We start from the raw sequence: 72089 nt of genomic DNA, 5'->3' as shown, positions 1-72089 counted from the left end.
CATAGTTTGAGGTAATTTCTTTTCTTTTCCAAATCACATTTTAGACATTTTTCTTTGTGGCGTACAAGTTTTACAAATTATGTAGTCAGTTATTAGTTACCGTATTCAAACATGTTGTATAAAATAAAATAAAGAGCTAATTCATTAAGATAAAATGGAAAAAGCGAATGTTTTAAATTTATTATATCACTGTATAATAGACATATAATTCTACAAATCACACCTTCAGCTACTGAAGCTTCCGTTTTTGCGGAATGCATTTTCAAGCACCGAAGCTCCCTTTCTTCATGATTTCCATGATTACTCTCTGCTCAATGGGCTACATATATAACATGTTAATAGCTAACATACGGCAATAAATATCAGAAAAAAGAAAATAATTTTAATTTGTAGTACAAGCGCTTGACAAAGTACATATTATGATCAGTATTGCCCGAATATAAATAAAATAAAGTGCAAATTACTATGAACTGCATTAGATTGTATTGTCTCTACAAGAAATAAAATTAATTTTGATTTAAAAATTACCAATAAAACACACAAAATAAGGTATATTTGCGTGGGAAAAAAGAAAAAAAAAAAAAAAAAAAAAAAAAACACTATCAGTCCTTTTGTCAATAATTAAACCCAGAGGGGGAAGAATAACTCACGAGTTCGAGCCCTGATGTCAACTGAGCATATTACATAGTATTTGGGATCTAAGTAATAAACGACATCTAATGTTATCAACCCTTTGCATCATGACACAAAAGAGACGACCTAGAACATCAAGTGAGTGCTTCTTATAACTGAATCAACAAAATGTTATGCCCTTCAGGAGGGGCATATAAATTAAGTCAGATCCTTAAAGATTAATATAACAGTATTGAAACTGAACATATTTGTGCATTCTGTATACTCAATCTTACAAATGCTTAGGTTCTATGACGAATAATATATTTAGTATTTCAATAGTAGCCATTTAATAAAATAAACGCTTAGCTGTGATAACTCTGGAATATGTGTCTCATCTTTAACATACGTTAAAGAAATGTGAAGAGAATTGCAGATGTTAGATACTTCAACAACTGGCAAATCTATACTTTCAGTTACCTTTACTGCCGATGGATATTGTATCACTTAGACGAGGTCACATGAAGCCATCCGAAAGAAGCTCCCTATTATGATGGTGTCGTCCTGCAGGTGGCAATGCCCAGCTTCATACTGCTCTAAAAGTTAAGAATTGCTGCAAAAGTGGGAAGTCTGGTTACACCAGGTCTAGCGTACAGTGACAATTTTCGTTTTCCGAAACTGAAGGAATATTTATCTGTAATAATTTTATCGGTCTCCTCATATAGTGATGTGGAAACAGACACTGAGAACTTGCTCAGTGACCCGGTACGGGATTTCTACAAAGCCGTTTTAAATAAGTTTGTCCTGCATTCAGACTTTTTTTAATGCATAAATATATTTGGCGATTATGTGGAGAAATGGTGGGTAAGTATGCCTCTTGATTCCATTCTGCATTTTCTGTATGTTGTAACAAATAGTTTTTTTCACCCTTGTAGCCTTTTATTTGGATCCACCCTCTTCAAACTTTTCGCGTCTATATCTAAAGAAATGCATAATATTCGGATGGTTACCATTTATTAAAATAACAATTTATCTCTGTAAGCTTTAAATATGTCTCTGATAAACTTTAACTAATGCGAAGGGAGCGTACACCTGTTCGAAAATGCCCGAATTAAATTTTCCATTAGGTTTTTCCCTTTAGGTTGTATTGGCTAAATTTATGTAGGCGTTTCGGTGACACTCATACATTCGAAGAGGAGTGCATCTTTAAGCAAAATGATTGAACCTTATGCTTATTATAGAAAAAGTTATTATAAAACTATTGTCCACTTCTTTGACATATGTGATATAAATATTTTGAATATTTTTCTAAGTGGTAGTGTAACGTGTTGTAAATATACATATTTTATACATTTTATATCATAGATAGTTCTTTTCCAGCATATCATTCACCGGCACGTAATTGGAATTTTTCGGAAGCCTGGCATATGTATGTCCGGCAACAATGAGCCCGCATGTTCACAGGGACCTCGGCACAATCTCTCGTTGGTCACAGGATTCTCGAAGAACTCTTTAAGATACCCTGGTAATGTTCTCTTTTAATTGATCCTTTTAATTATTTAGGGAGAAATGATATGTATATTGAACCCACATTTGCTTACGAGCTTGTTCTTTATGAAACACTTGGCAGAGGGAAAAAATTGTAAATTTAGTAGTACTAATCCACTTTTTATCCCAAAGATTGTAAAAGGGAACGGTGCTAATTTAGTCCATGATCAGTCCAACATGGGGCTATTTCTAAATTACTGTCTGTTTTGATAATACAAAGTTGAGCAGCTAGGGATTGTTTAGCACAGCAATAGAAAACTAATTTCTCTGCAGTGAATAAATGCTGAAGCAGCTAAATCAAATATTGAACCTAGTTGGATGCTCCAACTAAAAGACCTATTTTGATTATGTCCATATCATGACTCTTTAAAAGAACAAATGTTATGTCCACAAAGCAGATTTTACTTCGTAATTACGTTTTTCAGTATTCGAAGAAATGTGTTAATGTATTGCTGTTGGTAATATATTGTTGCGTGCTTGCGGGTTCGTAATAGACTGAATGCATAAGTCAATGAAGATTAATAAAATTTATTCTTAGCAAAAGAAATATAACAGAATGCCAGAATTTTCCTCACATGTATTCGTACAAGTGTTCCAAATATCATGCAATATTATCGGTAGTTATACTTTAAACTACTAAAACCGCTAAAATACAACACAGTGGAAAGCGTTATCTAAAGATAAAGCTAACTCCAATTTATCTCAGTTCGCGCCGATCTGCAAATTGCAACATTAACTAAGCAACTATCTAAACAAATGAACTTAGACGCTGTTTCTTCGACCTTAAATAGTTTTATTAGGCTGCGTGAGATCTTTCTTGTAAATTCTGCTTCTCGAGATGTCTGGAAAGAAAACGGAGGATGTAAATAAGGTTACAGCTAACATAGTAGTCAATTACATTTATTCAATTTAAATATAAATTACCGAGATAAACCTTTTTGTCAATGTTAAATGCACGTGCTCCAGTATTTTTACTTTTCCGACATAGCTTTTTCTTAAAACTTGTCTCGTGTTGCATTGCACGGAGAATGATAAAAATTTTAATTACAATTCTATTAAAATTTCTATCTATCTAAATACAAAATTCGTAAATTGTGGTAAGAAAAAGTAGGTCATTCTGTTGAGCGTTAAATGAATTAATGAATGAAACGCAAGTCGCTTCCTTTTTCTCGGAAACTTCCAAAACCCTCAAATTGATAATTGTATGTTATTTGAAAAACCGTGCTGTTCTAAGTGCACCTTTTTAAGCAAAAATTGTCCAGATTACGTTTTTTGAATCTTTTACAGTTTCTGCCAATTTTAAACTAACTGAATTGTCTTACTTTCATTACAACTCTCCGAAACACATCGCGAAAACATTTGGCAGCGCAACTTTATGCCTTGCGGCAAAGGTCGACGGGCGGCCTTTGTTTAGGAACCATCAATCATAGACACATACCCCTACAGCTAAAACGTTTTTTAAATTATGCTAAGTTTCATATTTTCACATTTTTAAATAAAAAAAAATAATGTAAATTTTGCAAACCTTACGACTTTTAACTTTTCATACATTGCTCTGGGCCCTCCGCTACATTAAGAATCATTTTCACTCTTATCTTTTAATATTTTATTTTAGTATAAAACATAACAAAATTCCCTCTCCTACGTCAAAAACTCACCGCAATATTGAAATGCAAAATTTGGCCTCAAACTGAATTTGCATTAAGGGCCGCCATTTATTCAGGTTGTTTAAAAAACAGTCTTGTTTTCATGAGTTAAAATTTATACATTAATATTTTCTTTTAAATTTAACAACTTAACGATTTTATCTGTTTGTGAACTAAATGCATTTCCTATACAACATTTTCTGTTAACGCATAACTCTCCTTCGGAAGATGTGGTTCAAATTCATTGTGCTTTTATTACGAAATATATACATGTTTCAGCATATGTTCTACACTTTCCTTAAATGTTTCTCCTCTGGCTCGTACGACGTCTCGGCGAAGAGCCAGAAATATGTTGATTTGGTCTGCCTCGTCTCCTATACTCTATCACCTGGTTCGTAGGACGTCGATAACGGTTGTCGATGGAGGTTTCTGAAATGGAACTATCAAGCTAGAAGACCAAAACCATCATTTACTTCCAGCTTTGTTGCAACAAATCAGCTACAGAATGACACCTGTCAAAAATAAGGACTATGGCAAATTCAAAAATAAGGATTATGGCACTCAAGAATCAGAGCATTCTGGCCCACCTACTGAAGCTGGCCTGCAAGAACTTAGTGGAAGATAATTAGCATGCAACCACTTCACAGCTTCCTAAGTGCCATGTACATTAGTCGCCTAATGCGTCGTATAAACTAGAAGTAGGAACTTAATCGCTGGATGCCGCATAAGCTGACAGAAGCAGATAAAGACAGACGTATTCAGGCCTGCACTAATCTGCTCGAAAATCAATGGAAGTCTGGAACAAAATTATGGACCGGATCGTCACTTGTGATAAAAAGTGGATTAACTTCAATAATGCAGGCCGAAGAGGAGGTTGATCTACACCATTGACCCCATCGGCAGCGTCGCAGAGCGCAATTTGGCTAACAAATAGATCATGATTTGTATTTGTTGGGATATGCTTTGTTGTCCCCAAAGATTTTCTGGGAAATGATTTTCCAGGGTAAAACCCTGGGTAGTAAGGTGCGCAGTCAGATGCTAGTCCGTCTTGAAGCTGTTGTCAAGGGAAAACGTTGAACTGAGTTCCAGGGGAAAAGGTAATGCTCCATGAAGATAATGCAAGATCATATGTATCTGGATTCACCGGCTGGACTCTGTACGCTCTCAAATGCGATCTTTTGCCGCACCCACCATATGCCAGCGACATTGCTTCTTCGGACTTCTACCTTTTTTTCACACCTGCAACTACATCTTGCTGGTGGTACTTTCCACTCTGCAGAGGAACTCCTCCGAAATGTAACTAATCTGCTTTTGAACTCACGTCCATTATTTTCTGGACTTTGAAAATCATAGATTTGGATGATGATTTCTACTCACACTAAGATACAAGCATATATCTTCGTGGTTTTTTCCCTAACTTTATTATGTACGTTATTTGGCAAAAAACGTTAATTACAACTAGTTACACGACGAACACATTGAGCAACAAATAGCGTTTCGACAACTACTTAACTTCAATGCAAATAGTAATGTAACATTAGTACCAGCACCACCGCTTCGCCTAAAAAGGCAACGCAGTTTTATTAAATAGTGTAACAAAAATTAGGACTATTTTTGCGCCAGTTTGCAAAATTATGTTCTCTAACGCGATGCGGAAAAACCCGTGGTTAGGGATGCAATAATAATTCATTGTATTGGATTATATTTCACTTGAAAACCCAATACAATTTAAAATTCATTCTAATAGGCGGGGTTAAGAAATAAAAATGGATGTTCATGTCCTAGCCTCTTTCCAAAGGCAAACGTAGTTTTTCAAAAAAAAAAAAAAAAAAAATCCAAGAAATGTTTTGCAAAATAGATGAAGTCAGTTTCTTTCGTAAATTAAGAATTAGTAATTTCGTAAATTTCTAAAATTAAATTTCGTTAATTAGTGTTATGTAAGATTTTATTTCTCTCAGTATTAACTTCCCCCTAGAACATGGATGTCTAAAGTGAGGCCCAAAAGGTCTTAAAATGCGGCCCAAACACAAATTACGAAGTACTTAAATTTACAAATTTTTATTAAAAAAAATAAATGTTTGAATTTGATTAATATATAATCGATTCATTGACATTTATTTTAAAACAAAAATTTAAATAAAAACTTGTTAGTATGTCATGGTGGATTAAAATCCTTCGCGTACGGCTCCCGGTATTTCCACGGGATACGAAATACGTCTCGTAATACGGGTCATATGAAAATAGCGTGCATGAGTTTATTTCTCTTATTTTCAATACGGATCTCAGTTTTTCTCCGTGTAGGCTAAGAATATTGTAATATTTACATTTCACGTCTTGTTTTACACCTAGATGGCGCTAGATGACGGGAACTGTCTTTCTCACTTACAGAACCAGAATTTTGGGTTTTTAAGTAATAAGTAAGTATAAGCAATATTATTAGCTATACAAATTAGTTAGCATGTAGTTCAATCTATACTTTTGCAATTCAAAAAAGTTCACAACTTATAAAGTATTTAAATACATTCGAAAACCGTTCCATGTGGTATATTTTACCACACACTTGAATTTAAGTTTTGAATTTTATGTCCATCTATTCGATTTTATTACTTCCTTGTACGAAGTAAAAAGAAGTATTGTAATCGCGAAAAATTTTGGGTATCATATTTCAACGAAAATATCGATTTCGACCGCTGTCCAATGCAATTTAGTGATGTTTTTGCTTGACATCCGCAAGTAAGGAGAGAATAAAGGACTCTTTTCCCCCAAAAAATCATAAAACTGATTTAAAATGAATTCTGAAGAGAATGTTTCGTGGCGTCTTGTGCGTACGTACGTATGTATCTCGCATAACTCGAAAACGAGTAGCCTCAGAACGTTGAAATTTTGTATGTAGGACTGCTATAAGATGTAGATGAACACCTCGTATTTTGGTTGCAACCGGCCGCACACAGAGTATGTAAATATATATAGATAGATATATATATCTATATATATATAGATATATATATCTGTGTAATAAAAAAATTCCATAGTCAAGAATACACTTAAAATTTTAACTGTATGTTCTTTTCATTTTTAATGGCGACGGTCTCTTATTTGAAAGTACGTGGAATTAAATCTACAGCCCCGTAGTCAAGTTGTTTTTCCCGCCTTTTCTACACGTACAGAATGTTCTGGAAATATTTAAAGCGAACTAGATTGGCTGACAAGGCTGACGTCATTTCTTGGAAGCTCCGCCATTCCAGAGGCCATAAAAGGACTCGCAAAGGAATATCGGGGGCTTTTTCTTAAATGTCACGATGCAGTAAACTTCATACAAAAAGTTATTAGTAATTATTTTTATTTACTCCGGATATCTGATTTTGTAACTGCTATTTCTCCTGAATAATAATAAATGGATCCTGTTTTTTAAACTTATCGTCTGATATTTTAAGCTACGAAAAAAGCTGATACATCACACACGCACACACTCTGTAACTCAGCATAGTGAGCTCAGTTTCTTTATTCCTATATGTTTGTACGTTGTGCATTCTTTGCTTTAAAAATTATTGAATTGTATTATTATTATCTTTCGGTTAAGGTTTTAAGGTTTTTATGCCTTAACGTAAATCTGCAAGCAATATTTGTGGAGTTATCAACAATTTAGAAGTTGTTTAAGTGCAGCTAAGCACTGAATTTAAGTGCTGTGTAAGTGCAGCTAAGCACTGAGCACTGAATTTGCAGATGTTATTTATTATACAGAAGTGATATGGCTCAGAAAGGGGAAAATGCTCAAAGAATTTTACGATTTAAGAAGTGAAATAAAAATATTTATGGAAACAAAAGGGAGACCTGTGAGTGAATTTGAAAATGAAGCTTGGGTTTCAGATTTAGCTTTATTAGTAGACTTAACAGAAAATTTGAATGATTTAAATTTGAGATTTCAACGAAGAAATCAACTTATTAATAATGTGTTCTAAACGATAACAGCGTTTGAAAGAAAATTAAAGTTTTGGCACAATCAAATAAAATTAAAAGTTTTAACACATTTCAATACTTTGGCTGCACATAAACCTGTGAGTTGCACAATATATGTAAAATATGCTGCATTTAATTTTGATTAGATTCAAGAGTTTGAAAGTAGATTTCAGGATTTTCGAAAAAAATTAAGAATATTTAAACATATTTTCTACCCCATTTTCTCTGGAATGTAAATCACCTTCAAGTCTTCAAATGGAATGTATTGAACTGAAAGTGACATTCAACTGAAAAAAAAATTAAAATGTTTCTTTACTGGAGTTTTATAAATATTACCTATCACGCAATAAATATCCTAATTTTCACAATCAGGCTTTATTAATGTCTTCAGCTTTTGGCAGTACCTATATTTGTAAACAATGTTTTTCAAAACTGAAGCATACAAAAAACAAAAATAGGACAACGGTAACTGGCAAACATCTTGAAAATGCGTTAAAAATTTCAACCTCGTCTATTGAAATCGATATCGATTTACTTGTTCAACAAAAGCATATCCATCCATATCATTAATTTGAATTTTTTCCATCTTTATGAAATCCAAACTAAGTAAAACGAAGCTTTTACAAATTAATAAAAAATAGATACATCTACATATCTAACTCAAATAAAAAATTAATAATAAAAAGAATTAATTTGCGATGCGGTCCCGCCAATTTTTTTTCTTTGCAATGCGGCCCTCAAACGATGATAGTTTAGACACCCATGCCTTAAAACAAGGTTGGGTAAATTGCATCCCGCCTGCCAAAACAAATTAAAGAAATAAAATACAATATTTATATAATTTATTATCTTATATTGCTATAAGATGACAGAAAAGAGTGGGTCCGGACAGACAGGCGGCTTACAAGTGCTTTCGTGTAATCATTTATTTGCTTTAATCAGAAAATTTCTGGGTCTAAGATTTAAAGTGCAAACTTTTATAAGGAAACACACACACACACACACAGAAAAATGATTTTTGCCTTGAGATTTATTTAAAGTAATTTGAAGAGCTACAGTTATAAGCCTTCGATTTCGTTTGTTTCAGTTTGCGCCATTGTAGAAATACGATTCGAAATCCAAATGTTTGTGGGGGCACACATTCACAGAAAATTAAATTTTTCCCTGACATTCATTTAAGGTCACGCATGCAATCCTTTGTCTAAATGATAATTATTTAAGTACACGAAAACTTATTCTTCAGCTGCAGAAGTGCAAATAACCTTCGAAACCTAGTCCTGCAAATTTATGAATTCTGTATAGATTCTGTATAGAAGTTTATTCTGTATAGAACGCAAAAGTATACTTGTTGCGCTTCTGTTATAAACACAGTAAGTTTAACACATTATTCCTGTTCTAAAACGAAAGAACAGGAATAATGTTTATGATCAGTTGCAATCATTTAGATATCTATCAAAGAATTAATTTAAAATACGAAAAATCATAAAATATAGCAACCGGTTCGCAAACAAATAAATAAAGAGGTCAAACTGTAAATTTTGAACCGCGCATTAGAAATTGTCAAAAGTGTACATCGAAGAAACTCTCTTATAACGCATTATGTAACAATTAAAAATGCAGTGATTCTTTTGCAGCGACCAACTTATTTAGATAACAGGGCAAGATTAAAGCTTAATCTTCGATATTTTAAGTTACGCTGGTGTTACTGTCAATGCGGTTGCATTACATAAACATTAATCGTTCTCTTGGTACAACCTTCAATGTGGTTACATCACATTTCGCAACGTATACTATTACAGCGGAAAAAAAACCACAAGCAAAGAAGCCGCTGAACACTGAAGAACAATAAAAGGCGTAACGCTCAACATCTCGTACGGAAATGCCTGTCAAACGGAGTATTCCTCCCTCGTGCGCAATGAAAAGAATTGAAAGGAAAATAGGTTGATATAAATTCATTAAGGGGGGGGTCCGCCAAGAAAACTATTCTTGGCTCAACCTGAAAAAACAGGGGACCAAGACAAATTTTTGAATTTCTCTGAAAATTTCGCACCAGATTTTACAAAATTTAATATCTGGGCATAATTTGAGTCGTAGAATCGAAATGTGTAAAATACCTGGTATATTATTTTAGAAAAAGTACAATTTTGTGTCAAAATACCTATGTTAGAATAGTGCTACATATAAATCCAATATACATCCTAAGTCGCGTTTTCGAGACATGTAAAGCGGAATTTAAATTTCGTCTATCGGCCCAGTAGAACGAGAGATATAGGACTGTCCCCCCTTCTTTTTGCGCAGTGTATTTTCACATTTCTGGTTTCCCTCATGTGTAACATGTATGCGAGCCAGTTTCCCTTAGAAAGTCCTCCACGAAGGCATCCCTCCCCTTAGGCAGATAGCCCTCGAGGCTTTGCCATAATCACACACACAGTTACTTTCACATTTCCTGGTCTAGGTGGGAGCAGAATCCTTCTTCTCTGGCCGGAGTCTGAAGCACTTAGCGCCATAAATTTAGATAAATTCCGGTATTTAAAATTATTACAAGCTAAATTTTACTTTACTTAACTAATATCAAAACTCAGGAATGATTTTCAGTGTGAGATATTATCTGTACCATCTGGGGACTTATGTGTAAGCCAGACGTTTAACGTTTTAATAAAAACGTTAAACTATTATTAAACTTTTATTAAACGGTTAACGTTTTAATAAAACGTTATTTAACGTTTAATAAAAAAATATCAAAAAGAATACATATGTCTGGTAAACAGTAAATCTTATAAGTAATAATATGGAAGTAATGCAGCCGAATGTGTAGAAACTCTATAATTATCTCTGATTTTCATAATAATTAATGGAAAGAATTTAGCTCGAGAGCTGTGCTGTAGTTTATGATCACTAACAAGTTTCTGTTGTTAATGATATGCCCTTTTCCACCATTTCTGAGAATTTTACTTAAATTAAAGATCTTTGAAGAATAAGGCTGGCAAGATTCGAGAAAAATTAGGACTTCTTTTCAGTTATTGGCATCGCAGGAAGATGCCGATATTGTTCTGCCGTGGAATGTCTGTACAGCATTCTTTTTATATCCTGGCACATGAGTCCAAAAGAATTCTAAGATTCCAAAAGTGTTAAAATAATTTTAAAATGCAATACTTATAACATATTATTGCATTTCTTATGGCTTATAGTTTTTTATTTCATTAAATAATGTTTTCCTGTCACATAATATATTAAGAAATTTCCTTTCATCCCTTGCATAAACATAACGCGTCATGTTTTAAAACGAGGTTTCGAGAAAATCGTGAAGGCAATGGATTAACACTTATTAAACTGAATTCTACAAATCCAGTGATATAATTTACGCAGAATATTCTTCAAACAGAACTCCGCCCTAAGCGAAATTTAATGCAGACAAAAGTGGTCTTTGAAATGACACTTTACATACCATTTAGTGCATTGGATTTAGATGTTCTCTGGTATTTTAATCTGGAGAGCCGTGTGGACTACCAACGCCGTCGGACGTGTGTCAGTTCTGCTCCTGGTTTTTGTGCTTTTTCGAATGTTCAAAGTGCCGCCGGAAGTGCGCCGTTAGTGTTAAAGTGTGCGTGAATGTGCAGTGCATCGATTGATATATCGTTTATGTGTGTGCGCTAAGTATTTCTCTGTGAAATTGTGTTTTTGTGTTATTCACAAAGGATTTCAGGCTGCTGCAATTTTAGCGGACTTTTGTGCACATCCCCTGCCGCCTCCCTACGGAAGGTTCCCGCCGGCCAAACACGTGGCACCGAGGTAGGCCTAACTTTTTCGATGGAATTTTTTTAAGTCCAGAAATTGGTCAATTGTTTTTAAAAAATTAATTTCTCATCACCTAATTATGTTATTTTTACATGGTTTTCATCAAAATGATCAAAATTAAAAGTTCTTTCTTTGTATAATATTTATATTACTGTATCATTGATATTTAACGAGTTAGGTCATAAATTTTATATTTATGTCTACTTCTGATTTACCTTGCACCCTGTATACTAGGCTTAACTCTACTTTTAATTTATGTTAGCTCCAAAGGGTTTGTCCTTTTGGCACTTCATTTTTGTCAATATTTGAACATTGTCGAGACGCAGAACTTTTCTTCGAAATCTTGTTTTCTATCATTTATATTGATAAAAATAGTGTTTTCAGCATATTTATTGACTTTTTGACTGTTTTATATTATTCCTTATGAACTGTATTTCTTATGTCATTTAATTGTTTTTATTAGACTTTATTGTTTTATATCGTTGTAACGGTGTTTAACATCATAGTTTTCTTTTACTTTTGCTTGAGTTCTTATATACTTTGTGTTATAAGTGATATATATAGATTTTTATTTATATGCGATATATATAGATTTTGATTTATATATGTAACAATGTCACGATCATCTGTTGCACATGTAGACACAGTACCTATTGAGGACTTTGACCCATTTGAACTGATTACTACCGAACAATTGTATAGTGATAAAGTTAATCTATTGTACACTTGTATACACTCTATTGCTACTACACTCCGAGGTGGTAAGCATATTCTACGATCTGAATTACGAGATAAATTGACCCGGTCTTTAGACGCTCTCAAAGAGCTTGCCTTACAGGGTCCGGATTACATACCTCCGCCGACTACAGCTGACGCGGAAGTAAATACTTCTACTTTGGTGTGTTGTGAACTTCTGCATCAACAACCTCTGCTTATTGCAACTACACACGATTCCACTGTTCTCACGCCTGTTAAATCTTTGGCTTCTGCTTCGACTGTAGCACCTGCATCATCTGCTGTCTCTTCAGCCCAATCACCTTTTACTTTTGCAGAAGTGGTTCGACAGCCAGTACAACCTAGCATTATAATAAAATCCAAATCAAAGAAAACAGCTGCTCAACTGCGTCAGGACCTACAGGTTCACGCACCGCTTAATAAGCTTCAAGTTGCTGTCCAACGTATTTCTTCTCTTCCTCAAGGTGGTTTAGAAGTCTTTTGTCGATCTCCATCTGACATTTCTCGCCTTGAACATAAACTTCAAGATACAAATCTGGACATTGCTGTAACACGTCGCCAGCGTCGTAAGCCCAGGTGTGTGATTCGAGACGTTCCTGAAGATCTTTCATCTGACGATTTGGTAGCTGAATTAAGTGCAGCTGCTCATATACAAAACAATGGAATCCGACCTTTGTTTAAACTTAAAGAACGTACCCCTAAAAGAGTACGCTGGATTGTCGAATGTGACTCCACCATTTTCCAGGCAGTCATCGCAGTTCGAAAGCTCTTCTTCGGTTGGAATGCACTTCCCATCTCGGAATTTCTGGGCATCCTCAGATGTTACAAGTGCCAGCAATATGGGCACACGCAGGAGCGCTGTACATCACCAACCGTGTTCTGTGCCTATTGCGCTGGCCCCCACAGACTCAAAGACTGTCACGCCGAACTACCGGAGTGTATCAACTGTCGAGACAGCAACCACCATCATGGCACCTTGTATGACTACCGACACCCTACCTATGCTTCAGAATGTCCATCATATCAACGCACAGCAGAATACATTCGAAGTATCACCCAATACTAGAAGTACTTCTACCAGCTCTTCTACAATTTCTAATACACTGCCTTCACACAGTAATGGTAATTCCTCTACTCCTTCTGGTGTCAAAAGTTCTGCCATGAATCTAGATTTTACTCCAGCTCTTGAACGTATTAATTTTATCCAGATCAATTTACAAAAATCTCGTGCTGCTACTGCACATGCTGTTGATTACGCAGTTAATGCTAAAGCCGATATATTAATTGTTCAAGAACCCTACACGAGGGATGGTAAGGTTGTGGGCTTTCCACTACGCTGGTCGATATATCAACATGTAAATAAGGCAGAGCCTCCTAGAGCAGCAATCGTAATTCTTAATCCCTTATGGTCTCCACTTGTTCTCAAGACTGATCGTGACCATGTAGCTATATTACTGGAATTAATTGATATTAAAATTATCCTTTATTCCATTTATTCTCCACCAACAGCGTCATTGGAATCAGCACTTCTATTTCTAGAATATATCCTGCAACATTATCCAGTGCCACATAATATTATAGCGGGCGATTTTAATGCCCATAGTACAATATGGGGTTATCCACAAACAGATGTTAGAGGTCGTCTTCTAGAGGATTTTCTTAACTCAAATAACCTAGTCCTTCATAACACTATTGATGCTCCTCCGACCTTTGAACAAGCTTCTACATATGGATGGCCTGATCTCACTATATCCACGCCTCCAACAGCTGTCTATGTACAAAACTGGACGGTTGATGATATTAGTGGCCTATCAGATCATAAGTATATTCTCTTTCAATTAGAGCATACAACCAGTACATCTATTGTCCGTCGCTATCGGCTGCCTGGACATAAAATTGCTGTCTTTCGTCGTCGTGTTACTGCATGTCTTCGCAATTTAGTTCCACATTTGCATCGTTGCACGACGTCAACGGAGTTGAATGAATTCACAGTCCATCTAATGACATCGATACAGGCGATTTGTAATGATCTTTTGCCGCAACGACATACAAAGAAATTGCAATCAATTACCTGGTGGAACTCTTCCTTAGGACAACAACAGCAGAAATGCAGATCTTTGAGACGGAAGCTCAAGCAATTGCGACGTCTCGGCACCTCAGACCGACTATTAGAAGTTTACCGGCACGAACGCGCCCGATATAAAAAAATGATTCTACAGGCTAAGCTTCAATTTTGGCGTGATTTTTGCACCAATAATACCGAAACTTATGGTTTACATCATAAGTTAGCATCGGATAAATTATTCAAACCTGCGGTTTTGCATTTTCCTCCACCATCACAAGCCTCACCTACGATCTGCTCTACGGAGGAAATGATTTCTAATCTTCTGGATGACATTTTCCCAATGGATGATGCTTCAGCAGATACACATCTTCAAGCTGACATTCGCCGGAATACATCTTCTCCTAATAATACACCAGATCCTGACTTCACGCTTTCAGAAATCTCTTATGTAGTTAATCGTCTTCCAAAGAAGAAAGCACCTGGATTGGATGGTGTGGATTATGGCATTATTAAAGTTATTATCCTATCTAATTTATCCTTCTTCCGTGACTTCTTTAACAAGCTTTTCCGCACTGGTACGTTTCCACCTGAATTTAAGGTTGGTCAAGTTATCCTCTTTTTGAAGAAGAACAGGGATGCCCGTCTCTCAACATCATACCGTCCTATTTGCCTTTTGTCTGCTATGGGCAAGGTGTTTGAACGGCTAATAGTACAACGCCTTAAACATCATCTTCATAACACCAATTTTCTTTCCGATCGACAGTACGGTTTTCGTGCTGGTAAGACCACATTCCATGCTCTGAAGGATGTTACCGATGCCATATATACGAATAAACTGGCTGGCTACCACACGGCCTTTATCAGTGTCGACTTGAAGTGCGCCTTCGATACCTTGTGGTGGCCGGCCATTATTCAAGGCCTTGCAACAAGCCAAGTGCCCTGTTAATCTCTTCCAGACCTTCAGCAATTATTTGTCGGAACGCTCTCTTATTTTTGTCCATAATAATGGTCAAGTCCATCATTTGCAGAATCGATGTTGTCCACAGGGCTCCTGTGCGGGACCTGACTTATGGACCCTCACTTTCAATCAAATTCTAGCTGCACAATGGCCTGCACATACATCTACTTATGCCTATGCCGACGATGTCGCTTTTATTGTCCGTGGCAAAACAAGAGAAGAGCTTCAACGCCATGCTCAAGAAACGTGCAACCTTTTTTCTACACTATGTCTAAATATAAATCTACAGATTTCTGAAGATAAATCTTTTATACTCCTGATCCCGAAAAAGGGTGGATCTCTGGTACGTCGACCCCGCATCGATATTAATAATAAAAGAATAAAGATTGTTCGTCAGTTAAAATACCTTGGCATCGTCTTTGACGATAAATTGAACTGGGCTCAACATCTTTTGCACATTAAAAAGAAAACTTATAACATAGCATATAGGCTCCGACAGATGAGTGGTTTTCAGTGGGGGCTTAACCCCCATATACAGAAACTTCTGTACCAAACGGTTATTGTCCCCATTGTGACCTATGGGGCAGCTGTTTGGAGTCAACCAATGAAGGGCCGTAAAGTAAGGTCTCTCCAATCAATCCAACGTTCTTTTCTTCTCAATATATCTAAAGCCTTTCGAACGACTTCAACTAGTGCCCTACAAGTAATAACTGGTCTTCTGCCTCTCCATCTCCGAACGGAACAGGAGGGAGCACGACAACTACTTAAATTGCTAAATCAACAGGTCACCTTCTATGGCGAACATTATTCTCCTGAAGATTATGAACGACCCTACAATCGACTACGTCTCCATCCAGCTGCTTATGGACTTGGTGTTCATGTAACATTACGTGAATCTACACAACTGCCTGATGGTGATTATTACATTTACATTGATGGGTCAAAAATAGAAGATAATACTGGTTGTGCTTTTGCAGTTTTTCACCATGGCACTTTATTGCATCAATGGAAAGCACATCTTCATGGACATAACAGCGTGTTCCAGGGAGAGGCCTTTGCCATCGTCAATGCCACTAAATATATTCTGGAACATCAAATATTGAACTGCTGCATTGTAACGGACAGTCAGTCGGTCTTGGCTGCTGCAATGAATCCTGTGCATCCATCAATAATAATTTCGCAACTTCAAGAACTACTTCGATTAGGTGCTCACCTTAATATTTAAATGTTTTGGACACGTGCTCATATGGGCACAATTGGAAATGAACTTGCTGATGAATTAGCTAAGCAAGCGGCCATGAACGATGATGCTATTAATTCTCCTTTAGCTTGGCCCATATCACATTTTTTTCGGAAACTGCACCTACAGTCAGTTATGCAATGGCAGGTCCTCTGGGATGCAGAGGATACTGGCCGCAGAGCGCATTATCACCTGGGCTATGTTGATGAGACTCGTCTTCTTGCCAATTCACAATTGGTAAGATATGTCACAGGTCACGGGCCTTTTCCCGTATATTTTGCCCGCTTTAACATCACATCAACTGATCAATGTGTTTGTGGCCAGGCGGGTACGCCTGAGCATTATGTATCCTCTTGTGAACTTACACGAGAACTGCATATCCCTTTTCCTGCTCAACATCAGCAGGCTTTTAGTAAGTTTTTAATCAAACAACGACATCTTGTTCGAAAACTGACTGCCATCATGTCAAAACTTATGCATCTTGGTACCGACTTATGTCAACCTGTCTAATTACTTGCTGTTCCTACACCTTCTATATTATATGTCAAATTGTTTCATTTACTGCATTTATCAATTAATTTAGCTGTATTGTTGCCATATCCTTTGCATTTTGAATTAGTATGTTGTCATTTATTGTCTAGTGTTGTTTCAATACTGTTAGTAATACGAATTATGCTGCACTATGTAACATAATTTATCTGTGATTTCTATTACTTGCACATATTATTTACTGCATACTTAATTTGCAGTTTCTTCTGTATTGCATTTGTACTCATATTTATATCATTTGTATTAGTTAAGTACTGGTTCATCATAAATGCATCTGTTGATTTTCCGATGATAATCCTATGTGTTATATCTGACTTCGAATCTAAAATTTTCTGAAGAACACAGAAACCTTGTCTAAAACTTAAAGGTTTATTTAACTGGAACTTCAACACTGATGAAAACTTAACATCACAAACAAAAACTTAACATCTTGGGTGGAAAAACTTCAAAGTGCTTTAAAGTAACAGCTATGCCGGCACGGTGAAGAACACTTTCCTTTAAAAGACAGAAACCATCTAGCCCTTTCGGCGTATATCTCAATTTCGCTGGATTCAGACATCCGCTCCTACGTGTTTTGGACTTAAACGGCCAGGCTGGAACTGGAATAGGACTGGATCAGGACCGGAACTGGACTGGAACAAGACGGGAACCGGAACAGGACTGGATCCGCAACAAGACGGGAACCGGAACAGGGCGGAAACCGGAATCTCTCATCCCCTGGCTTCTCCCCGGGCAGGTCTATTCTGGCTCGAACTAAAAGGAACTGCGGTGCCACTAAGGAAAGCACCTCCTTTTATTGCCGGCGGTTGCCGTTACTACAGGCGACTATGCAAATATTTAACATCCTTCCACCTAAGGAAAAAAAAAGAAAAAAAAAGTGAACTTTCACATCAAAGTAAAACAATGCCAAAGAGCCTTAATATGCCAGTCTGTCCGGCGGAGTTACAGTTCTACCAGATCGTGTTACAGGCCTGACAGATTTATCATCTATGTTGAGTTTAAGTTCAGACAAAGAATCTTGTTTTTCATTCTGCAGCTTCACGGGTACATCATTTTGCGCTACCTCTAAAGGATACAGAGTTCGAACTGCTCTAAGCAAAATTCCATTTAGGGTCTTTACTCTTACAAGCCGATTTATTCCATCAGGTCCTGGAAGTAGTTCTATGACACGACCCAGTTGCCAAAAAAGTCTTTTGTCACTACTACCGATCAAAACAATATCATCTAATTTAATAGTAACTTTCCTTTCAGCTCTTTTATGCGAATCCTTGAGAATTCCCAAATATTCTTTACGAAATCTATTTTTAAATGCTTCTCGTACAGTTTGAATATACTGAAATCTTCTTTGTAAATTACTTGATTTAATACCGTATTTTATATCCCGCAAACTACTAGTTCTAATTTCTTTTAAAAAGTCGGCAGGAGTTAAAGCTTTAAATTCAGGATCGGAAGGAATTACTGTCAACGGTCGGTCATTAAGAATCGCTTCACAGTCACACAGTATCGTGTACATTTCTTCATAATTTAAACAAGCATGTTTAAGAACTTTTTAAGGACTTGCTTCATCATTCCGATCAGACGTTCCCACCAACCACCCCACCATGGAGCACCAGGGGGAATAAATTTCCATGTTATCCGCTCATTGGCTGCCTGCCGATTAATTTGTTCAAAATCTATTAATTTAAATGCATTTGAGGCTCCTACAAAATTAGTTCCATTATCACTGTACACAGTTGTGGGTTTACCTCTTCGTGACACGAACCAATGAAAAGCCTGAAGAAACACTTCTGTAGATAGAGAAGTCAGCAACTCCAAATGGACCGCTCTATAAACGGCGCATGTAAAAACACAAATCCATGCCTTTTCTTTGTTTCTCAACAATAAAGGACCACAAAGGTCTATACCCGTTACTTGAAATACTGCTGAATCATTTACTCGCTCTATTGGCGGTGGGGCTGATATGTGGTCAACAGTTGCAGCAGAATATCTCTTGCAAGTAATGCATTTACTCAAAACAGAACGCACTGTTCTGCCAGATAACAACCAAAACCTTTCCCTTAAGGTATTCAGTATATATTGTACACCTGCATGTCCTTTCTTTTTATGTTCTTCCATAATTAAATTCCCAACTAATGGATGTTCTCCTAGTAATATTATAGGTGTTCTAAACTCTAACGTGTCATCTCTTCGAAACGCACCAGTTTTAATTCTTAGAATTCCCGCATCATAAAATGGACTAAGAGTTCGTAAGCGTGCGTCTTCTATACCCTGAAACGATTCCGATTGAATCAAGCGAATAACAACCTTTTCTGCAAAATCAATTTCATCAACAGTGAGTTCACCTTTCCTTTTTTTCTTATTTCTGCAATTAAAGAAAAATCGTTGAATCCAACAAACAACTCTAACTGTTTTTCGATAGCTAGAAAATCGCTCACTCAAACTAAACCTTTCAGTAGACACTAGAGATGAAACCACTGCCTTTTTTTTCTCGCTGGCTATTTCCGCTTCATCAGTTATAAATTCGACACTCGGCCAATTTTCTTGGGATTTTAAAAGCCAGCTCGGACCCTCCCACCATTTTGACCGGGAGAGTTGGCGAACTGAACACCCTCTACTTGGAAGATCTGCAGGGTTAAGGTGACCAGGTATATGCCTCCAATCCTCCACACGTGTCAAAAGCCTTATTTCCTGTACTCTATTTTCCACAAATGTCCCCCATTGTTCTTCCCTTTTTATCCATGCAAGGACAGTAGTTGAATCTGTCCAGAAAAATATACTTCTGGTCTCAAAGTCTTTTAGAACGTCTGCAGCAAGACGAGATGCAATAGTTGCTGCTAACAATTCTAATCTTACAATAGTAGTTTCCTTTTTACCACAAGGGAAAACTCTAGACCTAGCCTGAAGCAACTGGACTTTAACTGATTCAGGTTCTTCTACACGAATAAAAACTACTGCCGCATACGCTGCTTGACTGGCGTCACAGAAAACATGGATTGAACACTGTTCTGGCTGATATCGTATCCACCTTGGAATTTTAATGTTTTTCAAAAGAAAAATGTCTTTTACCCATTTCAAAAATTTACTTTTAATTTCGGTGTTAACTTCTTTGTCCCATTTTACTTTTGTTTCCCATGTACGCTGTAATAACATCTTAGGTAATATAAGGTGTGTGTGTGTGTGTATTTAATTATGGCAAAGCACACGAGGGCTATCTGCCTAAGGGGTGGGATGCCTCCGTGGAGGACTTTCTAAGGGGAACTGGCCCGTATGCACGTTACACATGGGGAAAACCACGAAAACACCCATGCAGCCAGCCCGTTCGCGGGATTCGAACCTCGGGCCGAACTACCAGTGTTCAGCGACTTTACCGCTCGGCCGCTGGTGGGCTAGGTAATATAAGGACTGGACATGTTATACCGATGGGATCAAATACTTTATGGGCTATTGCCAAAATACTTCTTTTCGTAACTTTCTCGAAACAAAGATTTTGTAAATTAGCAACATTTGTTTGAAGAGTATCGCCTTGTCTTTCCCATAACAAACCTAATACATTCGCAATAGTTTCTGTTTCTAAACTACAGTCGGTATATTCCCAACCCCGTAATTCAAATTTTCGTTCTGCCATAATATCTGAAGCTACTTTCATGAAGCGCTGTAATTCATCTTCACTTCCGACACTTGTTACACAGTTATCAACATAGAAACTATTCATTAATTTAACAATAATGTTGGAAGAATATTTTACATCTGCATCATTTTTCTTCAAAATTGAATTTAAGTGATATTGAATAACAGCTCCAAGTAAAAATGGACTACTAGTTACACCAAATACGACTCGACAATGACGAAAATGCTTCAAGCCATCTTCACCCTTTATCCAAAGAAATCGGAGGAAGTTTCTGTCACTAAAATTCAGGCCAATTTGTAGAAAGGCCTTACGAATATCAGAAATCACCCCTATTTTTTCTTGGCGAAATCTATTTAAGATTGTAGGAATAAATGAAATAAGGTTTAATCCCTTTTCAAGACAATCGTTGAGACTCGGAGAACCCTTTGCTTTAGACGAAGCGTCAAATACTGGCCGTAACTTCGTAGTACTATGTTCCTTAACAACATGTCTATGTGACAAATAATGATGGGGTAAATCTAATTCATTTACAGGTACTTCCTCTATTATGCCCTCTTTGAGCCATTCTTGGAATATATTTTCATACTCTTGGCGAAGATTATCTATTTCAAGTTGCCTAATCGTACCGTGCAACCTTTTAAGCGATAACTCAAAATTATCCGACAGGGAGGGTGCCCTTCCAACCAAGGCAAAGACACTACAAAGCGGTCATCTTCTATTTTTACAGTATCAAGAAAATGTTGCCTGGTAGCCTCATACAATTCCAATTTAGTCTTTTGTTCGGATGGGTCCGTAATACCAAGCGAGTCGAGGGCCCATAAATCAGAAATACAAGCCTCTTTATTCAACATTGATGTAACTAAGAATGTTGAACCTTCACTATTCAACTCCCCGGTTTTTCCCATAACCGTCCATCCTAACTTTGTTTCAATAGCTACAAGACCGTTTGAAATTTGTTTACGATTCCCCGTTAATAATCGTCCTGCAACATCGGCTCCTATTAAAATTTCTATGGGTCCTTCTAAACGATCTGTTAAACTTATTCCACAGTCAGCAAGCTCTTTAAGCCATATTCCTTGTCCAATAGAAGGTATACTATTACAAATAACAGGCTGACTTAACGCATCAAAATTACAACTGTACGAGCCAGTCGTACTAGATAAATGAATTTTGTAAACTTTATGTTCACACAAACTGGTCGTTGTACCGCCAAATAATGCGTGGCTAAGGTATTCCTTTACCGTATACCTGTAACCCATATCTTGAGCTGCGCTTTGTAGAATATACGACCTTTGAGAACCAGTATCAATTATAGCTCGAGCCGAACGAGATTTTTTATCCCCTTTAATTTATTGTTTGCTTTTATTTGTTAATTGCTCTTATTGTTTGCAGCAAAACTTTAGGAGACCCAGAAGAAATGTTGGCGAGTGTTTCAGCCTGATTTGGAGGCTGTTCCGTTGCCCTTGTCTCACTTATTTGTGAATGGCCCTTACATAGAAAAATATGATGCCTTTTGCCGCATGTAAAACAAACTGTTTTTAATCTACACCTCCTGACAGAATGTCCAGATTTCAGACACAGATAACAAGAGCGTGTCCTTTGGACCAAAACTTCTCTTTCCGACAACGATAAGTTACGCGCCTGAAAACATTCCGCAGAACCATGATTTATACTGGAACAAAATATGCAGCCTTTTCTAGCTTCATTAGAAGAAGTAAACAGTTCAGCTGCCGTAGGTTTTAAGCGAGGTTCTCTTATCTTTAAACCCGAATTCCCTTTCTTATTACCGTGAGCCAATCGATCGAAAACATTGAAAGATTTAGCTGCTAAAGAAATTCTTTCCTCACTTTCAACTTCACCGCGCAAGAAACATAAAAGGCGCTCAAGGTCAGATTCCCTTTCTCTTAACTGGGAGTTTTCGCCGGTTAAACTTTCTGATCCTTTACGCGAAAACCTAAGTCTCTCCCACGTTTTTAAGACTTCATTCGGCAATGCTGATTCTACCAATGGATATAATATCGCGCAATATTTGCCTCTATTTATTCCCAATATCTCCAAGGCTCTTAGATTAGATTCCAGTTCATCGTATAGTTTCCGCAAAGAGTGTGTACCTTGTTTTTGAATAACAAGGGTTAACAAATCACGAATATAAATCTCCGTTAGTAATTCTTTGTTACCAAAACGCGTCTGCAATGCTTCGATTGCGCTCTTGTAACTATCGCCAGTTGGCGGAAAGCTTTTAACTATTTCCTCTGCAGGAGAATTCTTCTCCATAGCCTGTGCTAAATAAGCAAATTTATCATTATTATCTAATGTAGGATCTTTATCAATCTTTTGGAATTGCCCCCAAAATCCTAGCCATTTCTTCACGTTGCCGTCAAAGATAGGCAATTTAATCTTCGGATAATGTAACATTTTATTCTGAACAAAGGATGGATCAATTAAAGTTACATTCGGGGTTCCAGAAGTAAGATCTTTTACTTTACTTTCCAGAAGTCTCCACCTATCAAAATATAATTCAGATTCATCTATTTCTTTAATAAGTAGTCTCATCTGTAATTTCTTTAAACATTAATTCTCGTATTTTCATTTCAGTATCAAACAAAACTTTAGCTTTCTCGGAAATAACTTTTATTTTAATTAATTTTTCTTCCTGATTAAATTTAGTTTCTTCATTGTCAAATTCATTACACGCTTTACTGAATAGTCTTCTATATTGAGTTCTTGCTAATTTTAAAGCTTCCATGATTCAAAATAAAAAAGTCGCTTACGTTGCAGACAATATCCTGTCGCTTGATGCCAAATGTTGATTTTCCGATGATAATCCTATGTGTTATATCTGACTTCGAATCTAAAATTTTCTGAAGAACACAAAAACCTTGTCTAAAACTTAAAGGTTTATTTAACTGGAACTTCAACACTGATGAAAACTTAACATCACAAACAAAAACTTAACATCTTGGGTGGAAAAACTTCAAAGTGCTTTAAAGTAACAGCTATGCCGGCACGGTGAAGAACACTTTCCTTTAAAAGACAGAAACCATCTAGCCCTTTCGGCGTATATCTCAATTTCGCTGGATTCAGACATCCGCTCCTACGTGTTTTGGACTTAAACGGCCAGGCTGGAACTGGAATAGGACTGGATCAGGACCGGAACTGGACTGGAACAAGACGGGAACCGGAACAGGACTGGATCCGCAACAAGACGGGAACCGGAACAGGGCGGAAACCGGAATCTCTCATCCCCTGGCTTCTCCCCGGGCAGGTCTATTCTGGCTCGAACTAAAAGGAACTGCGGTGCCACTAAGGAAAGCACCTCCTTTTATTGTTGGCGGTTGCCGTTACTACAGGCGACTATGCAAATATTTAACACATCTGTTCTGTACTGAATTTGTGTTGCATTCATATTTAACAGCATATTATAATTTTTGTGTTGCATTTATCTTCAATAATTTGTGTTGCATATACCTTCAATAATTAGTGTTGCATTTATATTTAATAGCATATTATAATAGCATATAGAATTATATTGCACTCATATTCAAATATTGCATTTGTACTAATATTTATATCATCTGTATTAGTTAAGTAATGGTTCATAATATATGCATCTGTTCTGTACTGAATTTGTGTTGCATTCATATTTAATAGTATTTGTATTTCTTATGTGCTGATTTATATAGATTGCATTGTTACATACTGAATTAGTAATGCATTTGTCGTGTCCTGCCCTTATCCTCATATTATATTCTTCATTTTTATAATGTGCTGATTCATCCTGATTGCATATATTATGCACTGACTTTGTATTGTCTATTATATACTGAATCTGTATATATTTCTATTCACAGTATTTGTTATGTGCTGAATTCTATTGATCACATTGTTATATACTGTATTTGTACTGCATTTGTAGTGTATTACCCTTATCTTTCTATTTATATTATTCATACTAGATATGTGCTGATTCATCTTGGTTGCATTTATTACATACTGGATTGTATTACCTCTCATATACTAAATTTGTATCGCATCTGCGCTGAATTTGCATTACCTGTTATATTTTGCATTTATATGAGTTCATCTTGATTAGATTAATTATGCACTGAATTTGTATCACTTATTATATTTGTATTACTTGTTCTATACTGAATTTATAATGCATTTGTATTTATTTTATTCGTATTTGTTCTGTGCGGTTTTATCTTGATTGCATTTCTACAGCATTGAATTTGATTTACCTGTTATCTATTGCATATTGTCATTTGTAGTGTACTATTTATATTTATATTATTCGTATTGGTTAAGGGCTGGTCCATTCTGATTCTATTTATTACGCATTGACTTTGTATTACCTGATTTATACTGACTTTTTACATTATTATTTATTTATTTATTTTTTGTATTGTATCGGTTATGTGCTGATTAATATTAACTGCATTCTCATATACTGAATTGTTCTATACTGAATTGGTAACGCATTTATAGTGTACTGCCCTTATACTTACTCATATTTCCATTACTCACATGCACTCATATCTTTGATCTTTGATCTTTGATTATCTTTGATTTGTATTTGTTATGTACCCATGCCATTACTTTATTCTCCATAATGTACTCTGGCCTATTTAATATATTTAATTTTGATTCAGATTTAGTATTATTGTGATGTCATTAACCAGTAATAGGCCTATTCTGTCTTATCGTGATGCCCTTAACTTATAACACGCCCTCTGTGTTCTGTACTCATTTTCCTATAACTTGCTTTATCTTGTAATCATGTAATCTTTACCTCTTATTGTTAAATTTGTACAATCTTTGATATATTATTAATGTACTTAATTGTATCTGTCTATGCCCTTGTTTGGCCATGTAAATATTTCTTTTATAAATCTGACGCCTGGGCGACGGGGTGTGGGTCCCCTATGGGCCTTTGGTTCGTTGAACTGCCCTGGGTGGATCCAGCGTAGGGCTTGGTCTCTCTGTGCGCGGCTCTCATGTGGCCTCTTTGGCTGCTCTAGATCTTGGGAGGCGCGGTGCTGAACTGATTCACCCTATGTTAAAGGTACAGTGCTCGCGTCTTCCGTCAATGGAATGGAATGGAATGGTATTTTAATCTTCTTGTCCATTTCTTCTTGACATCGAAGTATTGCGTGTGATGGGAAACGATTACTTCAATTTTTTCAATGATCATCATCACTCTGTTTCTTGCGATGGACATCATTTTACAACATATATCATACATTAAACACGTTTCAATATTTTGTCGCCCGAATGTAATGGCAATTAGCACTATAGTTAGACATTATTATCAGGTTATATTATAAATAACTGTACTTGAAGTCTTCCAAATTTCCCGTGAGGCTTTCTTGCACTTTCGCATGCGTTTCTGTTTTCCTGCCTAGACAAATATTCATTGTTTACAGTTTTTAAAATAAAATGTAAATGACTGAAGAAAATATAAAATTATAAGTAATATTAAATTAATTTAGAGAACTTTAAAGTTTCAGTAGGAAGTGAAAAGGTGACTTTAAAAAGAACTCAAAATAAGACAGAAACTAAAATATCTCATATAAATTTGATGGTATACATACGTGTTTAAATCTAGGATTTTAACTAGATTCTTTTGTTCCATTTCACTTTCTCATCTACATTTACCATCCGAGAAAAGATGTACGAATTGCTTCAAATGTTCTTTGCCGTCGGCTTAACGCACCTATAAATATTCCTATGGTCTTCGAATTATTTCCCATGGGTGGCAGTTCACGTTTGCAGTTTTCGAAAATAGGAAAAGGCCTGCAAACATTTTATCGGATATAGTTTCTACAACTTTCTATATTAATTTTTTTTTAGAATTTTGTGTTTTATTTATATGCGTATGCCCTCATTTTAAGATACCGTCAAATACAGTCACCTTCGGATGGTCCTCATACATTCCTAAACATGTTCAATGATGTTGGGTACGAATCTGTAAGGCATCGAATTCTAACCTAAAGTCGTTAATTACCCCTTAATGGGGTTATAGTACGTAGTGCGCATATTGTACATAGTGTAAATATTGTAGTAAAACCATTTGGTTCTAAAGTTTTAAACTTTTGCACTTATTCATTCATTTGGTATTTGACTTACTTTATGGTAATAGCAATTATACTTAAATTATTATTTATTTATAATTAAAGTATTATATAATTATAAATAAATAATAATTTAAGTATTGCATTCATTTGAGGGTAGTGTTACGAATTTTGAACATAGATAGACGATTTTCATGCATTTATATGTGAATTTGTATTTGTGCCGTTATTGTACGTAACCGGAATTTGGAGCCTTTTTACTTCCTTGTACGAAGTAAAAAGGAAGTATTCTAATCGCGAAAAGTTTCAGGCAGCATGTTTCAAAGGAAATATCAATTTTGACTGCAATCGAATGCAATTTAAGGATGTTTTTGCGTGATATCTGTACGTAAGGACAGAATAAAATACTCTTTTCCTTCAAAAAAATTATAACACTGCTTTAAAATGAATTCTGAAGAGAATTTTTCGTGGCGTCTCTACGAACGTATGTACGTACGTGCGTACGTTCATACGTACATGTACGTACGTACGTATCTCGCATAACTCAAAAACGAGTAGCCTCAGAACGTTGAAATTTTGTATATAGGACTGCTATAACAAGTAGATGTGCACCTCGTATTTGGGTTGCAATCGGCCGGACCAAACGTATATAAATATATTTATATAAATATCCACTCTGTTACCCGGGTCAGTGATCTCAGTTTACTTACTCTTATATGTTTGTAAATTGTACATTTTTTGCTTTAAAAATGATTGAATTATCTTGTTCTTATCTTCCGATTAAGATTTTTATGCCTTTCGTAAATCTGGAAGCAATATTTGTACAATTATCAACAATTTAAAAGCTGTTTATGTGCGGTTAAGTTTTAAATAACATGGCGGACATACTTGTTTACATTTGAAACAGCAGAATAGTAGATTTGTTGCCAATCTAGAGAGACTAAGCTTTGCAGCAACAAAGATAACGCCTTCATTTATTATTGCCAATTAAATCATGCTTAATCCTTTCTGAAAGTTTTTCGAGGAAATAAGTGTTTAAGATTTACTTCGTAATTTTTAATACAGATATTTGAGTTTTTATGTTTTTTTTGCCTTCTCGCGAAGTGAGAACTGAATTAATTGAATGAGAAATACTTAATCGTCTGTGAAAACTGTTTCTTTTTTGTTTTGTTTGCTTAATTTCTTTTATACATCTTTCTAGCTTTATTATAGCATTTGAATAGAACATGTGGCAACGATTAGATAATTCTATTCTTTAAAGAATATAAATATTGTGCATTCTGAGTTATAATATGAACGAAATATAATACTGTTAAGTGAACCTAGCGCCAGAGTGTCGCTATGGTAAACAAAGTGAATTTTAAAGAATGCATTTATTCTATTGTGGTTTATGCACTGTCGGCGAAGTAGATTTAATTCAATCCAATAAGTTTAAATGAAATGAAAAAAATGCGTATAATTTAATATTCCGTACAAGGAAGTCATGTAGTGTACACAGCAGATTTTTTTTTCTTTTGCAAAAGTATCATTTAACGAAATTTTGTTTAACAAACTGAAAGATTTCAGAGCGAGCAATGGCAACACTAAAAGGAAAAAATATTCTTATCTCCACTGCGCGATACTGTTTGTCGAAATTTCTGAAGATATTCTGTTTTTAATTTTTTTTTTTTTTTTTTTTCATAAAGGTATGTGCTTGTAAATTGTATGTGTATGTAAATGAAGAAAACGCTTATTTAGCGTAGTATAAAACATGGAAGCTTTCAGATTTTTTTAATCTATATTTTATTTTTGGTTTAATGAGTTGGCGTTCGAAATGTTTGGGGAACGAAACGTTAGGTAGTTCTGCTTATTTGTTTGAATTTTATTATTTAAAATTATAACCCCTTAACGAGTTGATTTGATGCATTAAAATATGAATAATTAATCGGAACTTTCTTAGTTTTAGTTTAAAATATTTTTAAATAAATGCATTTCAGATTACATTTTGCATCTTCCTGAAATTTAGGAGTCGTAATGTTTCACTTTTGTATGCACTTTAAACACGTTTTCTAGGATACCATATTTTTTATTTTCTTATTTTAAATTTTACCTTAGAAGACGTAGGATTTGTTAATATTTAATGAAAGAGAAAGTAGATTGCTCTGTTTAGTGAACGCAAAACTGGAAATATTTTTTACGCCAAACATGAATTATAGCGAAATTGCTGACCACCAGTTTTGTCATCCTCTTCCCTGGTATAAGTAATTAAAAATTGTTTTACGGGCACTGTGAAGCAAACCAAAGGCGCATTTTTTTCATTAAAACTGCATCGTCTCCTTTGGGGCGAAGTGGTGATTATAATGTTGTGTTAAATCATTATACAGTATTTTGGTTGTCTCTGACGTGTACCAATTGTGGTCGCGATGTTTTTCGGAACTTTGATTTGTAATGCGAGTGAAGGCAATTCGGGTAATTTAAAACTGGCGGAATTTGTAATCAAATCAAAAAATCCTCACCCACACATTTTCAAAACATATGCCTAAACCAGCATGGTTTTTCAATTTGAAAGTTTTGATAACTTTTGCGGAAAATAAAGTTAGGCTAGACATAAAACCCAGTTAACGTTACATGCAGGAATTTCTATAAAGCTAAACGCTAACGGAATGATTTATCAATCGACCCTGTTAAATAAAGGTAGGTATTGTTATTCATTTTTACCAAATGTAAATTTTGATTTCTAATAGAATTTTCTATATTTACCTTGCCTGAAAATTTTAGTATTTTAATTAAGCACTACCAGTTGTTATTTGATTGATGACTAATAATGCCATGAATCATCAATATGAAGGGCATATTTCAGCATTTCATTTGCTGAAAAAAAGACACTGTTTTGTTTTTTTCAATGACGTGCATAAAAAATTAATTAAACCAATGTGTTTCAGTTTACTTGATAGTGTCAATAATGTAATGTTAATAATTTAATACGTTTAGTAAGGATTAGAAATAAAGATAATAGCAAAAATACTAGAACCAACACAAAGAAAATTTATGAATTTTTCCGATCCCATAAAGAATGGCCGAAGTAACACTAATTTGTTACATCTAAGTGCTAACTTAGATTCTGTGATCTATAATTTTACATAAACAATCAATTTTTTGAGTTTCGGGGCCGTTGAAAATTTTTGACAGAAGTTAACACTTTTCAACGAATATTTTAAGTTATTTCTAATTACATACATTTAGGACATGATATAACTTTGCTAAAATCTCATGGCATGGATATTTGCATAACTGGAATAGCTTTCAACAAGGTTTATTTTTTGAGTTCGAAGCTTTAGTTCTTGTTCACTATAGACAAATAAATTGTTTTATATCGCCGTGTCAAACACTTCCATAGCTGCTCAACAATCGAAAATGAATTTAGCTTCCCCAATATTGTATGTTAGAATGATTACGTGACAAATCAACACCGTTAACTCTATAATCGCATTGACAAAGAGTCGATTAGTACTTCTTGGAAAAACGACGGTTGAAGATTCCTCTTCTCCATTAAACTATGCGGACGAACATAGAGAAGACATTATTCAGTATTACTCTTTCTATAACTGGTCAGAATACTTCACATTAGCAAAATTTATATCAAGAACAGTACTTGAATTTTTGCAAAGACTAAATTTGCGTGTTTTATGTTGTAAAAAGAAACTAACATATCAAACTATTTCTACATCTACTTCTACTACTATTTCGAAGTTCTTTTTCAGTCCGAATTGTACTTTTCTGTGAGCATCATAATTTGAATATTTAGAGGAATTCGATGGAGCATATACTGCAACTTGTAAGGAATGTAAAAATTAGCATAATTCAGCGAATTATAAGCTTAAAAATAGCGGAAAGTACCGCTTCTTTAGTAGAACCTTTAGTTCTTATGACTGTGTTCTTCGGATAGGATCCGATGTCCAAACCCGTACCTGGCGGCCTGTTACCAGTTAAGAGGAAGCTGGAGTGTATTCTGCCGACACTTTTACTAGCAATAAAAGTCAATATTTGGTGACCTTTCCAAAAATGGTCTAATTAAATAGAATTGAAGAAATGTTGAAATGTGATAATAAGTGAAGATGACATATGAGGTTTCTGCTTCAGTGACCAAAAACCCGCTAATCATTCAAGTAATTGGCAGTTCATGTATAATTTTATATTCAGGAAATATCGCTTCTGGTAGTAAAGAGATTGAAAAAGAGGTTGTTGAAAATGAAGAGTTTGATTACTAGGTTAGTGGGAATTCCAGAAACGACGCTTTTGGACTTTACAACAGAATTTTGCAAATGAAAGTGAAGTCATGTCTGTCTATAAAGTTAATAAAGTTAAAGAGAATATGTTTACCTTAAAAAAACAAAGCAATTTTAGCAAATGCTATCGAAAGAATTTTTTTTTGAATAATGAAAAGTAAAAAAAAAAAAAAAAAAATATCTGAAAGCCTTCAGATTTTATATTATGTCAAAGAGGGCGTTTTTTTAACGTTTTATGTGTTACCTTTACTTATTAAATATCATATACTTTGCACTTAAACCATAAAATTCAGTTTAACTGCAGTATCAAAAAGTATTTAAAAGAGCATATCTTTAGAGTTCCCGGTACACCGTCTTGCGTGCAGGAGCATTTTTTTTCTTTACAGGGCTACAATTGCGCGCTGTGAAGTCGTTGAGTTTGTTAATCAAAAATTCTTTAATGGTAGACAACATATGAAATGGGTAATAAAACAAATTCCAAATTTCGGGTTCTAGATGCCCATATTCGAATAGAGGATTACATTGTTAAAACTTTGATGTTTCTGTTTACTGTTGTTATTTAACAATGCAAGAAACATACATACATTTATGCAAATTGTTCTTTATTTAACTTCTTTAAATGTAATTCAGGGCTCTTATATTTGGTAACAACAATTTCAATCGTCAACCGACATTTACAGTGACCCGACGCAAAATGCCAAAACGAGAGTCAATTGGCATCAGTTGATTGTCATATATTTAAGCGAAACATTTTATTCGGAGGTTTTTGAGCTAATGTAAGGATCTGGCTGTGTTTACAGCATTTATTCATCCGTCATAATTGCTCATCATCACTTGGAATTGCGAGCTGATAAGGAGAGGTTGCGCTCTCGGAGCTGCGATTCACTGGAAGCTGTTTTCAAGACCGTAATTTTTTTTTTTTTTTTTTTTTGAGTTTTTGTAACGTATGCTTTTTCTTATACCGGGATGCCAGCACCTGCTGAGTTGTAAATTCAAGGAGGGATCTATAAAGATGGATGAAGCGGACATTAGGAAACAGGTGACTGAATTAGGTGATTGTGATCTTAGTAAATTATCGAAGACTGATCTTGATACTATCGCTGTTCTAGTTAAGGAACGCGAATATTTAACGACTTTAGGAGTAAAATCTAAAGTAGTAACTGAGAGAATTCACGAATTAACTAACGATTTAAGAGCAATTCAGCTACAGCTACAAAATCAGGATAACTCCAATATTAAACGAAGCTTTGGCGCAAAAAACAAGAAAAGGAAAGTCACCACTGATGGAGGTTGGTTTTGTTACACCCAGAAATACATTAAAGCACACACGCTCTAATATCGATATAGCAGAACCTGAGCAAAAAAAGAAATAAATTCACATAACTGTCTGACGATGAAGAAATGGAATGCGATGATTCAGATGTTGAATACATCAGACCCAAGAAAAACACCTGACATATATGTCTATTTTTCTCGCTGATTTCAGCGGGTATTGGAACCAGCTCAAAGACACACACGAAAAGCAGGAAATCGAAAAAATAAAACGCATATTAAAAGTGATACATTAAAGATACGTGCTTACGGGATCGATTACTATCTCACGATAACAAAAATATTCTATTCAGAAAGAGTGTCTTATTTAGTTAAAATTTACTTATTTAGTAAATTTGGATAAACCGATAAAAGTAGTCATTAAAAGTCTTCCTCCTACCACAAAAATTAAATCTATACAAAAGAAATCGCAGAATTAGGAATCCCAGTACTTTAAGTATGTAAAATCACTAGTTATCAAACCGGACAGATGGTAAACCTACCCCTCTTTCTAGTAGAAACTAATAGAAATCTATAAGAAAAGAAAATCTATCGCTTACAAAAATTAAGAGGTCTTGAAATAATTGTAAAAAATTATAGGAAAACCCTGACCTCCTCCAATATCACAAGTGCCAGCGCTATTGGAAACAGAAGAAGATTTACCAGCGCGCTGTTCACGACGGAAGTCACGTTTCCTCTTATAAAGGTTACGCAATATACCCCAAAATCAGGAAAAATTTAACCCCAGCCCACTGCGAATGAGCAAAATCAAAATTTTAAGCTTAACCATGAAGAATTTCAAGCACTACCCGCCGTGAAAACAGAAGGAAATCCAAAAATGAATCTAAATTGGGAAAATAGCAGAAAAGAAGAACACCCAGAAATAAACTTCTTTGACTGGTTAAAGAAAGAAGTAGTAAAAGCTAAAAAACTTTTTAAAATTTCAAAGCGACAAATTCAATAATGATAAAAATTGAGGTGGACATGGAAGCCTTGGAATATTTCTCTAATTTAAACTATGACTTTTAAAGCGTATACGAATACTCCAAATCTGATTCCAGCAAATCAATGCTTTCTCAGAATCTCTTATGGTAGCCTTCAAAATAGAGAGGCGGCACTGCGATCCTAATCAAAAATCATATAAAATATTATTATACCATCAAATATGGTATACACTGCTATTCTTGCAAACTGTGTAACTAATGGAAACTATTTTTTATAATCGCTTCTTATAATCCACCGAATGATATGAACTTACAAGACTTAGACTTATTCTCATCTACAAATTACACCACTATCATCAGCAACCGATTTAAACGCAAAAGATCGCTCCTAGAATGCCAGACAGACAAGCAAATAGCATGTACAAGCAAATAACATTTGACTCATAGCTCTTGATTCCTATACACACTATCAGCAAAAATAGGGTGATATTCTGGACATAGTACTCCAAAACAATCTCTCGCAGACTCCCTATCTGGATGTAAACGAAGAAATAGCTTCTGAATATTATTTCCCCGTAAATGTTGACATTTAAATGGCTTTTACTCGTCACCGCGTAAAATCAATACAAAAGCACACTGGAATAGATTCACTGGCAAATTAGGGAATTTGCCCTGTAATCCCCACCCTCCCACATTACGGTATTATCGAAAATGCAATTTGCACTCTTACTCTAAGAATTCAAAAGCCGTTAAAATTTCTTCATGTGTTTGTAAGAAGTTCAATTGGTCCAAGCTGCCGGACTCAATTAAAAATATTATCAAAGAAAGGAACTGATAAGAAAAAGATATCAAACTTCAAGCTATAGAAGTTATTGCTTCAAGCTACAGAAGTTTTCGAACGCGATCTAAACCCCAGATTAAGAGCTATACACTTAAAAGTTAATTTAGCTAAATATGTTCTTTGTGAAAAAGATAACCGATTTCTAGATTTGCTAGTTTCATGGGATAGTATGTTTCCATTACCAGGAAAGGTTGAATATCTAACCGAATACCTACTACCTAAGACTGTAGACAGTATAAAACAATTTCTCGCAATGCTTAACTTCTACCAAACCATAAAACAAACTCATGATGTGAACATCTAATTTCTAGAGTTGGTATAATTAATGTGTTTTAGGTATATTACCGAGTGCTCTATGGGACAGTAAAAAACTCGCACATGTTTGATTACTCATGTATTCATATGCTTTATTTGATCTTCATGTTGCTGAATAGTATCTGCTGGCTGTGAGGAGGTAAATATCAGCCATATAGATTTTTGTCATAAAAGGTTTTTTTTTGTCTGTTTGTTTGAATGCACAGAACAGTAATTATGAGACATAAAGTTAGTCAGAAAATGCTTTCACCAGGTCACAAATTTTCCAGTGAGCCATCAAATTTTCATTGAAATGCAGACAACAGAAAATACACATAAGCGATGTGTGATAAATAGACTTATCCAGCACATGTTTTTAAACTATTCTTAGGTGTATACAGAATTTGGCTGTTACTGATGTAATTGCTATAACCAGAAGTGTGTTTATCTGTTACATGAAGTGCCAGAGTAGAGATCAAAGTGATTAACTTGATAGCAATCAAATTTCTATTGTTGTGTAGCTCAAATTTTGACTAATTACAAATTAAAATTTTGATTTTTGTGAATCACTTAATTAAATTCAATTCGCTACACTACAATTATCTTCCATTACTAACAATTTTAAAACGAAAAGCGTGTGAGCGATACAAAACAACTCGAAGAAGCGAATGTCACTTGAAAGGAAACGTCATTTTCGCCAGTCTGAGCGATAACTGATTCTTGTTTGGCTTTCAGCCTGTTTACCAAGTGAAGATGGTAACCCTATTTCGCCAAAGGCCGTTTCTCAGAACTGTTGCTGCAAACGTTTTGTTCCGGCAACAAACAGCTAATGTGATAACGCTTTAACACGTAAAACTAGCAAGCAACTGAATCCTGAATCCCACTAGAGGAAACCCAAGGAGAGTAGATGATGGGAGAGACCGTGGTCTCATAGTAAACCAGAAAAGCTTAATGAAGAGGCCAGAATGGCATCTCGAGAAGTTAAACAAAATTAAGTGCAATCATACATTGGATAGGTCTTTTCTTCTTGTGCTTGCGACTAATTTTTCAAAAGAATTTCAAGTAATGGTAATATGAATTCTAGCTTTTTAGTTACTAATATCCAGTGAGCGCATATTTTAGTGAAGTATTGTTCAATTCCTATTCTTATTTCAGCGAGAGTGCCTTATTTATTTTATTTTAAAGATATCCTTCTATTTCCTTTCGAAGAAAATATTCACATTTATATAGCCACCACTATCAGTATTTGGTGCTTAAAGAATTCCCTCATTATGTTCTGTACATACAATCGTAGCGGCTTTACACAATTATTGTTTAAATATTTGCCATTGCTCGAGCCATCCAACTACAGGTTAAAACCATCACGGTTGTATGCCTATCCTACAATTTAAATAACGGTAACATTTCATTACGCACCTGCAATCCTATCCTCTGGCCGCATTCAAGAATTCCTGTACTTCAAGTGCTCATCGTAGCACTTGTAAACTTGCAAGCTGGTCATTCGGTGGAATTTGAAATTTTATTACATTTGCTTACCACCGCAAGCAAACTTACAGAGTCATTAGGCTCCAGAAATATAACCTATCCAATTCGTTCTACGTGCAATTCACCCGTAGAGACTCTTATTTGCGAAATGTTTATGTGTGGTTCTCCTTCGCCGCTTGGTAAATTGCAGAAAATGTTAATCTCTATCACTAGATTATTATAATGCTTGAATTCTTTATAGAGTAATCATTTTTCATTAATTTTATACATTTTTAATAGATTCTATTTTTAAATTTCTGAACTTGAGAGGAGGACAAGGAAAGGGACAAGGAAAAACTTGAGACAGACAAAAAAGTTTTGTACATCGTTTTGGCTTGGTTTCGTTTATTACGACAAAGCAGACTAGGGCTATCTCTCTGTCGGCAAGGATGCCTTCGGGGAGAACATTCTAAGGGAAATTGGCTTGTATATACATTGCACATGGGGAAAACCACGAAAACGCCCATGCAGCCGTTCCTGGATTGTTCTACATCGAGATAAGTTAAAGTTCTAGAATATATCAATACGATCAGTCAACGATCAATGAAGGTTTGATCAAGACAAATGGAAAAAAGTGACATAAAACTATAAAACTGCTTTCTAATTTAGATGTGCATTTTAAATCTTGCGCTTCTCGTTTCCCAGTACTTTTATTTTCGGGTTCTAAGCATTATTTGACTAGTAAGTCAAAAAGAAATTTTGTAATATAATCATTCCTATGCAACATTTAGAGCAAAAACAATTTTAAATAGTACATGCAACTTATATCACCTGACACACACGTGACTTCAATTTTACCAAAAAACAAAAAAAGGTTAGATATAAGAGAAATATTTAAGAAAAGTGTAGAACATATACTGAAATAAGTACATATTTCGTAATGAAATCACAGTGACTTTGAGCCTTATCTTCCGAAGGGGAGTTAACAGAAGAAAATATTCTATGGGAAATGCATTTAGCTCACAAACAGATAACAAACCGCCACGAACGGTCGAGTGGTACAAGCGCTGAACACTGGTATTTCGGTCCGGGGTTCGAGTCCCGACGAACGGGCTGGCTGCATGGGCGTTTTCGCGGTTTTCCCCATATGTAACGTGGATACGAGCCAGTTTCCCTTAGAAAGACCTCCACGGGGCATCCCTCTCTTTCCGTGTAATGCCTAAGGGCGAAGCACGTAATAAGTTTAAAAAAAAAACAGATAAACAGATAAAATAATAAGTTGTTAAATTCAAAAGGAAACATCATTGTATAAATCTTAACGCGCGAAAGAAAAGTTGTTTTGTAAACAACCTGAATAAATGCCTGATGTCTGTCTTTGGAAGTTTCCAAGAAAAATGAAGTTTGGTCAGATATAAAACCGATTTGCGTTTTGCTCATTAATTCATTCAACGCTAAACAGAAAGACCCATTGTTTTTTATCCTCTTATTGTTACGAATTTTGTGTTTAGATAGCTAATTTTAATAAAATTATAATTAAAATTGTTGTATTTCCCAGTGCAATGCAACAGGAGACAAATTTTAAGAGAGATCTGTGTTGGATAAGTGTGAATACAGGAGCACGTGCATTTAACATTGAGTAAAAGTTTATCTCGTTAATTTATATTTAAATTGAATAAATGTAGATGACCACTTATCGTAATTCCATATAATTGTCAGCTGTAACTGTAATTACAAATACCCATCACGTAAGGCTCATGATATGGACATAATCAAAATAGGTCTTTCAGTTGGAGCATCCAACCAGGTTCTATATTTGAAACTGCTGCTTCAGTATGTATTCACTGCAGAGAAATTAATTTTTTATTGTTTATAAACAATTCCTAGCTGCTCAACTTTACAGTGTCAAAACAGGTAGTAATTTAGAAATGGCCTCGCGATATTTTATGTCAGACTGATCAATGGCGAAATCAGCCCCCGTTCCCTTTTGCAATCGTTGGGACAAAAAGTGGATTAGTATTATCAGATCGTTGAAGATTCATCTCCTTCTTTATACCGTAGACGGAAATTGAGTAACTATAGAAGATATTGCCCTTTCTATAACTAGCTAGAATACAGCGAAGTGCCACTACACTCCGCTGACATTTATCGGTATTCTAGCTAGTTATAAAACTAGTAGAAGCTAGTTCTTAATAGAACAAAATTTATATTAAGAACCTATCTTCAATTTTCAGATAAACTAAATTTGCACTCTCTTTATTTTGAAAGCGGCTAAGATGTCGAATTATTGCTCACCTACTTTGTTTTCTAAGACGCGCCTCCTTGCCAAGAGTGATCCAGTCCAGTTCATATCGATATTGCCGGACTATCGCTGAAGACTCGCAATGTCCCGTACGCATGTTCCTAAAACGTACTCGCTGTACCTCCTGCTGTGATAGAAGCTTCGCTGCTATTGGTTAGAAGAATATAAGAGCTTTCGGCGTCATTTGTTTTATCACGTGGCAGAGCTTCTCTTTCGAAGTAGCATGTGTATTGGATTGTAATAAAATACTTTTTATGGCGTACAGAGGTTATGTTTTAATCCTTTAAAAAAATCTGTTAAGAAGTCAGAGGTGATTTTATGTACAACTGAATTAATTCATATGTTAATATATATTTTTACTTTATGCAATACACACTTGGGAAATACCGGATCATTACAAAGGAAGGAAAATGGGAGAGGGTTATATCCATATTCTATTTTGCTAATGGAATGTTGGGAAAACAATATTTAACATAGTTTATTAATGTTTTATCGTGATACTACATTTTTAAGAACAAGATTACAAAGCTTACAATTATACACCTAAATTTATCTTAGTTTTCACCCTGAAATGGAATCCCAGGGAAAATATTGTTAATGATGGACTAGATCAAAGTAGTGATATAGAGAAAGCATACGTGGGATCTTTCCCTTTACTGAATAACATTTGCCAGCCAATTTACAGCAAAATATATATGCTTACATTACCTACTGTCCATTAAATTAAATATAACCTTTGAATGGCTCTTAATATTGTAGCAAAAATCTCTCTTTTCGACCGAGCTCCTCATAGCTTAGCGGAGAAGGCGCAGGACTCGAATCCCGAAAGTACCGGGTTCGAAACCCATCAACGGCAAGATGCCTGATAATTGGTTTTCATGTAAATATCCTTGTTGTTAATGTTATCTCATTTATGTAAATTTCCTTCTTATTCTTCCAGAACATTCCAAGTCCGGAATGTTTCAGCATGTTCACCATCTGTATATAAGTAGCTCTTCATTCAGTTCTAGTGAAAAAAAAGTCTTGAGTTTAGACTTGTACTTGCCTGTTCGTTTGTAGGATCCCCTCATTTACGCGGCAATATTATTCTAGTTTTAAAATGAACTGTTGTCAGTTAATTTCATCAGTAACCTTTAGTGTGCATAAGGTAGTAAGGAATATACTTTTTAGACACATAAACATTTCTTGGGTTATCCTAAATTTTCATTTATATTTTAAAATACACAGTGTCATTTCCATTATCTATTTCATTACATTTTTTTCTCTAAAGATGGGGATCATCTGGATCTGTGACAAATTGCATTTTGAATGTATTTTAAATTTACCATTAATATTTTAAACTACTTTTTGCACCAATATTTATGTTTTCTTTCCCATTAAGGGAAACATAGCAATAAGATTTTTGTGTTTAAATGTAAGTTATTAAATTAAAATTTCTATATTTAAATTAAAATTCCTGTGTTTAATTCCATCTTATTAATTAACAAGAGCGATAAAATATATGGAATTAACATTCTTACCACAGATCCACTGAAAAGTCATGAACTCATTGGCAACTTTGAAGAGCATTTGCAAACTTGTTGGGGAGTTAGGAGAGGGATGTTTGTTTGCATATCTTTAAATTTATTTCAACGATGCATCCACCACCACCTATTGCTTACATTCTTGTTTTTCAATACAAGACACGCCCAATTCTATGCCGTTTTTTCACCGTTGCTCTCCCTATAAATCTTTTTACTAAAAAAAAAAAAATCAGAAAATTGCAAAATTTAGGTACCAGAATCCTAAAATGAGAAAGGAAAGAGAGGCATGTGATGCCTTTTATGTTGTATGCATGCAGAAAGCTACGTCGCCAAAGATTTTACCACGGACAACAGAAGCTGCAACATGTGGTCCACCCCTAAGCTGAAGTACTGAAATTCCCATAGGAGGGATCATAATCTGCAACCACACTGGTGAAAATATCTGGAGAAGTGCTGTCTGGGAGAATGGTAGACGGTTGCACGGATTTGGGCAATTTTTTGGCGATTTTCCTTTGGCGAGTAATACAAGTTATGGTAAACCCATTGCTGGATAAGTTATTTATGGTAACCGATACTTTATTGTCATTTTATTTTAAAAATAATGCGTTTTATTGTGCATAAATTCCGTGTTTAAAATATTATTTATGGCTTTTAAATATTAAAAATCAATTTAATTTTGCATTTTTATTTGAAATAAAAATTTTATTGTTTATCATATTTTATGAAATTTTATGTTGTGGATGATGTAATCAATGACGTCACCTTACTTTAAAAGTAATTCGTTTTAATATGTATACATTTAATCTAATGTTTTAAACATTATTTATGGCTCTTAAATATTAAAATACAATTTAATTTTGCATTTTTTTAAAAAATGATTTTATTATGTATGAATTTTTAAATAATTTTAATTCTAGCCGTGATGTAATAAGCTCTCTGATTGGTTATAGAATATTTGTGCATTAACGAGCTGTAATCAGCCCCCTGATTGGTTACAATTTGTGCATTTCCGCGCCGTTTTAAAATTTAATTTATATCTTCGAATTCCTTCAAAGATGTCTTCAAAGATGTTATCTAAATTATGATTCTGATTTTTTATTGTGGTACTTATCAGTAAAGAACAGGTTAAACACACAAAAAAATGTAAGTACATATTTTTCTTTTATTTTATAATTGTATACTTCAATTTTTGTTAAAAAATTAATACACTACTTTCAGAAATTGCTGAGATAATTATTGTCCATATGTTTTAATGTTAATTATATTCTATATAACGTATTTTAAAGTATTTGAATTTAATAATATTCTAATTCTTTTAAATGTTGGTATGATGGTTTTTAATTCGATATTCAATTTCAGTAATATTTTAATCTAATTAAACGTTGGCCCAATGTTTTTATAGCGGTGTTTTTATTCTCTTCTTTGCTATATGAAAGTAATAATAACCTTACTTTAGTATTTTATACTCATAGTAAATGTATTTATTTACACTTGCCTGCCATCTCAAAAAACGACATTTTCAACAAAAAGTTAATCCATTACTTTTAACGATATTTATTTACTTATTTTTTAAGTTTCGAATACTTTACTATGCGTAAAAACAGCGTTTTTCGAGATGGCTGACTTTTGTAAAAATCGCGCCAATAATTCGGCCAATGTAAATCGCCAAAAATCCGTGCAACCGTCTACCAAAGTAGCACCGAATGCTATTATTGGCTCTGACTCCAAATGAATCTTTATTTTTACAACTCCGTTTCATCAAATAACGTCAATCCACTTTTTAAATCAAAATTAATTTTTATTTCGTTTTCAGCAAATGTAAACAACTCTTTAGAACAATATCATTAGCAATCTTTTGTTGCCATTCCAAGAACAACAAACATTGAATAATCTTTTTGTTGCCATTCTCAAAACAACAAAAATTGAATAATAATTTTGTTGCCATTCTGAAAACAACAAAAAACAAATAAAACGATATTAATCAGTATTTAAAGTTTCTGTATGAGTTCAAGCCACAACAGTACTCCCTTCCCAGTAACTAAGTTACGGTAGAGGATAATATTACCTTTAAAACACACTATTTACAAAAAAAAAAAAAAAAAAAAAAAAAAAAAAAATAAAAATAAAAAAATAAAAAAATAAAAATAAAAATAAAAATAAATAAAAAAATAAATAAAAAAATAATAATATTGATACATATAAATGCTAATCCCGAAATCGCACAGGGGGTTTTATTGTCCGCCCTACACGCGACTGTTTTGCAGGAAACTTGTTAATTTTAGGAGGTAAGTCTGTTGGAGATTTGACAGGTTGTCTCATTGACGTTGTTGGTTGCTTCGTAGTAATGTCTGGTGTTTGCAAGAAATATGCACGCTTTAATTTATCAACAGACACTGTAACATCTTTGTGATTAATTTTTACTGTAAAATATTTTCTTTTTTGTCAATCACTTCAAAAGGACCATCATAAGTCGGTTCTAATTGCTTTTTAACTCTGTCTTTGCGAATAAACACATGCGATGTTGTTTTCAAGTCTTTAGGGATGAATATTTTTTGGACATATTTATTGGATACTGTTCTCGGTCCAATTTTTCCATAGGTTCTTTTAGTTGCTTGACAAAAATATCAGGTGGTGTAGGAGTTGTGCTATCGTGGAAAAATTCTCCAGGTAATCGTATATTTTGTCCATAAATCATTTGAGCAATGGTATATGCAGAGTCTTTCTGCATAGCTGTGCATAAGCCAAGAAGAACAGTTGGAAGTGTTTCAGTCCAGGCCATTGTGCGTATTATTGTGCACTTATGCCATATTGTGTGCCATAAGTGCGGTCTTCAGAGATCTATGGAGGCGCTCTACCTTCCCATTTGTTTGGGGATGGTAAGCCGTTGTATGTTGTAATTTTATTTCACACATTTTTAATAGGTTGTTGAACAACTCTGAACTAAACTGCGGTCCACGACCTTTGACTAGGCGACAGGGCGTACCAAATCTTGAAATCCAATTAGAATAAAATGCTTTAGCAACTGTGTCTGCTGAAATGTTGTTAAGTGGAATCACTTCCATCCAGTTAGAGTACCGGTCAATACAAGTGAGACAGTAAATATTCCCATTTGATGGTGGTAGGGGTCCAATAAGATCAATATGCACGTCACAAAATCTTTCTGAAGGCAGTTGAAAATCACCGAAACTTGATTTTGTGTGTCGATTAATTTTACTTCTTTGGCAAGCCATGCAAGATCGAGTCCAAAGCTGCACATCTTTACGGATACTCGGCCAAATAAATTTAGATGATAAGAGATTTACACATGACTTAATACCAGGATGGCCTACGTTATGCATTTGATAAAATATTTTCATGCGATAACTGTTTCGAATATATGGTCTGATATTATTCGTTGAAGTTTCACACCACAAAGACTTCCCAGAAGGTAGCGGATACTGCTTGAAGTTCAGGGAAATTGCTGATGTCTTCAAATTTTGCTATTCTTTATCCATAATTTGTTCATCAGCAATTTTTTCATAGTCGATCAAAGAAATTTCTTCAATTCTCGGTAAAGTATCTGCAACGATGTTGTCTCGGCCTTCTACGTGCTGTATATCAGTTGAAAATTGAGAGGTGTATTGTAAATGTCTAAGTTGACGAGACTTTTGTTTAAATGCAAAGATTATGGGTTTATGGTCTGTGAATATTGTAAATGTTCTTCCTTCTAGTAAAAATTTAAAGTGTTTGATAGAGAGGTAAATTCCAAGTAACTCTCTATCGTAAGTACTGTAATGCTTTTGTGCTTCGTTTAGTTTTTTGGAATAAAATGCAACAGGTTTCCATCCGTTATCTTCAAATTGTTGAAGTACCGCTCTAATCGCCGAGTCTGAAGCGTCTGTATATAATGACAGAGGTAGTTCATTATTAGGGAATGATAAGAGTGTTGTATTGATTAAATCATCTTTGCATCGCTGAAATTGTTCTTTAGCTTCATCGGTCCACTAACCAAGAATTCTATTTCTTGTGTGCCAAAGATGGATTTGGAAACATTAATGCGGAGTCCATAGGCATTTAATCTCTCAAACACAAGCTTCAAATGGATTTTGTGTTGTTCTTCACTAGCAGATGCTATCAGAATGTCATCTAAGTATGGAAAAGCGAAATTTAGACCAGAAAGAACTGTATTTATAAATCTCTGGAACGTGGCTGGTGCATTTTTCAAACCAAAACTCATAACACTAAATTCATATAATCCAAAAGGAGTAATAATAGCAGTTTTACATCTGTCTTCTTCGGCAAAGGGCACTTGGTAGTAGGCTTTAAATAAATCTATTTTAGTTTAAATATTCGTACCTTTTAATTTATGATGGAAGTCCTCTATCCTAGGAATAGGATATCTATCGGGAACTGTTCTATCGTTTAGCTGTCTAAAATCTCCACATGGGCGAAGAGTGCCATCTTTTTTTAGCACCACTGCTGAGGACTTGCCCATTGAGAACTCGAGGGTCTTATTATGTTATTGTCCAACATGAATTGGAACTCTTGCTTAACTACTGCAAGCTTTCGAGGATCCAACTGTCTTGCTTTAGAATGCACAGGTTGACTATGTGTTATGATATGATGTTGAACATTATGTTTTAAACCTGTTAAGAATAAATTTGGTTTGCATAAGTCTGAGTATTGTTTTAGAAGAGTATTAAATTTTGCTGAATGGGTTACTGCAGTGTTTCTCAACCTTTTAGTATTCACGGCCTAATTTTCAATCATAATTTTCATCGCGCCACCCCCCCACCGCATACAATAAAATGTATACAATAATAATGTATTTTGAGTATTTTGGCGCTAAACCTACACTACAAACTTAATTTTAAACTTTACAAATTACCAAGAATACGGAAATTTATTGACATTTTGCCACACCGATCCTCAGCATTGAAAAAACAAGAATCCTATGCCTTTTTATTGCTCTTGCGTCCCGCCATGTCGGGCATTCTTACGGTTTCGCGAGAAGTTTCGATTTGTCTGGTCAGCTTAAAAGTTAAGTTAGGAGCGTGCGCAGATGTGAATAAATGTTTTCTCATAGGGAGAAGGAGAATGTTCTATGACGCCAATTTCAATTCCAGGCAATCTCATTCGAGTCGATCCTTCTATCGCTATAGAATCTATTCTGAATGTGTATGTTATATATATTTTCGTGTAATTGCAATTCACTGTATTAAATATTCACGGCAGCAGACTTATACAGAATTATGGATAAATTTTTAAGCGGGCATAAGCGAGCATTAGACAATAGACAAGCATCAACAAATACACAGACGAGCGTGGTTCCGAAAATAAAATCAAGAAAATATTCTCAAGAATATTTAAATTTTGGGTTCACTACTACTGAAGTAAATGAAGAAGAAAGGACCCTGTGTATCATTTGCTCAAAAATGTTGGCGGCAGACAGCATGAAACCTAATAAACTAAACGACATTTGGAAACGCTTCATAGTGAGTACGTAAACAAACCCAGAGAATTCTTCGAATTAAAATTAAAATCATATGAAAAGCAAAAATCATTGTTTAAAATAAACTTTCTCTGTGAATTAAAAAGCTTTAATTGTCTCTTATAAAGCTTCATATAAAATAGCCAGATGTAAAAAGCCTCACACCATTGGTGAAGAGCTTATTTTGCCAGCCGCAATTGAGATCGTAGAAATTATGTTTGGAAATAATTTTTCAAAACATTTGCAGTCTATACCTCTTTCAAATGATACTGTTGCCCATCGAATTGCTGATATAGCTGAAGATGTAGAGTGTCAGCTTTTGTCGAAGTTACGTGACAAACTGTTTTCAATACAACTCGATGAGGCAACGGATAGTAATAAAGATGCTCATTTTATTGCCCATGTTATATTTTGTGATGATTTGTCAGTAGTAGAAAAATTACTTTTCTGCAAACCAATAGAACTCAAAGCAACAGCACTCGCATTATTTGCTATCTTAAATGATTTTATGAACGAGGCAAACATAGAATGGAAAAATTGCGTTGGAATATGCACCGATGGTGCTCGTTCTATGTCCGGAAGATCCCAAAGTATTCAAGCACTTGTGAAACAAAAATCGCCACAGTGCGTCTGGACACATTGCATGATCCACAGAGAAGCTTTGGCTTCCAAAGAAATGAGTCCTGGTTTGAATATTGTGTTAACTACGGTTGTAACCGTAGTAAATTATATAAAAATGAGAACCCTGAAATCAAGAATCTTTTCCGGACTTTGTAAAGACATGGGTGCAGTACATTCAGCGTTACTATTTTATTGCGAGGCAAGATGGTTATCAAGAGGAAACTTTTTGCAACGTGTTTCTGAATTAAGAGAAGAAATCGCCATTTTACTAGAAGAGGAAAACAAACCGGAAGCTGAGAATTTTCGCGATAGTTTATTTGTGATGAAATTGAGCTACATGGTAGACATATTCGAAAAATTAAATAACTTGAATCTTCAACTGCAAGGAGCAAATACACATACATTGGATACGAGTGATAAAGTTAATGCTTTTTGTAGGAAATTACCAAGCATCAAAAAATTACCAAGCATCACAGAAATTGTTATATTGCCTATTTTAAAAAAGACGTACTTTACAAACATTGAAATATTTATTCTTGTATAGCAGTGATTCTCAACCTCTGGGGAGCGCCCCCTAGGAGGGCAGAAATTTAAAGCAAGAAAACTTAACAATGTTTGAAAATTTGAATGATTGTATTAAAACTTACAAGGCTGAAGAACAACATGTAAAAGTTGTTTTTGTAACCATTGAAAATCATTTAGCAATGCTAGCAAAGAATTTTAAAAAGTACTTTCTTGCTGACGACAAACTGATATCAAGTTACAAGTGGGTGAGGGATCCATTTCAAAATACTCCCGAAGGACTCTCAATTGAAGAGGAAGAAACCTTCATAGACTTCACGGCAAGCGGCGAAAAGACAATTAGTAGGCCAAAAGACAATTTAGTAATAATTCACTCTGAATTTTGGACAGGAGTGGATGATGAGTTTTCTGCACTAAAAACAAGAGCATTTCGCATTCTACTACCATTTTCAACAGCTTACCTTTGTGAAACTGGATTTTCTGCGGTGGCTTCTTTGAAGACAAAATATAGATCTCAGTTAAATATAGAAAAAGAACTGAGAGTGTCTATTTCTAATATTAAACCCTCCTTCGAAAAACTTTGCTCTGCAAGACAGGCCCAAGGAAGTCACTAATAATTATTAAATTTGTTTTTAATTTAGTAAGTTGTTTTAATTTAATAAGTTAATTATTAAATATGTCGAAATGTATTTTGTTTTGTATGTGTGTGTGTGTGTTCTTTCCTTTCAGTCACTTAATCATATTTTTTAAATAACATTTTCTCTTGGATATGCTCGCTCCTCCCATTAGTGTGCTCGCGCCCTCCTAGGGGGCGCTCCCCAGAGGTTGAGAATCACTGCTATACAAGAATAAATATTTCAATGTTTGTAAAGTACGTCTTTTTTAAAATAGGCAATATAACAATTTCTGTGATGCTTGGTAATTTTTTAGAACAAGAGTATTATCTTGTGTTACATTACAACTTTTCCTGAGTACATACACAGGGTGGTTCAAAACTATATGTCAAAAAGGTACAGGCAGACAGAGGGAACCTGAATAAGCAGATTTTATACAGAATGCGTGTGTGGTAATGTCGCATTAAAGCACTAGCACTTAAAGCAGTATGAATCACAGGAAACTGAAAAGACAAGTAAAGTCGAAAGAAAAAAATTATTAACAGTTTACAATAGGCATTTGAAAGAGTGGCTACCAACAGAGATGCAAAATTCATTGGCGACACATGGATCAGCGTATTTTAGAAAAGATTTCAGGTATGTCGAGCACATGTCCAGCAACAACAGACAAGTGGGAAACAAGATCTACAGATGTGACCGGACTCCTGTACACGAAGCCTTTAATATGACCCAGAAAAGAAGAAATTCAAGCAGGTTAAATCAGGAGAACGCATTCCTCCCCATCCTATTCAATGCTGGCCATAGACAGCGTCCAGGTGATTCCTGACATTCCCACTGAAGTGAGCTGGGGCTCCATCATGCTGGAACCACATTTGTCTGTGAACAGCTGGTTTAGATAAGACATCTCCTTAAAATTGCTTCTTGTACATTCTTTGAGCAGTTAATTCATTTCTTTGTGCAGCCCTATACATGAAATGCATGTCGGCAAGCTCTGCATTGGTGTAATGATGCATGCTGTTCGAGATCCATACGGAAAATAAAGAATCCAGTTAGGATAGCGCTTTTATACGCCGTAATCATCAGCAATCTCTACCGGCTCAATGCGGCATTACTGCACACATTTTCTTATACGAAATCTGCTTATTTAGGTCCCCTCTACTTGCCTTTACATTTTGACATATAGTTTTGAACCACCCTGTACAGCATAAGCCAATTGAGCTGAACCAATTGATCCTCAAAGCAAAATATGGTGAGAAGTGTGACATACATTTCCATACAAAGAGCCTGCAAAGCATGTATTTTAATGAAGTTTTATCAGGGCAAACCTGAATAAGAAGACTTAAATGCCCCCTAACATCAATTTTGAACCAACTTTCATAAACGTTACGTGCCAAAATATTGTTTAAAATAGTTAACAAAACTATAAATTCTTTGTCATGGTTTTAAAAATTTGCAACTCAGTTTTTTTTGGGGCGAGTGTGTGTGTGTGTGTGTGTGTCTGTATATAGTAGCTATTATCTCTCTCAGGTTTTCATTACATCTCCCAATCTCCTGGTAGATCATTGAAACTCATTGTTTTTAATTTTTTGTCTTTACTAAGCAAAACGTTTCCCAGCAATAAATGAAATTTACTGAGTTAATGAAACTTAAATTAGGCAAATTGCATTGAAATGGTGTTGCTACAGAGCATGAAAAAAAAACCTTCCTTTTTCTAAGATTTAAAGGCTGGTAATAATGCTGTATACTTTATTAAATGTTTTCTACATTTCTATATTAAAAGAAGCTTTTAGAAACATATGATGCAAGCAATATATTACATATGTAAATACCTTGTGACTATGTAGACTCAAGATATACTTCCTGCTAAAAATTTTAAACCTTATTGCATTCTGCTTTTGGAAATTGGTAAATGAGGATTCTCAAGCCTTTTTCACTAAACAGGTCTTGATTTACTTAAAATAAAAGCAAATGATTCAGCAAAAAGGCAGATTTTCTTTCTTGATTGAAATATATATTTATTTATCATCAGCAGTTCTAATATTAAGAGCCATCTTTTTATTTAGAAACATCTAAAAAATCTACCTAAAAAATGTGCATGTAAAATCGCAGTGTGTCAAACAAATGTATTAACATGGAGATTGAACTTGGCATCACACTTAATGTATGCAGGTAGGAGTAGCCAAACTTTGTTGGCAGAAGCTACATATTAAAATTAAGAATCATTTAATAGCCATAACTAGATATTTATAGTTTTTAAGAATAGCTGGTTTTTAAGAACGTTGGTATTGAACCCCCAGAGGTCAATGAGGATCAAAAGGGTCGATAGCAAATATGCACCTACAATTTATAGGTATAATCAAGCCCCCATTGAATAAAAAATGTATAATTAATCGTTTATTGATATAAAACTACACATGTGGTAAGGAAGAAAATCATACAAAATAAATATAAGGGGAAAATACATAAAAAATTACTTAATAGAAGTTTAAAATTACATTTTCAAAATGTATAAATTAATTATGCAAAAGTACAGCATAAAAAAATAAATGCAGGAAGAAATAAAACACAACCAAAAGTATAAGAATGCAACCTTTCTCAGAAAACGTATTGTTATATACAAAACGCTTGCAAAATTTAAAAATTCCAAGACATTGAAAATTTAAATTTGTCAGTGGAACCTCTGAATTGCAATATATTTGATCTAGATATTATGATGCAAGAAGAGTTGATTACATTAAAGGAGGATGTTCAAGCAGAAGTCTCATTCAAAATTAGAATAAGAAAATGGGAGTTTGGGAATTAAATATTATCAAAGAGAAATATTCCAAAATAAAGTTATCAAATAATGTTATAGAGTTTCTCTTTTTTTTTAACATAGTAGATGTACTCTTTAGTCAAGATGAGAATTTTCAATGTAAAAAAAGAAATAGGTTGAGCATTTTCGCATGAAGTAGTCTAATAAGAACCAAGCAGTTTTATGCGGAACACTTAAGAAAATGCGTCATTACATCAAGTGCAGCATTCACATTAATTAAAATGGAACTTTTCTGTAATGTTGTTTCTAAAAACATGTTTACATTTGTAAAATTAAATATAATAATAATAATACAGAAAATAATATAAAATAAATCTAGTAACCAATTTTGGTATTTCGGTCTTACAGCAGCCCCCCCCCAAGACTAAATCACTAATCAACTGAAATATCTTCCTGAAATCTTGTAGTGTGTTCTTATACCTCACTGCATATTACATCTCAGTTGAATACCAATTAAATTTAGGGGACTGCTATAATAAAGATTAATATCTTGCCACGTGTTCTTCTTCTACTTTGATGCATGTTACATCTCAATCGATTTCGAAGTAAATTTTGTTGGCCGTTACTATAAAGATGTATCACAATTTTTCTTGAAACTTTTGTTTATATTTAAGTTATCTTTAAGGATCAACAATTTTCGTGTATATCGTTGTGACAGGCTGAGTCACAGAGGGAGAGGTGTTGTGGTATACGTTCGAAATTCCCTTCGGTCGTGCTTAATCGCCGAGGATAGAAACAACTCCCATGAGTTAGTTACAGCTTCAGTTTTATTACCCTTTCTGGGTACCATATATTTTAGTGCCTTCTACAATTCTCCTCAAGTGAAATTCAACGAGGACATTCTTAAGAATATTTGTCCTGAACAGAACCAGTTTATCTTAGCAGGCGATTTCAATGCTAAGCACAGAGAATGGCGTTGTCGTTCTACAAATAAAACGGATAAACCCTGTATGACTTTTTGAACAATTACCCAGTTACATTGGAAGCGCCTGCAGAATTTACATATCGTCTTGATAATCCTCATCAGGCAGATATCCTCGACCTGCTACTTACTAACACCTCAATTCCGATGTTCACTGAAGTTGTACATGAACTGATTTCTGATCATTTGCCGGTCCTCGTTACACTTGGTATGGCCAAAGAAAGAAGCTGCGAGAAAATTAATCTTACTGATTGGAACCTTTTCAAAGACATCTTGCAGGTGAACCCCCCCTCAAATATTGGAAGTCTAAGGACCAGAAATGATATAGATTCAGCCATTTATATTTTGACAGACAGCATAAACACTGCAGTTAATAACACTTGCAGCTTCTCGTCAGGTTAATAAGGAGCAATTTGCCGGTAGGCTGCCGAAGAGCATTAGGGACTTAATTAAAGATAGAAACCGACTAAGGAAAAGATGGAATTTGACTTGGAGTCATCTGGTTAAGAGAGAGTTAAATCAATTAAACAGGCTCATTAAAAAGAAAACTACTGAGCATAGAAATGAGGTTTGGGAAGAAAGGATCCTGAATTTAAACCCAGAGGACAGTTCGCTATGGAAGTTTATTAAAAACCTTAAAGGTACTGCTACTTGCAACAGGCCCATTTATACTGACAACAACATTGCCACTACTAACGACGCAAAAGCACATGTACTGGCGGAGCACCTAGAACAGTAGTTTATGCCGAACCGCATCCCACGTAATATTGAGTTTACCTATGAAGTTTGCTATTATCTACGCGACTAGTTAAACGCGTCGACAGTCAGAAATCTCCCAAAATTTGCATCTGAGGTCCAGGATATTATTAAGAAATTAAAGAGACGAAAGGCACCTGGCTATGACACGATTAGTAACATGGCTATTAAAAATCTGCCTGTCAATTGCATTACGATGTATACTAGCATCATAAATGCATGTTTAAATTTAAGTTACTTTCCCGTCAATTGGAAGCATGCGAAGGTCATACTTCTTCCAAAGCCCGGCAAAGATAAAAAAAAAAAAACCTGATGGATACAAACCTATCATTTGCTTTCAGGCTTGGGTAACACTTACGAAAGAGTTATATTTAACAGATTAAAGCCTTACTTGAACGTCCTCACCTCGGAGCAATTCCTGTTTCGAAGCAAGTTGTTCACCACAAAACAGTTAGTAAGGCTTACAGAGTTTTGCAGAGACGCCCTTCATAAGAAACAGAATGTGGCAATCCTCATGCTAGACGTGGCGAAAGCTTTCCACCGCGTCTGGCATGAGGGTCTTATCTACAAATTAATCCATTATAATATATAGAGAAAGCTAATTCAGCTCATAGTGTCCTTCAGCCAAGATAGAACATTTAAGGTGGCTATTGGAAAAGATCACTCCAGCATCAGGCCAATAAATGCGGAGGTCACTCAGGGATCCAATTTAGGTCCAATTTTGTATCTATTGTTTGTAGCAGATTTTTCCTATGTCGCAGCTAGATAACAATTTCTTCCTGGGATGTTACGCGGACGACCCGGCCTTGGCCGTTAAGTCCGCAAAAGCAAATTTTGCTATTCGTAAGCTGCAGAACATCATGCCTAGCATTGAGAACTGGTGCACAAAGTGGAGAATATCCATAAACGCCCAAAAATCTAACTTGCTCATAGTGCGATGAAAACATATCAAGACGCCTATGCAGGAGAATATTACATTATTTAATGAAGTAGTCCTAAAAGTTCGAAAAGTCACCTATCTTTGTATAGTAATTAATGAACAACTTACCTGGAAGGACCACATCACACATGTTCGCAAAAAGGCGTTCCATGTTATTAATAGCTTAAAGCCCCTTCTAGGGAAACTTTCGGGCCCACCAGCGGCCGAGCGGTAAAGTCGCTGAACACTGGTAGTTCGGTCCGAGGTTCGAATCCCGCGAACGGGCTGGCTGCATGGGCGTTTTCGTGGTTTTCCCCATGTGTAACGTGTATACGAGCCAGTTTCCCTCAGAAAGTCCTCCACGAAAGGCATCCCTCCCCTTAGGCAGATAGCCCTCGAGGCTTTGCCATAATCACACACACACACTAGGGAAACTTTCTAACCTTGACCTAAGAATAAAGTGTTTAATTTTCTACTATTAAGGCTAATCATCACATATGCATCGCCTGCTTGGTCGACGATAGGTAAAACGGATATTAAAAGGATGCAACTAATACAGAATAGAGTGCTTCGTACTATTACTAACGCGCATGTGTATGTTAGTAACTTAATTCTTCATCATGACTTGCTGCTGGATACACTTGAGGAGCACATACGAAAACTTAATAGGCACTTTATGATAAGGGACTTAAATGTGATTACATGAATATTTCCCAGACTTTCAACTACGTCATATTAATGGAGGATATAGACCTACGTCCATTCGCGGCCCACCTCTGTAACTCAAATTTCCCCACTTGATAAATTTCGTATATATTTGTAGATAGTTTGTATTGCATTATATGGCAACGTTTCCACCTCTGTGCATAACCTTGGCCCTCCTGACCGAATGATACCGGTCCCCTCTTTTTGCCACTTCCTATTTGCTGTATTAACATGACGATTGAATTATCGTGATGTCGCCATTGTGGCTATTTTGATAGAGCCGGATACGCAGTTCAGAGGACTGCATTGCCGGCCAGTCAGCCAGTCAGTCCAAGAGCCAAGATATTTACTGGTATAGTATACTCTTTTGTAGCAGATGCCAGAAGTGAAACTGACGATCCAGATCCAGAACTTCAGACGTACCACGGTGCATTTACAGCTGCTCGCAAACTCGTCATTTGAATCAAGTAAATCTTTGATTCACTTAAATTTTCTGGATATGCACTCTTATTTATAGTACACTTTGAGGAAATTTGGAATTAAGTAGTTAAACCATTACAATTCTTTTTTAAAAAATTCTTTCAGAAATCAAATTCAGCCATTCCGAGGATTTTGAATGAAACGTACACAATTTTGTGATTCGCTTATTTGGGAGCTCACGATTTCCCACTACTGGTGGAAAATAGTTGTGTAACCAAAAATATCTCATTTTCATGAGTATATGGCGCAGGGAAGGTAAACGGTTGCACTCCTTCCCTGTGCCATATACTCATGAAGATGTTTCAATTAAAGCATTAAAGCTTCAAAGAAAAACCAGCTTCTTTGATATAACTGTTGAAAGCCTACATTCAAGCGAGTATCTGAGTGTTTATGTTTCTTTGATTAATTGTCACAGTATATATGTAGCTTCGTGTATTATTGGAGTAGGTGGAAAATTAATGTTATTTCTTTTTTTCTTATAGTGGGGGACCTATCGTCAGCGGAGGGGTAAACTGCTGAACTCCAGTAGTTTGATTCAGGTCAAAACACAAAATGAAAAAGAACGTATCTTCGAAAAGGTTAAAAAAATGTAGAAAATTTGCGAGAACAACTATATTGATAATTAACACGTTTTAATATTTGAAAATTTAGCAGCAAACCTAAACTATTATTTAAATACTGGTATTTTTAATTAATAAATACCTCTTGTGGGGGTTTGGAAAAGTACTCCTAAGGATTTTAGAACTTCTTTAAATTATGTGAGTTTTACGTCAAGTGCACAGTCATCGGAACATGCGCTTTCATTCAAGTTTCCGAAATATTTCCTAATGTGCTTGGCGGTAAACAACAGAGTAAAAAAATAAAGGAATAAAAGTAGCGGATCATCAATTAATTTAAAAGCCACCGCTCTGCCTAAAATACGCGGAACAGTTTGATTAAAGAAGTTTCATTTTTGCTATAGATTTCTTCGGCGTTTTTTTTCTATTTTTAAAAATACATAAAGGACAACAGTGTACGAAAAAACTGGTGAGTACTAAGTTTTTTTGCACTTGCTATCATAAATATTGTAATCTGGAACGCTAAATATGATTTAAAATATCCATGGCACCATCGACTCGAAACTTGTTGTGACGTCAAATGCATTTCGAAAGAAATCTGAAATGTTTTGGAATCTGAAGAACTAAATTTCCAAAGTATTTGACAATCCAAACTATATAAGCTGCATTCATTTTTTAAATTAAGTAAACTGTTATCACAGAGTTTCTTGAAACTTTATCACAGGTAAATACTGGTATTGATCAACAGTAATGAACGATAATATCATACATTTGTTAAGGAACAGAAATGAAGCACTTTCCTGAGACCAAATCACAATTATAACTTTTAACTGTTAATCTGTAGAAGTTTCCTTCACGTGTCTCAAATTGGAAGGGAAAATTGATTCCGAGCGTTTAAAGTTGATGTGCGTTTTGTTATAAGACATTTTTCTTGAATTTAATTTTAATCAACTTATCTGTAATCAAATTTCTTACTGATTTAATGCCGGAAAAAACCTGAAGCTTCAATCGTCATTATACAAGTTGCGATAAAAGTAAAACATAATTATGAAAATAAAATTTTCTAATAAAAATTGGATTCTCAGTCATATAAATAAGCAAATCTCTATCTTCAAATCTTTCAATAAGGTGTACATCACAGCTTGTAGATTTTTGAGAGGCGTTATTCATGTTCGTTAATCAAAATAATGTTCGTTAATCAAAATAATGTAAAATTGAACACAAAGCCATTAAAGCATTAAAATTTCTAGAAACCGTTGCCATAATAATTAATGTCAGATTAATTCTAATTAACTGAAGGGAAAATGTATTCGCTTTTTCACGTAAGATTGCTACGATGGCCTCTACTTCAAGACAACTTGCTTATGGGGTTAGTGGTTTTTCTTACTATGAAATGCTAATTATGAAACTAGATTCAATGTAATATAACATGGACTCTATTATGTTGTATCATCAACATTTACTTTGTAGACTCAAATATAGCAAACAGAATGGGAACCTAATTTAAAATCTGCGCTCGCTTGAATTGGTTAAACGTTATTACAAAGCTGAACTATCTGTGAGATTATCTGTTAGATTTGTATATTAACCCAGCCTCAACAACTAACACTCAAAATTATCTAATTTTCTTAAACATTAGTGCCCTTAAAAATTATTTAACTGTAATTACAAGGCAAAATTGGTGAAGGATACAAATTAAAGTTAAGTTTTTTATAACCGAAAATACAACACAAATATAAAAAGTCGACTTGTTGTAATAAAAGTGTGACAAGGATATGGCTGATTTATTTTCTAGTTTTATTTAAATATTTTTACACATAAAGTTGAATTCAAATTTAAACACCTGATTGGGATACCATATACATAAGCTCGTGAGTTTTTTTTTTTTTTTTAACTTGCCAGAAACCCGTGCGTAGGCACTATCTACACTAATGTCCATAAATTAAGGATAATGCAAAATCAGGCAAAGAAAGAGTTAGAAGCAAAACAAATTTGACTTATTTGTAAAGCTTATTTATTAAACAAAAGGCAAAGAGCAAAAAAAGATGTTATATGTTTGATATTATTAAAAAAATTAGCGATTTTTTCTCCCTGGAGCAATTACAAAAAATACCTATTTACAAAAATCCAATATTACATGGTTGGTATGATTGTTAATACATTGTATGACTCTCAGACGATGCAATACAGTCCGTACAACGCCTAGGCATGCTGGATCTTGGGGGATATTACACCACTCAAAAAGTAATGCTCTCCGAAGTTCCGGTAGACATGTAGGAGGAGATTGACGGTCTGCAACACGTCGGCCAAGCATGTCCCACACGTGCTCTACTGGATTGAAATCCGGTGGGAATGCTGGCGAGTCCATACGGGTGATATCCTCCGATTGAAGGCATTCGCTTACGATGTTTGCACGGTGAGGACGCACGTTGTCATCCATAAACACAAATTGTGCGCCCATGCCGACCCGAAACAAACGCACATGTTGTTCCAGAAAGACGTCCCGATAGATTTGGCTTGTCATCGTTCCAATTTGAACATGCAGATCAGTTCTGCAACCCAGAATAATTCCGCCCCAAACGAGCACTCCTGCACCACCGTAACGGTGTCGTTCAGTGATGTTTTCTTGGTGGTAACGGGTACCTGGAGCTCTCCATATGAAAGTCCGGCGAGAATCAGACTGCAAGCTAATCGTTGCCAAAGCCTGGAGATGACACTCTGGGCAATTCCAAGTTCGTCTGATACTTCCAGTTGGGTACGCCCACATTCCAGACGGCCGATAATTCTACCACGTAAAAAATCATCCAAATGCTTTCTTTGTGTCATAACTATTCGGTTATTGCACTGAAATTCTTATAAAGCGCCTGCGAACAATTTTACTTCTTTGCCTGTATTCCTTATATATCACTCTCTTACACTCTCGTCATTGTGACGTACCATCGGTGTCATCTGGTTATTACCTGAAATTTGCATATGATTCGTGAAGATGTGTGTAGTGATTTTACAGGTGATATATTTATTTTAGATTTCGATTTCCGCGTGACTCCGAATTATCCTTCATTTATCGACAAGAGAATTTTTTTTTTATCCGAGTTGAATATAACAGTAACTACCTTTTCTTGAGGCAATGGCGGACACTTCTCTAACTGAGCTAAAATAGTACTTTTGATTTATGCCACATTGAGTTTAATTTTATGTGACTTGCCTAGATCAAAATGTAAGTGCTAGTGAAACATATAAATAGTTGTCGCAAACCAACTTCCTAAATGTGAAATTCTTTTATCCGCTTCCGAAACTCAAAATTATTTTAATGTTTCCAACGGAAGGTTTCAGCTGGAAGTAAACGAGTGTTTTTGGTATTAAAAACGCTCAAGGACTTAAATCGGTCACGTTATGCTTCGAAGAAGTTTTTATGTACACGACAGGATTTGCATCTTTAATTTGCTAGAAGAATGCTTAGCTTTTATTCGTCAACAAATGAACAGATCCGCCTTCTAACGGATTTCACTCGCAGGCAATCAAAGTAAACGTTCTACTTACAATCTAGTTCTTTGAAAAAGAAATGGGTCGCGCAAAATGGACATAGACAAATGTCTAAGTATGTAATAAAAGTATGAAATCCGTTTAACTATTCAACACAGTTTTTGTTATCCAAAATTAAAGTATAGGTTGATCAAAGTTAATGTAAGTAATATTTAATAGCTATGATTCATTGTTAAAGCAATGTTTGGTTACATTTAAGGCTCAGACTGGAGTAGAAAGATTTTGAAATATATTATCCCCGCAAATTTAATTAATATAACATATAAATATATTAAAAAATGAATCATTACGCACCATGTGTAACGGAAATTTAAGAAAATCAGTTTATCTGAAATTTTTTAATTCACTCGCTAAGCGCTAAAAATTCAAATCGCGAAACCTCAGGATTTCTACTGATATCTCCAATTGCTTTGAAGGGAATTTAGAAAATTTTTTTCCAATAACATAAATTTCTTTTATTTGTTACATTATCCTCTAGTTCAACATATTTTAAAGATTTATATTAGAAGTAGATGCAGTTAGAATTTAAAATAAAGCCACATCAACCCGATATGGACATGGTCCAATCAGAGCTGCATAGATTCCCGATGCAAAGGCAGCGTTAACAGCGAAGAATCAAAACAAGGGCGTGAAATTGGCGGACCAAAGCAAGTATGAAGGAGACCTAAGCGAAGCTGAAGGGAAATATTAATTTTCAAAATTACTCTTTGTCTCCATAGCGCAATGTGAGAATCACTGTCCTAATATAAAGGTTCTATGTGACATTTCATTGAAAATCCAATTTTTGTATGCTATAGAAGCCTTTTATCTTGTCACTCTTCCTAATTGTTATCGAAGGTTTATCCTAAGTTTTTAACAGTTAATTTTAGTTAAAGATACTTTCCTGTCCTTCGTGATTTTAGCTTACCTACCAGAATGTGTTTTTAGAATTGCATTTAATGCAAATGAGTAAGAGTGTTATTTAAGTCGAAATTCCACTGACTTCTTTACAAAGCCCCAGAGTTTGACTTGCAAGATTCGCTCTTTGGCTGCGTCTCTCTCTAAGCTGTTACTAAGCTCGGCTATTGCAGGCCTTTTAGTACTTCGCCAGCTTATTAGGTATTTCGGGGCCAACTACTTAGAATTTTAATAGTTTCGGCTATATCTTTTCAGTTAAGTTTTATTTCAGTTTATTTTATTTATTTCTGATTACTTTGAGATTGAGCCGAAGTAGAGGCTTTGTTGTATGCTCTGAGAAAGGAGCTGATTGTACACTCAATTATCAGAATAAAGGGTAATTAACACATCTTCAGTTTACGTCTCTTTTCATGAACTAAAGCGATTATTCGCTTAGCTGTTCACTAGTTTCCTACACATTTAGCCATTTAGCTGTTAGATAAAAGACAGGAACATCATATTATACTTAGAAAATCAAGTTATCTGAATCGAAGATGAGGCTCTAGCGTTCATAAGTGATCTCATACGCGAAACATCATTCCGTTATATCTCCGAATATCCGGTTTGTTGCGTAGTCAAATCGTCATACATACATGTTCAAATTTAAGTAACCGAAACCGAAAATATATCATTGTCTGCAACTTAATTTGGGTTCTTTCTTTTATAAGTCATCCCACTCACGTACTTCCTCCAGAAAAAGTCAGTCTTGCCTGCAGGAACTTTCATACTGTAAAGAGCATTAGTCACCTTTCCGTTCGAGAAAATGCGATAAAGGCGCCCATGATCGCGCTCGTTTCTGAATCAGCCTTTGACGGCCGCTAGTCTTGGAGAAGTTCTTTTTCAGAATGTTTTTAGTAAATGTAAATTAATGAAAGTAATTTAATACTTGGATACATACAAATAACATAAATAGAATTAGTTATTTATATGATTTGGCACTGCAACAGTTGTTAGAATATTTTATGTTCCTAATAATACTTTACTTTTACAAGAGTTGGTTACAAGAGTCTGTGGGAACTTCCGTCATTAATTAAATGTACACATCGATTACAGATCTGTTTCTTAAAAAATTAAGTTTAAAAACAAAACCATAAAACAAAATGCAGATTAATTTTTTAACACACCGAGTCAATTATTATATCAGTATTGTAGAGAATAATATTTTAGTATTACACTGAGTCTTAGTCATGCAGGAAATCTCGCAAATACTTTGCTTCTGAAGAAAAATGCATGATATTCTCGTCCATTGCTGTTCATCCTTCCACGCATGTATTGCCTGGAAATCGCTGTAATTTTGTGATGTATCCTGCCCAATGATATATTTCCTGCAAGGGCGCATAACATAATAATAGCCGGACCGGTGGCAAACGGGATCTAAAATGGAAAAAAAATGGGTGACTATGCATCAAGCAGCCATCAGCATTTATCACTGATGATCACTAAATATAATAGCAAACTTTTCATAACACTTTACTAACTTATAAAGAAATGAATACAGCGTATAACGATTGCACTGTCAATTACGTCGGGAATTTAGACCTTCAAATTAATAAAAAAAATATCAAAATTCTATATGAAATGCATCTGTCATGGAAACAATTTTCGATTTGATGACACTGTGGATTTTCAAAATTATGTTTACTGTTTGTTATCAAAAAATTGTAATTAATTACTTGCCCACTAGTTTTTTTTGTACACATCTGCGTTATATGTAGTTTAAAATCAGGGATAACTTAAACTTGAAATTTAGGCATGGTGCATTTTCTTAAAAAAAACTGCTTTGCTTATAATAGACAGAGCGGTGGCTATGTAGTAAATAATTAATTCCTATTTCTAATTCATTGCTTTGATGTGCAGGTGATCGGTGATATTGAAATCACATATACTTACGTCGTACAGAAATGAATGGCGCAAGTGCTGCCGCAGAGCGGAATACAGTTTATTAAGAAAACCTAATAGTACATCAGTTAGGAATAGTATTCCCCTCCCATGTGAATACAATTCAGCCATCTGGCTGGGAGGTACCGAATGAGCTTTGGTAAACCAATCTGTGAGGTGTTGGCGCACCACATATGGAGAAGTGCATGCAATTCGGCAGAAGATTCAACATGTTGGCCATTGATTGCGTCCTTCATTTTCTCAAGCAAGGCGTAATCCGAGGTCCACCGACTTTGCACGCACATTTGTCATCTTTAAATCACCATGCACAATTGCCTGCAATGTTCCTTGCGCAAGCCCTGTCTCTTCCTGCATCTTGCTGAACGTTTTGCGCCTGTTCGCCATGATCAAATCCGACACAGCTGCCACATTTGCTGCTGTATGCGATGCTGCAGGTCGTCCGAAGCTGGCCGTCCTTTTTCATCATTGCTGCCCAAGTTCTCAATGACGACGGCGAAAGGGACGGGCTCTGACTTATACCTTTCGCTTACAGCCAGCTCCATCTATGCATTCTGAGTAGGTCACGCCCCCTTGTGTCTATTTCACTTGTTTTCTCTTCGCATACGGCCTACCAGCGGCCGAGCGGTAAAGTCGCTGAGCACTGGTAGTTCGGTCCGAGGTTCGAATCCCTCGAACGTTCTGGCTGCATGGGTGGTTTCGTGGTTTTCTCCATGTGTAACGTTTATACGAGCCATTTTACCTTAGAAAGTCCTCCACGAAGGCGTCCCTTAGGCAGATAGCCCTCGAGACTTTGCCGTAATTAAATAGCTTAACCTAACCTAACAATTCGCATACTGCAACAGTTTCGTTGTGCGAGTCGTGTCAATCATTTCTGCACTATGCATATATAATTCTACTTAAATAGATTTTAAGGGCACTAACTCCTCAATTGATAAATCGACATCAAAAGACAAGTTCCGCAAACAAAAATGCATTTGCTTTAAATTTGAACAAACCAATCGTTAACTTCGACGGGCTGAGGCTATTTCAACATTGCATTATGTTCCTCGATTACAACCATTTGCTTTCCTTCCGCCTGCCATGTAGGACGCTTCCCCACCAGCTCAGCAGTTTCATTTACAATTCATCGACTGCTTCTCGAACCATATGGCTATCGGCAAGCTCCTAGGCGGAAGCGACTCAGATATAGTTCGAATGATGTCGCTTATGTTATTCCCCTGACTTCAAGGCTATCTGCACTGTTACTACCGTCTCCTAATTCCTGACGCCTTCACGAAATGCTACTCCACTGCTGCTTATGATATGAACTCTCTTTAAAATACTATGAACTTTCCCCCTCTACTTATTCGTTCTTTTCATATCCTCATTTGATCGAAAACTCGTACAACTAACTTCATTAGATTAGGTCTACTGCCCCGGTACACGCACCTCAACACATATCCAGTCGAAAAATATAGTACTGAATACCAAACCTTGTTACCGAAAATTACAGTAATGCACTTCAGAATTAAAGAAGAGTTAGGTATAGGAAATTGATATGCAGTTAACGTAAAGAAGAAGGTAAATATTATTGTATAAAACAATTTATCCTTTTTAAAATGGCAGAATTATGCTGAGGGTTTAGCTATGATTAAATTTAAGTATGCATTAATTGCGTGCCTTTGAGATTTTGGAAGTTTCCAGTTTTTTATTTTCCTATTTAAATAAATTTAAAACTTATAGTAATAAAATTTACGGGGTAATATATTTTTGCATTTATATACTCCAAACCCTGAACCTTAAATCTGATTCATAATTACCTTAATTATGAACCACAGTTAGAATTAAGCTCAATTATTAAGTGAACTCCATAACCGTTTACCCATTTAGACATTTTTAGTACACATTGTGAGAGCCGTTACTTTATCGAAGAACCTGTGTCTAAATAGAACGATTATTTCGATTGCTTGAGAAAGAAGTCTGGCAAAAGAGGGATCTGTTCACATTTTGGGAAGAAAAATTAAGCATTCTTTTGAAATGAAAGGTGTAACTCTTGTCATACAGTTGCAAATTTCTCCGAAGTATATCGTGAGTGACCAACCCGTATCTGATTAAATTTCTCGTTAGATTAAATTCATAAAAAAAATTATTCAATTCTATTTTCTAAGTTTATCGGTTATGGTCTTAATCAGGCCAAATGGAACGTTTAAAGGTTTTAAATATCGAAAAATATTCATTCGTTTCCAATTGCAACTTTGTGTTCAAAAATGAAGGCAAAGAAATATCGAGTTTCGGACGAGCATAAACAAAATTTCACCGCTAGGAAATTTGCGAAAACTATTCGTAAGATTCAGTAACTCTTATATTTTCAGGTGTTCTATCCTTCTTTGTTCATGTCCCAATTTTGGCTCATTTTAGAAGGCTATACAAATTTAAATTCAATGAGGCAGATCTTAGAAGTAGGAGTTCAGCTCAGCTAGTGGAGTGTTCGCCACTGCCTCATTAAAATATAGTTCCTGCCAAATGCATCTGAAGGTCAACATTAGATAGTGGCTTTGCAACTGGTAAGCTACGTAAAAATTTAACTTAAGTTCAAAAGTCCCATATAGTAATTTTTGAACTAAACTTTATAAATATTTTCAATTGAACGGCAAGAGAAACAGCCTCAGCTTTGTCATACTAGTTTTATACATTCTGGCCAGGGTAGTGCTTTTTTTTTATTTATTACGTGCTCCGCCCTTAGGCACTACACGGAAAGGGAGTGATGCCCCGTGGAGGTCTTTTTAAGGGAAACTGGCTCGTATCCACGTTACACATGGGGAAAATCACGAAAACGCATATGCAGCCAGCCCGTTCGCCGGGTCTCGAACCCCGGAACGAACTACCAGTGTTCAGGGGCTTTTACCGCTCGGCCGCTAGTGGGCAGGGTAGTGCTTGGCTCGAAACTGGAAGAAGATTTGAATGTTTTGTTTATGGATATTTTACCTGCGTCATGAGAGCTTTGCAAATATCAGGGCGATTTTAAACCTCTGCTGCTGGTGGGTTCGTTTCCATAAGCAAAAAAGACTAAGTATTTAATTTTGAACATGTTCAAATAATACAAAAAACCGCATATTTACCCAAGCAAATAATTAAACGGACAGAAATCAGACTCGGACATTCCCTTGAATATTTCGTCACCTGAATGCTCACGATCTTTACCCATTGAGACATTTTTAGTACATATTGTGCGAGCCGTTCAGTAGTTACAACATTCAGTAGTTACAGCATACAGACCCTGTTCTCTTTGATGCATAAAGACTCTTTTCTGTTTGTATCTCTTATGAATATCTTAGGAAACTGAAGCATTTTGTTTTATTTCTTTGTGATAATAATAAATCTTATTCAATTTTCATCACACTTGTACATTCACTTCAAACGAACCCGATGTATGTACCCAATATCAGATGTCCTTTCTCCAAACGCAACGTGTGTTAATGTGTAAATAAGTACTTATGTATTAATAAATTGATATGTTTAATAAAATGTATTAATAAAATACTTATTGTATACTTTTAATCTGTAACTGTGCACTGAATAACTGAACAAGAGTGAAATAAGTCTTAAGTTACTCTTAAGAGTTAGGTACTCGAAGCGAAACGAGTTGCGAGGTATCACTTCTTATATATCTTTCTATCCATTCCTCATCGTATAGAGATTGTGGATGCTGAAGATCGTGAGCATTCAGGTGACGACATATTTACAACGGACAAAGCGAACTCCTCATACCCCCCTCGCAATGCGAGTTGATTGCAAAAATTTCATTCTCTAGCATACTATCGTGTCATAGCTACAAGGGGAGCATATCTTGTAGTTTTTTTTATTAAATTTAAAATATTTTCTTGCTACTTTTTAATACCTTAGAGGCATTTTTTTTTGTGTGTGTTTTTTTGTTTTTTTTGTTTTAAGGTTTGTATTGCACAGCGCATTTAATTTAAAACTCTATTAGTACCCCTTCGGAGCTCCATATGGTAATGTATTATTCCGCAAAACTAAGGAAATTTAGTTTCTAAAAATCTTAAGCAGCCTAAACAAATAAAGAAAATTAGGCGGTTAATAGATATTATGTCAAAGGAACCACTTTCTCTCGATGTCCTTTTTATTTTCCAGTAGAGGAGCAACAGCTTAGAGTAAAGATAAAATAAACAAATTCACCGAGTTAACTACAAAATAATCAGTGCAGGATTTTCGTATAAGCTACACAAGCTATAGCTTAGGGCCCCAACATTCATGGGACCACCCCCCCAAATTAAATATAGTATAAATATCGTATAACAGACTTATAAAGGGTCCCATATCTGAAATAGTTTAGGATCTTATCAAGTCTGAATATGGCTCTGAAAATAATTGAGCGCATGCTAATTTACTGCGCAAGAAAGTTCTCCTGGAAGACTTTGTCCTCTTTGGAAAAGACTGTATAATTTTGCCTGAGTGGCACCAGAGTCGGAATATTCCAGAGCAGGCTAAAGCTACGTGTAGGCTCCTATTATAGAAGTTATGGTGGAAATATAAATTTTAAATCTGCTATTAATATTAAATTTAGCAAAACACATACTTTGGCTCAAATCTTGATTGCTGTTCCTGAAGGAAAGGGCACCTTGCCTTACTAACCTCGAAATTGACTGCGCTTTATTCACAGCTTTCTCCTCCTTTAAATTGCTGCTTTGTCTAAACTTTTTAACAAAGGCGCGGCAACAAATGTCAAAACAACAAATGTCAAAACGGTAAAACGAATGCAATCTGCCCTTGTATGGCCATGTAAATGCTCTTGTTAACATCCTAAAAAGCTCCCGAGGCGGCCTCTTGAGGCCTCAGGGAGTTGTTCCTGGTTAGTGGAGGGCGCGGGACACATGCCTGTTTACCTCTGTTAGACATCAGGCGTCCCCTTCCTCCGTTACCAACCAACCAACCAACCAACCAACCAACAAAGGCGCGGCGAAAACGCTCTGGATTACTACATTGTATCTGATTGTGTTTACATTTTAATTCATTACAGATGCTGATATTGAGATAAATACATAAACTGAACGATAGAGATCTTTATTAGGTTGTTTTTTTTCCCAATTCCCATACAGCAAGGTATAAATTTTCTTACAATTAACTTTTTATATAATTTAAGGCCTTTACTTCCAAGATTTCGTTTTATTTCGAAAGGTTGCATATACACTATTGCAAAACATTAAATGGCTAGAAAATTGATCTCTACAAATATATAGCGAATATTTCCGTCTAATCTGAAAGTTACAAGGCGCATTATATAATGCATAACTTCGAAGGTTAACGTTATGTTGCAAACATTTTGCCTGTAAAAAAATTGGTTATAAAGAATGTTTCTGTTAAGAATGATTTGTTTTCTTTCAAACATGTGCTAATTACAATTACGGAATGAAGCGTAGTGAAAACCCGGTAATATCTGTTTAAAGATTTTTGATGTGACAACAAGAAATGCTGCCTGAAACTGTTTTGTAACTACAGAATCCAATCGAAAAAATATATATAATTAAATATTTACGTCCTATAAAACGACGTCCTATTATCCTATAAAACGCGCTTTTTCTAGGACATTATTTTTTTCATTTGAAATACTCGCTTCTTTAGATCCAAAAATTCACTGGTATGTTCACATATTATTTTACTGGGAGGATGTCGGCCCATTCCGCGAATGGGCGTGCATAGATCGGGTATCCGAGAAGTAACCTTTTTTGGTAGATTAAAAGAACCATTTCTTGTATAATTTAGGAACGAAGTTATCATTACCAAAAATAGACTTCATAAAAGTTACCACCACGTCGGATTACTTTGCGACGTGTTTACTACGCCTTTATTACCTGGGAAACATGCCTAACGAAGTCTCTTCTTTGCTTACTTAACCAAAGGGAGAAGAGGTTTTAAAATTCTAAAATTTGTTGTTGTTTTAGGTAGTGAGCCTTTAAGTCTAATGCCCGATATTCAGACTTTAATGCCTAAAATTTATAATGATTCCATGTGCATAATATTTTCACTTGTAACTATTCTTGCGTGTATTCCAGGTTAACGCCTGCATTGTCGTCTGGATATCTATTTGTCAGTCTATCTTGTATGTATATATTTTGATTCTTATAATTTGTTATTAATATTATTATTTTTATTTTTATATTTATTTTAAAATTTGTTGTTGTTCAAAAAATCAAGTGGAACCAAACTTGAGGAAGGTACTCTATTTTAGTTCGAATTTTAATGCTTTAAATTATTCGCCCTTTACGAGCCGATTTGAAGCATTAAAAACGAATAATTAATTTGCATTTTCATGTAGTGTTTATTTAGTTATGATTAGTTTAAAATTATTCATTTTTTTATTTAGTTTAAAATAATTGTAAGAAATATCAACATATTTTAATATTTCAATTTACAGTTTACTTCGTTCTAAAATTTAACAGTGGAATGAGTTTTATATTTAAACTCTTTTCGAATTTTTTCCTACGATTTTATATTCTTTTTTCCTTCTAGTTTTAAATTTTAGCTTTTGTATATAGCTAAAAGGTGTAATATGTATGTGTTAATTATTAGTATTTAACAAAAGAGAAATAAAGTTACATTGTGTGGTAAATGTAAAACTGGGCAAACTTATTCTTTGTGTTTTAAGTTAATATATGCGCTTCCAGTTTGGATGATTTCAGCGAGAAATAGAATATATCGATAGAAGCTTTGATTCAAAGAAGTAATGGATTTTAAATTCAAAATAATCCACTCTAATACTCAACGATTGGCAAATAACTGACCACCAGTATTTTATTCCCTTCTTGTGGTATAAAAATTTACAAAAGTTGCAAAAAGAACACCTAAAAAAGGATTTTTCTATTTCTTTCTATTAAATAAGACTGCTTTGCCGCTTACAGGCAAAGCGGTGGTTTTATAGCACGTATTTAGAATTAGTTACTAGAGTTTTAAAGCTATATTGAAATTTTTCAAACATTTTTTTTTTCCGAAGTGATTCTAAAAGTACGTTTGCTTTAATAATTTAAATGTTTCGCCTGCTGAAAAAAGCAATTGCACCGTAATTCATATAGTATCAGCATGCCCATTTTTTACCCTTACATCTATGGCAGTCTTTAATAGTTTGGTTTTATGGCAGTCTTTAATAGTTTCTCGTGTTAATTGAACACCCAATTTAAAATCACTAATAACAACGACTACATAATTTAGAAATACTAATTTGTATAGCAAAAGCTCTTAATTATGAATTTTAAATGCCATTCAACAGAAAATAAAATGCATCTTGGATATGGTCTTTATCCTTCTTATTTTGAAAGGGAGGAGGAATTCTCTTTTAAATTAATTATCAATGATAATAATCATAGTAAAAATAATAATAAACTTTTATCCTAAAATTTAATATGCCATTTGCATTTCTGTTCAATTAAATTTCGTTTGTTTTAGGTAGCCTAGCGTAAAACATTATTTTAAGCAGAAATTGTGATATCTAATGCATGTGTTACGGATTTGGTATTTAGAAAGCTAATGTTAGTTCAATTATAAATTAAATAGTTTTATTTCCCGCGCAGTGCAGCTCGTGCCGAATATTAAAAGAAAGCTAAGCCGGAAAATTGAAAATACAAGATCGCGTGCATGTAACATTTAATAAATATCTCTTTTTGATTTCGAGAATGTACTAGAAAGTTCTCGCACGAGATTTTAAAATCTTATAAAAGGAAGAAAACCTCTCAGTTCGTGTGATACACTATTATGATTCATGGAAATTAAAAGTAAATCCGTCAAAGAGCCAAATTCTCCTTTTCAGACGTCATCGGAAGTACACTCCTGTGAATGTAAATATAAAAATTAATGATCAAGCCCTAGCAATTGTTTCAAGTACCAAGTATCTAGGAGTGGTCTTCGACTCACAGCTGTTATTCAAAGAACACAAGGAGTATGCCTTGCGCAAAGCCACCGCTGCTAAAATGTCTCTTTACCCTTTAATAAGAAGCAATGCTAAATTAAATATTAGTCTCAAGAAGAAGATCTATGCCAGCTAAACAAGACCCACCCTAGTTTATGCAGTGTCTATCTGTGCCACTGTGTACAAGATTTATAGACTCAAACTACAGGTCTTTCATAACAAAATACTCAGACAAATTGTTGACTCCCCATAGTTCGTACGTAACCTGCAGATACATAAACATCTAAAAATAAGACCCATAGCTGATCAAACACTCACCACGAGCCACCATTTCTATGCTAAAATAGGTTAGGTTAGGTTATTTAATTGCGGCAAAGCCTTGAGGGCTATCTGCCTAAGAGGAGGGATGCCTTCGTGGAGGACTTTCTAAGGGAAACTGGCTCGTATACATGTTACACATGGGGAAAACCACAAAAACACCCATGCAGCCAGCCCGTTCGCGGAATTCGAACCTCGGACCGAACTACCAGTGTTCAGCGAATTTACCGCTCGGCCGCTGGTGGGCCTATGCTAAAATAGAACTTTCTCAATATGAACATATCCGTGATCTGATAAATTATGATCCTACTATAGAAATTGCAGCAAAGCGCCCAAGAGGCATCTTCCATAACAGCAAATGGTGAAATGTATATGTATTGTACATAGTACTATTATCTTTATTTTATCTTCATTGTGTCATTTTACCAGTGTCTTTGAAACTTTATAGACTTATGGACATGATCCGTGTACCTGGATCTTCAAAGCACTGATCTTATATTTGTTATTTTCGTAATCTTCTTATTGTTATATATAAAATGTTTTTCACCATTTGCCACTTCGCTCAAATACCGCCGTCCCTATATGTACATAGTGTATAGTTTCAGTAACTCATGTGCCTCAGTGTTGTACAAGAACTTTAGTGTTTAATTTCTCAGACCAAGACTTCACTGAATTGTGATATCTACTATTTCAAGATGCATTGGCTTTGGACAGTTCACGGGAGGGTGACTCCCACGTGACTACCACTGTCCAATCTGTGTTTTATAGAAAGGATGAATTTGAATATTTTGTTTAGCTAATCTGCTGCACTTAGTTGTGCCATTTGTCTTCATTTAGATCAAGATATTAGTTTAATTATTCCAATCTGGATAACATGTTTCAAACCTTGATAATTATTAATATATCCAATATTTCTCATTGCACGCGTAAGCTGCTTTGCTCGGAGTCTGAACTTGGGTGGGTGACCACCCACGTGATAGGCTCCTGCCAATCATCTCCCTCCACTACACCTACATTTCAAAAAATTTGACAAGTTTCGCCTAGTTTGCGCGGCGTAAATCGCCTTAATTAAAAACTTAAGTACCAACGCCTTAGGGCAATTTACCAACAGAGACGGTTAAAGTAGCGGTTGGCTACTAATTGCCGCCTAGCCATTGACTCGATTTCGATTTCGATTAGTTCGTGTGATTTTAGTTAGTTTGCTGTTGTTTAAGAGTTTGTTTAGAAAACTACTCTTGTTGACTGTAGCGAATTCGCGGATTAGCTTTCTTTAGCTGTTTTGAATTAAGTTCTCTTGAATGTTTGAGTAGTTAAAAGATAACTACTGTGAGATATTGTAATACTGCACGAATACTTTAGGTAATTTAAGCATATTTGTTGTGATAAAAATAAATTTTTGTTCATTTTTCATCGGATTTGTGCATTCATTTCGTAACGAACCCGTACGCACGCAACACATGGATATATTAGGTTTTGACAACGTAAATAAATACAGAAGGACAAACTTGAAAGAAACAATAAAGACAAGCAATTTTATATTATTAATTATTTATAAATAAATCAGCATTTCATCGGGGAAGGCTATCTTTAATTATGTAAAAATAAATTTTAATGACACAAAACATCATTTAGTAAAACTGATCCGCATTATGAAATCAGAGTTACTCTTAAGACTTACAGGAAGGATTAATTTAGAATTCATGATTGATTATTGATATATTAAATGTGTTGTTTAATTACTCCGTAGCATTTTCCATTGTTTATCCTTACATTTTATTTTTCTTATCGAATTCGGAAAATGCCTGTAAAAATCATAATGATGAAGTTATGATAATGACAATATTTTAATTACCTAGTTTTACATTAAATTTCAAAATTTTACAAATCCTCCCAAATATATAAAAGTAATAAAAAACTGAATTCATTTTTTCCAAATTTAGCTTCCGGAAATTAAGTGAAGACAACAATTAATAAATTAAACATTATATGTTCTTTTATTTTTAATTTCAATAATACCAAATTAAGTATTAAATATTAAATTCAAATACGGAAAGCAAAATTCGTATAAGCAAGTTTATAGGAGTAGTAAAAAATTTAGGAAGTTAAATCTGATCTTTATGCTACACATGCCAATAAATAATACTCTGGTATAATTTGTCTCTTTCATAACAACTTAAACAATTGCTTAACAACAAAAATTTTATTTCTCATTGTCAGTTCATATAATGAGATTAAACATTCAAATTTTTTAAATGTGACGAATTATATTGTTAAATGAAAATAATTAGTGATATGCTCTAAAATAGTTTCCATGTAATCCCTCTTTCAACAATAATTTCTCTATTCTTTTATTCGAATCATATTTTCGATGCCCTAGAGTACCAGACGCTTAATCAAAGATTACTTAATAGTAATTCACACTCCTTAATATATGAGAAGGAACAGCTTCATAATCGTGGCAACACCTTTATGCAAGATGGCCACAGTTTGAAATACAGAAATGTTTGTAAGTATACTTTTGTAAAAAGGTTTTTGAAGACCAGTTTGTAACTTGCATAAAGAACCCTTCCAAAATTTCCAACCTAGGTAGTAGATTTTTTAATTTTATGCTAAGGTATTATTATAAAAAGTTGCATAATTTTAATTACAGAATTTTCATTATCTCTTGGCCCAATAAAAGTACTGACATCATTAAGAAGCATTTCTTCAAGAAGGGAAAATGGTATTCAAATTTCAACATTTGGTATTCTACGCTCTCTACAACATCAGTTATTAAATCCTAAATTCCATATAATAATCTCTTAGATATTTATTTTTATGCTGCAATCAAATTGTACTTAATTTGTAGTGTACTAAAATGCATCTTGGATATGGTCTATCCTTCTTATTTTAGGAGGAGGAATTCTCCTTTGAATTCATTATCAGTAATAATAATGATAGTAATAATAATAATAAACTTTAATCATAAAATAAAAAGGATTACTCTGTAATACAGAAATATGCAATAAAAAGTTAAATAAAAATGAATGTTCAATAAAAAGGATATTACTTTATAATACAGAAATTTGCAATAAATCAAGCTGAATTTGTAGAACAGAAACAAATGAGCAAATTTTCGAAAACTGAATGCCTTTTACTAATTCAGAAGTCAAACAACAAAAATCAGCGTTAATTTACAAAATTTTCACAGGACTAGTTTCGCTGATTTTTGTTGTTTGACTTCTGAATTAGTATTTATTCGGCGTGTTATTGTGTCTGAATGCCTTTTGTTTAGTCCATTTGGAAATGCTTAAATATTAATAAAGTATTTGAAAAACACTATTTATCTAACTAAATTGATCTGAGGAGATACATTTTGCTTAGCATTATG

The 72089-nt window shown here is 34.8% G+C and overlaps 1 protein-coding gene across 1 annotated transcript; it reads left to right on the top strand.

The window, feature by feature from the left end:
• Positions 1-45432: 45432 nt before the first annotated feature.
• Positions 45433-46383, top strand: LOC146998953 (zinc finger BED domain-containing protein 5-like). Its single transcript, XM_085810278.1, has one exon. It carries the CDS (start codon positions 45433-45435, stop codon positions 46381-46383), a length of 951 nt encoding a protein of 316 aa, XP_085666404.1.
• Positions 46384-72089: the final 25706 nt, after the last annotated feature.

Source organism: Stegodyphus dumicola, chromosome 2 (genome assembly GCF_044657685.1).
Source record: "Stegodyphus dumicola isolate Sdum_Otavi_A_Nest chromosome 2, ASM4465768v1".
Taxonomy (NCBI): Eukaryota; Metazoa; Arthropoda; class Arachnida; order Araneae; family Eresidae; genus Stegodyphus; species Stegodyphus dumicola.
The sequence above is the reverse complement of the archived record's forward strand: the minus strand, read 5'-3'. Positions and strand labels throughout refer to the sequence as shown.

Bases quoted from the DNA above. Each gene is read 5' to 3' on its own strand.
- LOC146998953 (XM_085810278.1), top strand. From the start codon at position 45,433: ATGTTTGGAAATAATTTTTCAAAACATTTGCAGTCTATACCTCTTTCA.